This window comes from Amphibalanus amphitrite, unplaced genomic scaffold (assembly GCF_019059575.1).
Source record: "Amphibalanus amphitrite isolate SeventyFive unplaced genomic scaffold, NRLGWU_Aamphi_draft 000189F_arrow, whole genome shotgun sequence".
Classification (NCBI taxonomy): domain Eukaryota; kingdom Metazoa; phylum Arthropoda; class Thecostraca; order Balanomorpha; family Balanidae; genus Amphibalanus; species Amphibalanus amphitrite.
Window position 1 is genome coordinate 508,606 of NW_024881684.1, and position 71,894 is coordinate 580,499.

The window sequence follows — 71,894 nt, forward strand, 5'->3', positions numbered from 1 at the left end:
GAAAAAGGCATTCAGTTCAGAAGTCAGATTGAGACGTATGAAGACAGCATGCTCCGTAGCTGTCTGTGCCAGACAGAAAGTGGTAAAACATGCATTGTGAGTGCTGATACTTGTTTGACAAGTTTACGGTATTTAATTGTTTTAAATATTTACTTAGAAATCACTTGAAGGATGTTTGTGAGACGTCCGGACGGGGTGAACACTGAAACACCCATATTATAGCATATATAGATAGGTTTGGTATTGGTATGATTGGACCCAGATGCTAAAATTGCCTCCACGATCTCGTATGGATTTGAAAAATAAGACCATATAATGAATAAACATGTTAATTTTTATGGATTTGAGTGTGATTTTATCCCTGGAAAATACATGTTTTTGAAATAATCAATATACGTGTAATCGTCGCTCTAAGATGTCAAGGGCATTATATGAAGAATTCTTTACTTAAAAAAAATAATAGTGTCAAATATTGCAATAGTAACATCCTCCCAGCGACCTATCCCTTTCACAACAACCGCCATTCACGGCACTAAAAGGTGGCGTGAATGGAACGGCCACCGACAGCGCAAACAGCTGATTATTTGCGTTTGTTCTGCCGCTCTCGCGGCAGCTTGTGCCACTGCCCATGTTAAAGCACTGCCAAAATGCCGTGGATAAACATCGACCGCATGCCGTGAATGAGATGGCGTGAATAGCTATCCACGGCATTGGTAATATGCCGTTGCCGTGAATGGGCTCCATTCACGGCATTTTGCCTATTCACGGCATTGGTAAGATTGGGCCCTGGTGTCAACATTGTGCAATTTGCCGACGACACGCAGCTTCTCGTCACGGGAAAACGTGCAGACCTTGAACAACTAATATGCACTGCTGAACAGGCTTTGTCTACCCTATACGCATGGTTTTGCGCCCACGACATGAAGGTCAACGCAGCAAAAAGTCAGCTCATCGTCTTGGGAACGCGTCAGATGCTGAAAGGCATGCCAACTATCAGTGTGAATTTCGCCGGCACGACCATCCGTGAGTCCGACTCGGTTACTAACCTGGGCATTGTCATGGATAAGCACCTATCATTTCACGACCATGTCAGTCGCCTCGTCTCTAGGTCCACCGGGACATTATTAGCTTTAAACCACGCAAAACACGTTCTGCCGCCCCATGTAATCGTGCCCATTGTCACCTCGCTCGTTGTTTCCCGACACCGCTACTGCATCGCTGTTTACGGTACCTGTGGTGCTACGGAGTTGCACCGCGTTCAGAAAATACTGAATTTTTGCGCGCGAGTTGTGAGCGGGCGGAGGAAATATGACAGAGTGTCGGATGTGTTACGCGATCTGCAGTGGCTCACTGCACCAGACATGGCCCTGTATCATCGAATGTGCTCTGTACACCGCATTGTGGAGACACAACAGCCGACTGCGATGGCAAGCAAGTTGGACAGAGCGACCGACCAGGGTCACAACACGCGAAATGCGAACCGGTTCAGGCTGCCACGAATTCGAACAGAGGCAGGCAGGCGGCAACTTTTGTATAGCGGTGTCTCTGAGTACAACGAATTCATGCACCGTTACAATGGTCGTCCAGCATTCAAAACCGCCGTGAAGCGCTACTTGCTGGGGCGCGATTCAAACTGAATGATTGATTGACTTGTATGCATGTGTGTGCTTGTGCTTGAATTGTGTGTGTCTGTTTTGCTATGTCAACTCTTTTTAACGTTTGACGTTACGTTGATGAAAAGCCGCAATAGCGGATTTAACGTGAATACAATGAATCTGAATCTGAGCTGAAGATGACATGACCGAATTGGCCAGACAAATGGTAGCATAATGAGTAAGAAATGCTGCTTCAAAGGCGCATGTAGTACAAGGGAAACGTACCTTGAAAACGCTCTTGGCGCCCTCACAGCCGAAGTATTCCGAATGACGACTCGTAACAAACATGCGATTGTGACCGCGCGCTCTCACTCACCTCAAACCGTAGACTGGCGCTCCGCCGCTCCGTCGCCCAGGTCCCGGTCACGGCGGCAGGCGAGCGCAGAGGCGCGCCCAGGCACGCACACGCGGGGTGCCCCAACTTATGCACATCACACTATCCCCACCCCACTTAACACGCGCACTGCAGCGGGTCTGAGCCGAACACGAACTGCAGGGGGGGGGTTGAAAACAACCCCCCCTGAGATCTCGAAAACGGCGCAACGTAGCGACAAGCGGTAAACGGCGTTGGATAGGTTAAGATGAGATCGACAAGAAATACTAAGATCATTTTTGGGTCAGGTCAAAAACGAGGTCACCAGAGGTCACCGAAGACAAAATGTTACGATTTTCACAACAGGAATTTCGCGGTAGTTTTTCTTGAATAACTTGTCTTGCACACAAGACAGAGGATCGATTCGAACGCCATCGTTCTTAGCTCGTCAAGGCGCATCGAATGATATATAATATGACCTCGAAAGGTCAAGTTGAAAATTTGACCTCAGGTCAAGGTCATGACCTGACCGAAATAGGTCATGTTGCATATCATTCGATCCGCATTGACGAGAAAAACACGATAAACGTCGAACGGAGTCTCTATCTCTACTCAATCTCAAGTTATTGAAGAAAAACCGCTGGTGACCTCAGGTGACCTAAGATGACCTGGAGATCACCTTCCAAAGGTCATAAGTGATATGTTTCGGTGAAATCACCAACAGGGACCTGTAATACTATGATCCTGAGCGTATTGAAGTCATAGGATGGCATTCAGAGTAAGTTGAAATTTCTCCCATTGACTTATAATGGGCCGGTCGCAAAAATGACCTGACCTTAGGTCATCGATATAAAAATTCCGAGATAAACAAGTTGTAGCTCGTGATGACTTTACTATTTCCTGTGGGTTTCAAGATAATATCTCAACAACTGTGGGCTTGGTGGGATTGCAAACTTCGAAATTTACGTTTCGAGGTAGGGTCACTTGACCTGACCTGGTGACCTGACCATAGGTTACCTGGGGTCAAAATTTTAACTCAAGGTGTGCAAAAGTTGTGAGAACAGGTATGCAAAATTTGGCGGCGCTACGCGCCGCCGTTTTCTCGCAATTTGCGAAAAACCACAGGGGGGGGTTGAAAACAACCCCCCCTGCAGTGCGCGTGTTAAGTCTTCTTTTATGCAGTCCATTCGCACATACACACCACACTATCCCCACCCCACTTTTACCACCCTCCCCTGGTCTTCTTTTATACGGTCCATTCACCGTATCTATCTGGCGGGTGGCGTTCTCTCTCACTCCGCCGCAACTGCGTCTGTGGATGTTCTCCGATCGCTGGCTCGGCCGTGTTTTGATCCGAGCTCACGTCCTCTTCCTCCTCTTCCTCCTCTGAATCATCCGAGTCTAACACCACCTGTCCGTGCTCTCGGCTTTGCTCCTCGTCCTTCTTGCTGTCTCTTGTGACGCTGGATTTGTTTGGCGGGGATGATAACTGTCCGGTGCCCTTTCCATGCCACTCCTGAAGCCGTTCTTGTCTACGTTCCACCGGCTTTAATTCATCGTAGTGTCGCACATATCGCTGCCGAAAGTTGTCCTCCTTCTTAATCCGGTACGTGTTCCCCTGCCTGCAGCTAATGATAATAAACGGTCCCTCCCAGCGCGTCTGGAGCTTTCCCGGCATTCCTGTACGTTTTGGTACCTTCATGAAAACTCTATCCCCTTCACGATATTTCACCCCAACGTTCTTGAGCCTGCTTTTTTCAACGCGATCCTTCTTCTTGATCTCCTCTCTCATGATCACGTGCTTGTGCGCTTCTTGCAAATTGCGCTCCAGTTGTTTTACCCACTCCTGCTCTGATTTGGTAACTTTAGCACCCTCCAGCCGGGCCATCTCGGGGGTTCTCGGATGACGTCCGTATTGCAAATAAAATGGCGAATATCCTGTTGTGTGATGAGGTGCCGTCATGTACTGAAAACGAACCAACCCAATGCATGTATCCCAGCTCTCTCTATATTCCTGTGCATTTCTGCGCAACATAGAACCAATTGTCTTGTTCGCCCGCTCAACAGCTCCATTCGATTGAGGGTGGAACGCGCTCACTCTTTTTTTGTCGATGCCCATAGCATTGGTTAATGCCAGCAGATATTGATTGTCGAATTCCAGTCCTCTGTCGGTGAGAATAGAATCCGGTAACCCGTGTCTATAAATCACTTCGGTGAGGGCCCTGGCCACAGTCTCCGCCGATTTGTCAGGAATCGCCGCGATCTCAACACCCTTGGAAAACAAATCCAACACTACGATGGTGTAACGATTACCCCTCGTCGTTGGCGCACGGCCAAACGGACCCATCAGGTCCACGGCCACATGCTGCCACGGAGCCGTTGGCTGCGTGGTCATTTCCAGTGGCGCCTTGAGGCGTCGCTGAGGGTCATTGGACCGTGCACAAATCACACAGCTGCGACAGTAGTTTTTGATATCCTGGTGCATCCCCATCCATAAATATCCGCTCTCTCGCACCAAAGTAGTCGTTCTCTCGGCGCCAAAATGACCAGCTTTGTCGTGCTTTAGTTGAAGCACCCTCACAATCATTTCATCTGGAACCAAAATATACCTCTGAGCTCCCTTCTTCCCAATCAACAGACCACTTTGAACATCAATGGCCGGCTCAACACCCATGTGCAGCCATTTGCTAGATGCCCGTCCGTGCCGCCTGTGCAGAATGAGTTCGTCTCTCAGGGCCCGCATAGACTTGTTATTCTGTTGAGCCCGGAGAAACTCTTCGTTCTCGTCCTCTCTCCGGTCTGGCTGAGAGATTTCAGCCACCTGAGGCGGCATCACACCGCCACCAACGCCTTCACTCCTGCGGGAGAGTGCGTCAGCCGGACAATTATCAGCGCCTTTCCGAAAGTGAACCGTGAATTGGAATTCCTCCAGCTCCTCTATCCATCTGGCATATCGACCCCTCGGATCCTTTGTGTTCTTGAGCCACTGAAGACCGCAATGGTCCGTGAACCACTGGAACGGCTTACCAAGAAGGTAAGTACGGAACTTCCTGACAGCGAATATCAGGGCAAACATTTCCTTGTCACGAATATGCCAATTGCGTTCAGCGGCAGAAAATGTCTTAGAGGCAAAACACACCGGTCTGTCCTGCCCACTTTCCGTACGTTGCGACAGGACACATCCGAGTCCCGTATCCGAGGCATCTGTGCTTATTTCGAATTCTCTGGTCATGTCTGGAAGCTGTAGCGTAGTGGCCTGACAGAGGGCATCCTTTAGTCTCACGAATGCCTGCTCTCGGTCTACATTCCAGGAGAAACGCGCCTTACCCGAGATCTCGTGTAGTGGCGCCGCCAGCTGTTGAAGATTCGGCACGAAGTCGCTGTAATAGTTGCAGAGGCCGGTGAACTGCCGGACTTGTTTCGTTGTCTCCGGTCGGGGCCAGTTCCGGATCACCTCCACCCTCTCCGGGTCAGGTTCAAGACCTTCCGTTGAGACCACGTGACCAAGAAAACGAATGCGACGACGACAGGGAACCACCTTGGAGCTCTTCACCGTCAAACCTGCCTGTCTCAGTCTTTGTAAGACAGCCTGTAACAGTGACAAATGCTCGACTATCGTGGTGCCTCCCACAATAATATCGTCCAAGTACGCGGTCACGCCGTGTCCGAGCAGACCGCGCAACACCTCGGTCATCAGACGTGAGAAACAGCCCGGAGCTCCCTTGGCCCCAAATGGCATAACCAGAAATTCCCACTTGTTATCCTCGGTCAGAAACGCCGTCTTTTCCGGTCTTCCGGTGCTATTGGAACTTGCCAATAGGCCGAATTCAGGTCCAATGTTGTGAAAATCCGTGAACCAGCCAAACTGTCAAGACATTCCTTCACTGATGGGAGGTACGCTACTTCATCTACTGTTTGTCGGTTCAGCTCTCGAAAATCTACCGCAAAACGATATGACCCGTCCGACTTTTTTACCATCAAAATTGGGGCAGACCATGGCGACGTCGATTTCTGGATTATTCCTCTTTCTTCCATGTTCATAATCTGCCTCCGAACTTCGGGCCGCAAATGATAGGGGGTACGGCGTGCTCGGACTGCCACCGGGGGGCGATTCCCAGTGTTGATCGAGAACTGAACAATGTTTGTTCGACCCAATTCGTCGTCTGTGTTTGCGAAAACATCTCGGTAACTGTTTAACAGCCTCCTGAGCGTTCCCCGGTCTCGATCGCCTAGTTCTGCGCCCGACAGATCAACCTGAACCGGGCCGTTTCTGTCTGGTTTCGTTCCGTTAGCCACTGCCGCCACTTGCCCCTCGCTGACTTCTCCCAAGACAGAGTTCGCATACAACCTCACTGGCTCTGCTCCAGCATTCTTCACAAGGACCGGAATCCTGTTATCGACATCCGACCGTGCTATACAGGGGCAGAGGGCGACACCAAGCCGCACCGCCTTCGATGGATCGGGGTCAAAGATGACATCACGTGCCGACGCCCCGAAATCAAACGCCATGACGTCGACCAGTCGCTCTGAGAAAGGATCCAGGGTATAATCTGATGCCAAACAGACGGAAACCGGCTGCTGCGGTGTACCTTCACGCCTTGCCTCCAACTGGATGCAATGACTACCGATATGTAGAGACCGCTTCGAAAAATCCACGCTGAATGTCTTGAACTTCCTGAGCACATCCGTGCCCAGGATTGCCGGTGCCGAGAGGTCCTTGACAACCAGAATGCGAGCGTTGCTGACCGCGGCTGGTCCGATCAGGAGGTCCGCTGAAATCTGGCCGACACACTGCAGCGGTATCCCGTTAGCTCCGATTGGATTCTGCTCAGCTGTGGAAAGAGGAACGGAGCTGACTCCCGGTAGAGCCGCCGACACGCACGAGACCACCGCGCCCGTGTCCACCAACCACGTACACGGCAGCTTTCCAATACGACCTCTCACATGCAGAGAACAAGCCGAGGGCCCTTCAGCTGACCGCACCGGTAGAGCAGTACCAGTTCTGAGGCATTTTCCTTGAGAGCTGGTTACCGCCCGCCCCTCGGCAGTAACCCACTTCAGTTTAAATTTAACGGACAATCGTACTGAGTGTGGCCGAACTCATTGCATCTCCAACAGGTGACCGGCGCTGGACGGCCTCTACCACGACCTACCGGTGCCCTGAAACATTCCCTCTGCATGTGTCCCGGTGAACCGCAAGTCCAACATGTTCGACGTGATCCCCTCTCCTCTCCGCCGGTGGCCCCCGGCCGCTGGCCACCGGTCCGTCCACCTCGCGCGCTCCTGCACTCCCCCTGGACGTGCCCCTGCGCACCGCAGGTCCAGCACTGGACATTGGCCGAGCCGCGCGATGACGTCATGGCGCCTCGGGCTGCGCCGGCCGCCGGTCCTCCACGGGTCGGCCGAGCCCGCGGGCCGCCGGACTGGATCGCCTGTACCATACGCGATAATTCAGCGACCTCTCCCCGCAGCTGGGCTACCTCACCACCCTCCTCTGCTCCTAGCTCCGCGACCTGTTGTACCGGCGCATGTGACCCCGAGGACGCCAGAGCCTCATCTACGCGTCGAGCATGCTCCGGCAACTTATCAGCAGTGACGTCGGGAAACATCAGGCGCAACTGGGACGACACATTTGGATTGATCCCATCCAAAAAACGGCTTTTGAGCAGCGTCTTGGCTACCGGGGCGTCAGTATCAGTGCCTGGAAACGCACCACGGAACAGAGAGCATAAAACAGACAGGAACATACCGTATGTCTCCTCGGGCTTCTTCCGCCGTTTCTCGAAACTCTCCTGGTACCACCTGGTTGAGTTGCCGAACTCCCGCCTCAGGGCTGCCTTCAGACTTGCGACGTCCTTCTTGTCATCTTCCGAAAGAGAATCCATCACACTGATTCTCGATCCAAGGCCCAGTAGGGCCTTCCCTACCGCCTTACTTTCGTCTCCAACGGTGAGACGACACGCATCCACGCGTCGGAGAAAATCGTCCAGATCTTCCCCGTCCCCCCACACCAACCGATTGTCTCGCTCCATCACTGCACTTATCCCACCGCTGCCACCAGTGTGACCGCGCGCTCTCACTCACCTCAAACCGTAGACTGGCGCTCCGCCGCTCCGTCGCCCAGGTCCCGGTCACGGCGGCAGGCGAGCGCAGAGGCGCGCCCAGGCACGCACACGCGGGGTGCCCCAACTTATGCACATCACACGATAATTGGTAGTCACTGAAGCTTCAGAGCATCACTGACAGGTGGCACCCATGTCGTACAGTTTTCGAAATATCTCGAATTTCGGCTTTGCCCCAACTCCGGCATTGCCCCAACTCGGCCCCCGCCGAAGTTAGTTGGTAGCACTGCTGCTCCACGGCGTACATTTCCTACCAGCCCATAGGGTTTACATGTTAAATGGCCTGTTTTCGGCGAGCGATATCTCGGTCAACCTTTGAAGGAATCAATGGTTCTTGGTCTCAAATGATAGATCGATGAATTTTCTTTCGACAATTCCTCTACCATTTTTCACGAAACCCAGCCGATCTTCTACGGCGTACAGGGTAAAGATTTCTCTGCACGCCAGCACCCGCGATCCGCCTCTCCGATGGTCGGCGCGCGGTCCGCGGTAGCGCAGTCGGTAGCGTATCGGCCTACGGATCCGAGGGTCGTGAGTTCGAATCCTGGGAGCGCCGCGTGATTTTGGCTAGAATTGAATGATGTAGATTCTTGAATGTTTGCATAATCAATTAGTAATAGCTAATTGAATGTATCTGCCCACTAATCGGCCCCTAAAACCTGTTATTTAAGGAATTTAAGAAATGAATGTCACGTGCGCGTCACGACTGCCAACCATAAGCGCTACCATATTCTAGTTTGAACTAACTTTTTGCTAGTCCCGACCACATATAGTAGGTTTTCTAGTAGTTATACTAGAAATTCCCACCAAAGTTCGTCCTACCCTTCACTCAATATACCCTAGCCCCAACTTCCCCTAATGAAGTTATTTAACATACATGCCATTTTTGCGTAGCTGAAGCCACCGTTGATTTTCATGCTTTATAACCGAAACAAATATTGAATATCCATTCATGATGATCTCAGATTTACTTATCCCAAGCTGCGTCTTATCGGAAAAGAAACGGTCTGAAATTTTCACAACATGTGTAGAATTGATGTATGATAAGGTGTACGAAAAACGGCGGCGCTCCGCGCCGCCGTTTTTGAGATATTCGCGAAAAACCACAAGGGGGGGTGTTCAAACACCTCCCCCCAGCAGGGCGCGGGTTAACCGGTAGCGTCTGAGGTCAGGTCAAGTGACTGAAGTTACGGGTTCGGTTTTTAGTAAATAACTTCGCAAAAAATGGCCGCAGAGCCGCGATTTTGGCATCATTGTGTTCGCCTAGCTCAGGTGCATCGAATGGTATACTTTTTGCTAGGGTGAGGTCAATTTATGTAGTTGACCTCGGGTCAAGGTCAGGTCAGAGCCCCCAGGTCACGAAGCTGGGCAAAGGGTATCATATGGCATATCATTCGATTCGGAAGGTCTTCCCGAGTCCATTGGTGTCTTTTCCGACTCTCTAGCTCCATTTGACCGGGAGTTATTGACGAAAAACTCGCACGACCCTAACGACGTCATAAATGACGTCACGCAAGGGTTAAAATGTAAAAGTGAAGCATTGGACTTTGCAAGGAGTGCATGAAATCACGATACCATTTATGTGAGATAGTTTTAGATCATTCTCGGCGCCAAAATAGCAGTTTTTATATTTCCCCATTGATTTATAACAGTGATGTCACGTGACCGACCTGACCTCATGTAACCTAAAAAAATTCCCAGATATACAAGTTGTAAGACCTCTGAAGGACACCATGTATGCGTCCTGTAACTTTCATCTCGGACAGCTATGGTCATTGGCGTCCAAAACAATGTCAGAACTAAACAGCCTTTTTCACCCTCGCGCTTATAGGAAAGAGGGTTGGATGAAACCTCTTCACTTTTTTTCAGATGACTCAGACTTCAATTGAAATTTCAGTAACCCGTGATGTCACTAGGCAGCTTTACCACGCCATTTGTAAGCTCCCCTCCCGAAATCACTATTCGAAACCGTTATCGTGACGTAAAATAAATACATTTATAGAAAGAACACCTTCCTAATTTTTTGCATACTTCTTAACAATGAGCCAAATATTTTTTTTTAAGAAATAAAAATTCCAAAAAATTTGGTCCCTAAGTCCAAAAAATACAAATGAAAGAAAACTCGATATGTCACATATCAAAAATAGCGTATTTTTCGAAATTTCAAAAATACATCTTAATATCTGTTTCATTGCAAGTTCAATGTTATATAATATTTGGCATTTGAATAATCCGTCTTAGAGTTACAGCCCGCCAAACTTAGCACTGCAAAGCAAGATCCAAAAAATATTATACACCATAACTCAAAAAATACTTATCTGATAAGCCTGAAATTGTTACAGGTGGATTCAGAGCCCCTGATTACCCCTGAGACCAATTCTCGTCAAATTCCGAGGGATGAGGGTGTCAAATTGGAAAAAAGTGGTACGATCTAGCGTGGAATGCCCCAGCTTTCACAGGGAAATGAAACTTGCAGGATCTAGTATCCATTACGAGTCTCACAACTTGTATATCTCGGATTTTTTGTAAAGGTCACATGAGGTCAGGTCATTTTCGTGACCTCACCATTATAAGTCAATGGGGAAAAATGAAAACTGCTATTCTGGCGCCGGGAACGATCTCCAACTATCTCAAGCACACAGAATTGTGATTTGATGCACTCCTCGCAAGGTTAGATGCGTCACTTTTGCAATGTTGTCACGTCATCAAGGTCATACTAGTTTTTCGTCAATAACTCCCGATCAAATTGAGCTAGCGAGTCGGGAAAGCCACCAATAGACTCAAGAAGATCTGCCGAATCGAATGATATTCGACATGACCTCTTTTGACCAGCTTCGTGACCTGGGGGCGCTGACCTGACCGTGACCTGAGGTCAACACTCTAAGTTGACCTGACCCAAACAAAAAGTATACCATTCGACGCGCCTGAGCAAGGCGAGCACGATGCTGCCAAAGTCGCGGCTCTGCGGCCGTTTTTGCGAAGTTATTCACCAAAAACTGAGCCTTACCTTGGGGCACTTGACCTGACCTCAGAGGTCACCGGTTGACCTAGGACCTTAAAATCGGGTACCAATCTCTGCGTCTCATAACGGTGCAGACGCTCGTTTTTTCCGCGACGCGCTAGCTCCACCAGGGGCGAAACGGCGAGGGGGGATCGTACCCACCCACCCCCCTCGGCCGGCGCGTATGTAGAAAACCAATAGGTCCGGCGAGGGTTCAATGTGTTTCATCGTCTTCTCTGATGAACTCTGTTTGTGGGACAGCACTCGAAATGCCCATGCACCCCTTCAATTCCATAGAATAAAGCACGAAAGCACCCAACTACACGATTTCGCCATAGGGCCCCATGTAAACAACCACAGCCTTTCACTGTGGTTCAATGGCGGCGCATTTTACGTACCTATGCCGCAGAGGCAGCTGTCCCTTCTAGTCTTCATTTCTATGAAAATTAGGCAAGTTTGAGACGGATGGCATTGGATTGGGCTTCAGCTACCTTCTACACATTTCACTGAATAACTCTGAAATATCGGGGAAAAACTGATAATCCCTTTCAACTCCATGCCTAATCACGTGACACGGCTCCAGCCAGCAGCTTTTAAACCGGCAGCGACACGTTTCCTTTAGTTGGAGTGAGTGTGCGTGTGTCGGTGTTAGTGTATGCTGTTGCTGCGATGGATGATTGTTGTTTGCCGTATAGGTACCATGTTTTGACTCTCCTAACCGTTTTATTCCCTGACAGTTGACAGGTGATAGTGGCCCTGCTGTGGAGTGCCAGTGATCAGCGGCGAGTGGTCCGCTTGTACTGACGGTGCCCCGGCAGCAGGACGGCACTGTACTGACAGTGCCCCGGCAGCAGGACGGCACTGTACTGACAGTGCCCCGGCAGCAGGACGGCACTGTACTGACAGTGCCCCGGCAGCAGGACGGCACTGTACTGACAGTGCCCCGGCAGCAGGACGGCACTGTACTGACAGTGCCCCGGCAGCAGGACGGCACTGTACTGACAGTGCCCCGGCAGCAGGACGGCACTGTACTGACAGTGCCCCGGCAGCAGGACGGCACTGTACTGACAGTGCCCCGGCAGCAGGACGGCACTGTACTGACGGTGCCCCGGCAGCAGGACGGCACTGTACTGACAGTGCCCCGGCAGCAGGACGGCACTGCGCGGCCGCCACCGACCGAGGCCGCGATTGCTGCCATACTTCGCGGGCCGCCAGGGATTCGGCCGACATGATCAAGCGGCGCCGTTAGCGGCCGCCGTCGGTAATCAGCGCCGGCACGGCGGCCGCCCGGGTGCGGCCGGTGGCGGGGCGGTGCTGCCCAGGGGGGGGGGGGGGCAGTGCTGCCCGGCGGCCGCCCAGGTGCGGCCGGTGCATCATCGGTGGCGGGGCGGTGCGGCCGGTCACTCAGACAATAGCACAGTGGGGATTTTTCCGACCTAGCACGTCTTTATTCGTAGAGGGCAAACCATAGGTAGTATTGAAGCAAGCTTGTGCACAGATGTTGGCTGGTGTTCTGGTGAGAGTGTTACCTGTAAATGTGCATGATCAACATAGTATAGGGGGTTAATTAGAACCCCGGCCCAGCCGTTTGGCCCCTGATCAAGCTTGAGCTTCGCGGAAAATTCAAGCGTGCTGTCTATGACGAGATGAGGCTGAATATATCCAATTTCAAAGTCCAAGGTCATTAGTTGACTTTCCAAGTCAGTTTAATGACCCAGCTAAAGTTGGAAAATCGAGACCTCTTGGAACTTAGTAAAGTTAGGGTGTTACGGGGTATTTTGGGGTGCTGATCACGAATTTCATGTAAGTTTTGATCACAGACGATGTCTTCATGCATTTAGGCCAGGTCCGGTCAGGTCAGGTCAGGTCAACCAGTAGGCGTTCTGCCGGCCATCCATAGTATGTATGTGTCGCCTACTACTGACAGCTTCGTAACAAGGTACGAAGGCACCAGAACTACTTCGTAAATATTCAAATGGTTGCTTATTTCGAAATCAGCACCACAAACTACCCTAGAAGCAAGTAAAACTCGAAAAAGTGAACCAAGGTCATCAACTGTCAATGACCTTGACCTGACCTTCACGTGACCTTGACACCCACCATAATGCACGGCACCAACATCATTTCACATATTTGAACGCTTAAAACCACAAAAAGACTGGAAACCGAGGATAATGTGAGCTGGCATACGCCGAATCGCGATTCCGGCCAAACATGGTCTCGAGAAATATGCCACAGGTCAAAGGTCAGTTGGGTCAGAGTCATGAAATTTTTAGGTTAGATGTACAATTGATGATCTCGAGGGCAACGAAAGTTTCGTCGCGATCAGCTGCTTTTTGCGCGAGTGATTTGCGGAAAACCATGGGGCTTTATCCGACCCCTTCCCCCTCCCCCTCCCCACAAGTGCGAGGGTTGATAAGGTTACGGTATGTATAATTTACGCTTGTCATCCTATTCCTAATGAATGTGTCTCAGAAAATATGCATCATATAAATCATGAAGTAAAATTATTCGCCAATGTCCGGAACATACGTGCTGTTTGCCCTAGCGCTCCTCGAGTGGGGTGTTAAGATACTCTAATGTGAATATTCCGTGTTCAGGCAAGTTTCGGCAGCCAAATTAGGCGTTGTCTTGTGCAGGAGAAAGTGGCGAATTCGGTAGGATATGTTTCGGAGTGGAAAAAGTGTGGAAACATTGTTGATTTCCTACACTTATCTAGAATACCATTCCTTTAATATGGTGTTTGTAAGGTTTCTTTGTAAATGGCATTTTGTGACCTTAGTAAGATTGTGGCATACTTTCTGTTTGCCATTCCATTTCCTAATAAAGGTGCCTTTCAGAAGATATGCAACTTTAACCCTATTCCTGGCGGGGGGGGGGGCCTCAGGAGCCCCCCCCCCCCTGAGGTTTTTTGGTTATATCTCCCAAACGCGTTGAGCTAGAAAGCTCAAATTTTCTGACTTTTCCTAAAAGGCTTCTACGCAACATGTCTGAAAATTTTGAGTTGATCTGACCTCAGGTCAGGTCACCAGAGGCGGTTTGGTGACGCTACCTCAGAAAAGTTTGCAATCACGCCAGAGCTAGAGTTTTTGACCGATCAATTTCTTCTCTTCAGGGTTTAGTTAGGGTACCAGTATGTGCAATTTTTATATCTCGGAATTTTGATATCGGTGACCTAAGGTCAGGTCAATTTCGCGACCTCCCCATTATAAGTCAATGGGGGAAAAATCAACTCCCTGTTTTTACCACTAAAACGGGTCGGAATGGCCCCATATACCATACATGACTTCATATACGATCAACCTTCACTACCTTGAGGTCTGTTTTGCTGTTGGGCAGCTGTGAGGTCATGTGACGTCATCAAAGGTCACCAAAGGTTTTTGGCCAATAACTCCGTACAGGAACAAGATACAGACGCGTGGATGGTCTCATTGTGTTCAGCTCGTCAAGACGCATCGAATGATATACATGATGACCTCGAGGTCACGTGACCTGAGGTCAACCTTTGACCTTGACCTTTCGAGGTCAACATATATATCATTCGATGCGGATTAACGAGAGGATCACGATGATGTCCTTAGTTTGTTCCTATCTTGACTAATTCGAAAGTTATTCGAGAAAAACTCTCCATATCTAGCGCCGCCATTTTGACTTTTTCGACCCCTGTGACGTCATCTTTGACCTGACCTGAAAATGACCTTAGTAAAAATTGTAGATCTTGGCCGTGCGTATCCGATGCCGTTTACCGCTTGTCGCTATCTTGCTTCGTTCTCGAGATCTCAGGGGGGGCCGAATCGGCCCCCCCCCCCGCCAGTTTCTTGTCCCGGCGGAGCCCGCCAGGAATAGGGTTAAGACCTCGCAAGAATAAAACCAACAGGACAGTACATACAATGAAATTGAGCTATACTTTCGGGCCTTACTGAGCCTCATTGAGTTATCACGGATGAATGTGAACTTTGGGCGCATTTTCCCTAGTCTTGCTGTAAACAAACAAATAAAACAATGCCATATATGAACAATTCAGACATTTCTTAGCCCCACTGACACAAAAAAAAGAAACAAAAACCCCAAAAAGATTTTTGGAATTAGGACGCGCTAGATCCGAAAAATCCCCACTGTGCATTAGATTTAACAACTGGATTGGGCCGGATAGGTTATGGAATACGCCGATGGATTTCAGACTGGTTATAGAGTCACATTTTTTATTGGTTCAATCATTGATTCATTTGTTTTTTCTTTCGATTCAAAATTTCAATCACCCTTCGATTCCTTCAAAAAGAATTAGTGAATCGATTCCTTTCGATTTCGAGAATCATAAAAGGAATGATTGACGTTTCCTTCAGCAAAAAAAAGTTATTGAACGAATCTTTTTTCGATTCGATTTAAAGTCCCTGATTCAGGGATAGTATTGTATTTGTTGTGTTCTTTTTGTTGTCATGCAATGGTCATCACATGGCAGTAGTGTTATCATTTGGTGATCATGAATTATGTTCACGTCATTTTTCTTTTCTTTTTTGACTTCATGAATCATTATCTTTTTTATTCAATCAACCCAGATTCCCAATGCGTTTCATTCAATCATGGCTTGTGAATCCAACAATCCTGACGGTGAATCAAACCTTTTTGATTCAGCGAAGTTTGTTTGATTCAATCCAATCGATTCAATCACGGGTGAATCGAGCAGCAGTCTGATGGATTGAAATATTAGATTGTTTTGGTATAATCATCGGTGGAAAAGCTTACCTTCGGACTTAACCCTCGCCCTGGCAGGGCATTTTTCATAACGTGGCCTGACAGGGGGGGGGGTCGATGCGACCCCCTCGTGATTGGCTCCTATGGCACCTAGAAACACCAAATTTGGTAGGTAGGTGCCCCCCGGAATTTTCGCCCCTGTGCAAGTGTGTTTGCTCTAGGTCAATATTTAGGAGTGTTGTTTTTTTTTTGGGGGGGTATAAATGTAAAAAGTGCGCTTAAAAAGGTCGAAATTAACTTAAAACTTTTCATGGTGTGTCAAAAGTGGAAATAGCCGCTGCGCCGTCTGGCAACCCAGCAGCCCGCCGCCATAGGGAAATTCATACTTTTTGTCGCTTTTTCGCTCCTTATGATCACTTGTATTGTATTGTATTGTATTTACATTTAAGAGCGATCCACATACAAAGTGCGTGGCGATTACTGCTCAGAATCCGTATCCGCGGTTGCTAATCTAATCATTCAAAACATTTGCACATTCACTCACGTCAAAACAAGGACAAAACACTCTCAGGACAGCCTCATCGCTCTTACCCATTAGCCTCATCACCCCCATGCTGTTGGTCAGCGACGATGTGCTGATTCATCGTCCACGATTGCGGCTTTAAAGGGACCCTCCCACCTTAACATTAGATTTGAGTTGAGATAGCCAAAATGGGGTCCCTGGCTCACAATTACCGGTTTCGGCACTCACAACATCGAGAAATGCCTTAAATCGGAAATATTGAATTTCAAAATTGCAGCATTTTGATTCAGAGGGGCTAATGCTTAGGAATACCCCTCTGAATGTGTGACGTCAGCGCAGATATCTAACGATTTTTAAATGTTTGACTAAAACGTTTTGTAGCACGCGGTGGTATATGCTATTTGCGCGCAACATCTGCCGCAAACGCCGCACTTCTAAAATAAAGTCGCTAGAAACAGCGGAGATCCCAAAAAAGTAAACAAAAGTAAAAGTCTAATATCTTCAAAACCGGTGAATATTTTTCGGTGAAATTTGGTAGATATTCGTTTTCGCTCTTTCTGAACCGAGCGACATCACTTTCATGCCAATTCATAAACTTTTTTGAAGGTGGGAGGGTCCCTTTAACAGCGCGGGTGAAGCGGGCGGGAGGCAGCTGCGACAGGTGAGGTGGAAGGCTGTTCAGCAGAGCTGCAGCTCGATAGCCGAACCGCCGCTTGCCCGTTTCCAGCCGCGGACGGGGAAGATGAAAGAGGTGATCTTGCCTGGATGGTCTCTCGCGGATAGCGCTATTAGCGACGAACAGGGCTGCTAGTTGCTCGGGTTCTCGGCGCTGTATGACGGTCGTCAAGTTAGATGTAAGTGAATCCTAATCTATAATCTAAGATTCGGAGTCAGGCGAGCCCCTCCGATTTGGACCAAACTTGGTCAGTAGATAGTACGTAACATCCTGATTACGATGCACTCAAAATCTAAGCTCGGCCCGCCATATTTACGGGATGTTTGAATTTCAAGGTCATTCGGGCGAGCCACTACGATTCCCGTCAAAATTGGTGTACGGATACTCTGGATGCTCCTCATTACGAAAATTTCAAAATGTAAGCTCGGCCCGCCATATTTACGAAGTTACGGAGGTTTGAATTTCAAGGTCATTTGGGCGAGCCCCTGCGATTTCCGTTAAAATTGATATACGGACATATTACATCCTCCTCATTACAAATATCATAAAAGTTAAGCTCGGCCCGCCATATTTTTCAATTTACGGAGTGCCAAAGTTACGGAATTTCAATGTCATTGGGAGAGCCCCTCCGGTTTTCGTCAAAATTTGTGTGCGGACACATTACATGCTCCTCATTACGAATATCGTAAAAGCTAAGCTTGGCCCGCACTATTTCAAACGTTACTGTGGTTTGAAACTCACTGATATTCAAACATCTGTAGCTTTTGAAATAGTGCGGGCCGAGCTTAATTTTTATGATATTCGTAATGAGGAGCATGTCATGTGTCCGCATACAAATTTTGACGAAAATCGGAGGGGCTCTCGCCTCTCCCAATGACCTTGAAATTCCGTAACTTTGTCACTCCGTAAATTGAAAAATATGGCGGGCCGAGCTTAACTTTTATGATATTTGTAATGAGGATGTAATATGTCCGTATACCAATTTTAACGGAAATCGCAGGGGCTCGCCCAAATGACCTTGAAATTCAAACCTCCGTAACTTCGTAAATATGGCGGGCCGAGCTTAAATTTTGTAATTTTCGTAATGAGGAGCATCCAGAGTATCCGTACACCAATTTTGACGGGAATCGTAGGGGCTCGCCCGAATGACCTTGAAATTCAAACATCCCGTAAATATGGCGGGCCGAGCTTAGATTTTGAGTGCATCGTAATCAGGATGTTACGTAATATCTACTGACCAAGTTTGGTCCAAATCGGAGGGGCTCGCCTGACTCCGAATCTTAGATAATAGATTAGGATTCACTTACATCTAACTTGACGACCGTCGCTGTATGACCTTGTGTGCGATGACAAGGGTGTGGAAATCGGACATATCGCGCGGGGACAACCACCCGAGTTTTGTTCGCAGGTGACCAGGTCGGAGACATGGTCAAATTTACGGCGGCCGAAAATAACTCTAGCGGCAAAGTTAAGAATTTTTTGGAGTCGACCGAAATTTTTTTTGGGACCCATTACCATAAACTGAAAGGCAGTACTGGATACGCGATACAACGAGTGCCGTCACGAGCGTTCGAATGATGCCGTCTGGGAGACAGTGGCGCGCGTGTGAAAGACCAATCAACAGTCCCGTACACCGGCGGCAGAGTTCAGAGACGTGTGCGTCCCATGACAGAGTGCTGTCGAAAGTGACGCCAAGGTTCCCGACCTGTGCGCACGGTTGCAACGCTGCGTCGCGGAATGGTACTCTAAAGTCTGGTAATTTACGTAGATTTTGACGACTGCCAAATACAATAAGCTGTGTTTTACTTGCGTTCACTTTAGAGGGCGTTAGCGCAAAGCCAGTCGTTGAGAGACGCGAGGGAGTCCTCCATGCGCGAGATGAGAACTTCGAGGTCCCGAGCTGGACCGCTAACCAATAGGTACTTGAGTGTCATCGGCATACTGAAACACTTTTGCGTCGCCCGCGTATAGCGATAAGTTGTTAGAGAAAATGGTGAAAAGAAGCGGCCCTAACGCAGAGCCCTGGAAGACACCCATGGCATTAGAAAGAGGCCTAGACAGCACTCGACGTCCGGATACATCTTGCAAAGACATGCTCTGAGTGTGTCCATGTAGATAGGCGGCGAACCAGGAAATTTCAATGCCGTGTAACATCAGTTTTTGCATCAGAAGATCGTGGTCAATCACGTCAAAACATTTACTGAGATCGAGAAGGCATAGCATTGACAAATCTCCCCTATCAGTGGCGGCCAGGATGTGTTCAGTGACGGACAGCAACGCGGTTTCCGTGGAGTGCCGGGGGCGGAAGCCGTGCTGGGAGGATGCCAGAAGGTGATTATGGGAGAGGTAGGCGTAGAGCTGCTGATGGACAATGCGTTGTTTTTGAGCGCCCATTTGGCCTAATGCTACCAACTGTTACTGGCTACCCCTGGCACAAACACCCGGTGCGAAATGGTCCCACGGACCGAAGCACCTAACTAACAAATGAAATGAAATGGACTGGGGATCGAGATTCAAATTTGGAAGCAAAAGTAGACGAAGATGATGACAGAGGAGCTCCGGCCATGATGCCGGCGGCGACACGGCTGAGGGCCGGTCGGCTGCCCGATCCATCAGCCCGCATCGCCGGCCGGCCGCCTCATAATCAACACAGCTGACCGCCATGCCGGTGCCACTTTACAGTCATGGTGTGGCTAAGATTCTTACAGATAAGGTTGGGACGCTAGTCACGTGATCCTTTGTCCTGCTTTTCCCAACCTTACTCACGATTTTCATAAGCCTTGATTTATTCTTGAAACACTTTGCACAGAGGCGTTTGTAGTTAATTTATTTACAAAAACTAATTCAATGATATTTGAAATTAGCAACACATTTTTACTCGCAATCCCAAACAAAAGTTGAATTTATTCGCGTTTCATTAATTTAATCAGCTGGCAACCATCACCCATCGTCCTCGATGTAGTCGAACTTGGTGCACTCGGATAGTGTTCGAAATTTGTTTCGCTTACTTGTTGCTATGGCGACCGGACAGTACATACGCTTTTTATTCGTCAACAAGCGCTTGCGGAGCTGCCGCTCACACTTTTGAACACAGCCTTTATGCGTCAGTTGTGTGACGCGTCATATCCGCAACATGTTTCTTGAGGCTCGAAAACCATTCAATTCATCTCCTTCAAAAAGAAGTGTTTTGTAACCTTTTCGATATGTATTTTGGGCTTAATTGCTAGCTCTATTCATCCTTTCTTGCGTGAGGATAGAGTCAGCACTCGGGGACCATTCGTTGAAAGCAAGATACAACGACGAGGAGAAGGTCTTGTAAAAAGTCGCAGCGATTGCATTGAGCATTAAATAACGAAAATATGTTTAGCCCCCACCGCCTCAGGCGATCACGTTCACGTGCCGTCACCTACCGGCACCGGCGGCTGGTGGTGCCCAGTCACGGCTGCCGCCTTCTGCACGGCGGCGGTCGGTAAACCGCCGGCTCACAGCCGGCCACCGGTACCGCCGTGGCCATGGACCTCCGCAGACGAAATAAAAACACAATTATTGCAAAAAAAAAACTGTTGGAAACCTTTCATGCCTGAAATGACCTCAGGGAAATAAGGAGGGGCCACGGGTGCAATTTTCAGATTCATTGTATCATGTTTACCGGTATACCCAGTGCATGCGTAAGGGGGCGCCCTGCATTCGAAAGAGAGGCAACTGTGAGACCTGCAGGGGCGCCGCTGATGCCCATTTGGGCGCCTGCATGCAATAGAGAGACGCCTATGAAGCTAAAGGGGGCGCCTCCATGCGAAAAAAGGGTCGCCTCGGGCCCTCGGTAGCAAGAGAGTCGCTTATGAAACGCTACTAAGGGTAGGGCGCCGTCTGTGGCAAATATATAGGTACTGAACAGAAGACGGATAGGGGGGGGGGGGCGCCTTCGGCGCCCGTAAAAAAAGTGGTGCCGACTTTCCGAACTGTCCGCTTTGGTGGTTACGCCCCTGACCTGACCCGACCTGGCCTAAATGCATGAAGACATCATCTGTAATCCAAAATATTTTTCCGACTTTTGGGTCATTGACGTGACATAAGAGGTCACCATTTGACCTATGAACGCCCGTAAATAATGATGCGGACTTTCCGCACCGTCCGCTTGGGTGGTTACGCCCCTGACCTGACCCGACCTGGCCTAAATGCATGAAGACATCATCTGTAATAAAATAACATGATATTCGTGATCAGCATCCCGAAAACCCCTAAAGCAGCCACACTTTACGACGTTCTAACAGGTCCCAATTTTCCCGACTTTTGGGTCAGTGACGTGACCTAAGACGTCACCATTTCACCTATGACCTTAAAACCGGGTACCGGGTACCGTCTTGTGTCGACCTACACGATGTTTTTCCCGCAAGGCTCTAGTTCAATTAGGAGCCAAACGCGAGGGGGATCGTACCAACTTCCCCTCCCCTCGGGCCCGTCGAAGGACGCAAAATGGCCTGTACCGGCGAGGGTTAACATGCAAGAGAAATCGACATGATATCACATTGTTATTCGCATTCATAGGCACGTGTTTTGTATTGCGTAGGTATTGCGTAGGTAAAAAAAAAAATGCGTAGGTGGTAGTACCGGTTGGTTTTAATTGTAAACTAGAGGTACAGGTTTACGCGACAACTGTATGTTTTGATATGTATGATTAACGGATGCATTAATTTGGGTGTAGAATCTTGCATTTTATCGGTATTATTTGCGTAGATTTTGATAACTGTTTTTAACACGCGCACCGACGGGGGTCTGCGCCAACTTAGTACCGACGGGGAGGGGGGGGGGGCGGATGACCGCCCCTCCCCTGAGATCTCGAGAACGAAGCAAGATAGCGACAAGCGGTAAACGGCATCGGATACGCACGGACATGGTCTACAATTTTTACAAAGGTCATTTTCAGGTCAGGTCAAAGATGACGTCACAGGGGTAAAAAGTCAAAATGGCGGCGCTAGATATGGAGAGTTTTTCTCGAATAACTTTAGAATTAGTCAAGATAGGAACAAACTAAGGGCATCATCGTGATCCTCTCGTCAATCTGCATCGAATGATATATATGTTGACTTCGAAAGGTCAAGGTCAAAGGTTGACCTCAGGTCACGTGACCTCGAGGTCATCTTGTATATCATTCGATGCGTCTTGACGAGCTGAACACAATGAGACCATCCGCGCAGCTGTATCTTGTTCCTGTAAGGTGTTATTGGCAAAAAAATCTTAAGTGACCTTTGATGACGTCACATGACCTTACGGCTGCCCAACAGCAAAACAGACCTCAAGGTAGTGAAGGTTGATCGTATATGAAGTCATGTATGGTATATGGGGCCATTCCGACCCGTTTTAGTGGTAAAAACAGGGAGTTGATTTTTCCCCCATTGACTTATAATGGGGAGGTCGCGAAATTTACCTGACCTTAGGTCACCGATATCAAAATTCCGAGATATGCAAATTGTAGCAACTAATGACGTAATAACATCCTGCGACTTTCAAGGGCCTCCAACATCTACTGTAGCTCTGGCACGGTGACAAAGTTGCAAAAAAGTGACTTGAGGTTGGGTCATTCAAAGTGACCTGGTGACCTGACCTGAATAGTAAGGAGGTTCAAACTTGCAAACCATGTGTAAAATTGATGAGAGAATAGTCGTACAAAATTTCGTGGCGCTACGCGCCGTGGTTTTCCCGCTATTCGCGAAAAACCTCAGGGGGGCGGATATCCGCCCCTCCCCCCCGTCGGTGCGCATGTTAACCCTCGCCCTGGCAGGGCATTTTTCATAACAAGCCATGGCGGGGGTCGATGCGACCCCCCCCTCGCGATTGGCTCCTATGGCACCTAGAAACATCAAATTTGGTAAGTAGTTGGGCCTCCTGAAGTTCTCGCCCCTGTGCAAATTTGGTTGTTCTAGGTCAATATTTAGGGGTGTTTTTGGGGGATATAAATGTAAAAATTTCACTAAAAACAGGTCAAAAGTATTTCGCTTATAACTTTTGATCTAATTAAGATAGAGCAAAAAGAAAAGTACCAGTGAACTTAGCACGTCAAGGCGCGTTGAATGATATACTTTTTAGCTTGCTTAAGTGTACTTAAAGCTTTTTCTTAATTTTTAAGAAGACTTTAATTAATTAATTAATTAAGTTCAGGTTAACCAAATTGCATCATATTGCATATCATTCGATTCGGCTGATCACCAGGAACACAATGACATCATTTCTTTAGCTCTAGCATCATTATGTCCCAAGTTATCGGCAAAAACGTCATTTGACCTCAGTTGACCTCATTTGACCTGACCCATGGATAAGTACACCAAACAAAGAAGCACCAAGTGACCTGCTGTTAAGTACTGTGGTTTCAAAGCACAAAAGTGATAGAACGAATATCTCCGGATATACGAAGCGGATATCTCCAGTATTTTCCGAATTTAGTATTTTCCCATAGGCTTAACATTGCGACGCAATGACCTCTAACTGACCTCAGGTCAGTGACCTAAAAAACCCAACGATATGTTATACAACTCGGTGAACTTAGCACATCCTGAAAGTTTGAAGGAAATCAGTCCAAAACTGTGAGTTGGACAGGTGCAAAAAGAAAATTAAAATTTGACCTTGACCTTGTACCGGTTTTTCTGACCTGGTGACCTGGGGCCGATTCGAGATGGCGCACTAGGAAGCTAGTAGGACTAGGCGGCCAAGTGACACTTGAATGTAGTGACACTAAGCGGTATTTTACACCAATCGGCTAGTGGCTCAGCGCGAACCGAAATCGCATAGTGTCTAGTACACATAAATGAATAAAGACACACCAGTAAAACACTTGATACATGTGATAAAAGCGGTAATGAAAGCGACAAATAAAGGTACTCCAGTCCAGCGGGATAAAAACAACGATTTGAAATGCTACGAAGAAATACGCTGGTTCCACGCTGCAGTCGCTCTATAGAGAAACTCCTCTTCGCTAATTCGGTCCCAACTCTCGGCAACTGCAACTGTCCCCCTGTTGTTGCTCGAGTGGTTCGAGAACATACGTCGGCCTGACTGAGGAGCTTCTCTCGAAGATACTCTGAGGCGTTTGGATTTGTAAGTGTGCGTTTGATCGTAGCGTTGTCCTGTGTGCCAATGATATCCTCTATCTTTCCCCACTTAAACTGGCTTCTAGACTCTGTAATGTGGTCAAACTTTCTGAGACCCACCACAATCCTCACAGCAAAATAATTTAGAACTTTTTGCAAGCGATTTTTCTGAGTTTTATTGCAACCACCCCAGACAGTAGCGCAATACCGAATGTGAGGGAGCACCAGAGCTTCGATCAAAAGGTTGCGTGTGCAGCGTGGGATTCTGTTGCGCATCCTACCTATGCTAATGATGATCATGTTACACCTTTGAATGATGGTGGTGATGTGTGACTCCCACGTTAAGTTATCATCTACATTGACCCCCAGCACTCTTACGCTCTGCGAGGCAGACACAAATGAGTCACCGAATGAAAGTTGGATGTTCCTGTCGTCCATGTTTCTGCGCTGTGATTTGATAAAAACCATTTCAGTTTTCTCGGGATTGATTTTAAGCCTGTTCTGGAGGCACCATTCATGAGTACGTGACAAAGTGCGTTCTAGTCGGGAGTACAATGATTGAATGTTATCAGGAGTATCAAAATCGAGCAGCTGGAGATCATCTGCGTAGGCCACGATATCTTAGTGTCGCACAGGTAAGAGGTGATGTCATTAGTGTACAATAAAAACAAAACTGGTCCCAGGATCGAACCCTGGACGACCCCGTGGGTGATGGAGCGAGTCTCCGACTGGGCGAGAACAGTCTGCGAGCGGTCACGCAGCCAGCCGGCAAACCAGCGGCTCTCGATGCCGTACCAGCCCAGCTTGTCCAGAAGGCGGCCATGCTCGACACTGTCAAAGGCTTTGGACGTGTCAGCCGTGATAAGGGATGTCACGGCACCCCTGTCAATGTTCTCTGTGGCATAGGTGACAGTGTCAAGCAGGGCCGCCTCCGTGAACAAGCCGGGCCTAAAACCGTACTGTTCAGGACACAAAACATGGTGAGTCGACAGATAATTTATGAGCTGGTTGCACACCACACGCTCAGCGAGCTTCGCTACGACTGGCAGAATCGATATCGGTCTATAGTTGCCGGGATCGGCTACGTCACCCTTCTTGTGCAGTGGGGTCACGGTCGCAGCCTTCCACTCCAACGGAAGCTCACCACTCGTGATCGACAAGTTGACCAGCTTGAGCAGGTGAGGTCCGATGACCGGAAATGTGGTCCGCAACATGTGGACGGTGATGCCGTCTGGTCCGGCGGCACGCGAGGTGCTCATGCGGCTCAGAGCTGTGGAGAGTTCAGGCAGCGTCACCGGCCTGGGAGCGAAGCTGCCGCTGCAGACACGAGGTGGCCGAGGCGGCAGCCGCTCACCAGTATCGCTCTCCGCCAGAGCAGCCGCCACGCTGGGTCCTATCGAGGCGAAGTGGTCGTTGAGCTTGTTGGCCCACTGCTGGTCCGTTGCAGCTGGTGAAGTGGTCCTGGGCCGGGCCTTCCCTGAGGCAACCAGAAACTGCCGCACGTTCTTCCACGTCTTGGGTCGGGAGTACTTGTAGGAGTGCTCGAAGAACGCGGCGCAGGCCCGATTTAGTGTGGTCTTCACAGCATTGCGGCAGGTGCGGCGCTGCTGCTGAGTACTCTCGGAAGGCGCGCGGTCGCGAGCCCGGCGCGCTCGGCGGCGGGCCGCCATTGCCGCCTGCACCTCCTCGTCTCGGAGCCAAGGGTAGGCCTGATGACGGAGCTGGAGGGTACGCATCGGCATATGGTGGTCGATGATGGGATGCCAGGTGGCCAGGAAGGCGGTCCACATGTCGGAGATGTTGTCGCAGTCGGTGACGCCCGACCAGTCGGCCAGCAGGAGGTCGAGGCACATGGCGTCAGTGTTCACCCGCCGGGTGGGCCTGACGGTCACGGTGACGCGCTGCCGTGGCTCTCTGACGCCGGCGACGGTAGTGCTGATCAGGTCGTGGTCGGATATGTCGCAAGGTGTAACCCTCGTCTCGGTGGCAGTCTGCGGCCTGTTGGTTACGATGTGGTCGATCAGGGTCGGGTTCTCGCTCTGTCTGGTCGGCGAGGTCACCAGCTGATGGAGGCTGAGCTCCTGCAGCAGCCGCAGGTAGGACACAACACCGGGCTTGGCCGGTCGCAGGGTATCGATGTTGAAATCGCCGAGAAGGTATGTTGGCAGGTAGAGCACTTCATGGGCCGGATAAATCCGTTATCCACGGATAAATCCGTGGACCGGATTAGATTGGATCCCAAATTTGGAAAAATAGAACGGATCTGGGCGGGCCGGATTTGGGAATTGAATGTTGAACACGGATCAGAACGGATAAAATTGTAGCATTCAATATTCATGTTAAGAATTAGGTAACTTAACCCGCGCCCTGCTGGGGGTCCTGGATTTCCACGCCCTGCTGGGGGGGGGGTGTTTGAACACCCCCCCTTGTAACTCGGCTCCTGGGCTACGTAGCGATACGCGGAAGGCGGCGTTCGAAAGAGCGTCAAAAATAATGACGAAATCACTTCGGTCAATTTTTTGGTCAGGTCAAAGGTCAGGTCACCAGAGGTCATTGAAGGCAAAATTTCGCCGATTTCCAGGTCGAATGTCGAAAATTTCCAAGAAGCCAACGCATAACTCGGGAACCAATAGAGCTACAGCGCCTCGGAAAAGCGCATTCGATAGCCCTATTAACGCCCTTATTGAGTAATTTTCTCAGATTTGACCTAACGTCAACGGTTTTGCCTGCAGGGGGCAAAAACTGCAAAAATAGCCGATTTTTTCGGAAACAGTTTTTCTGCAATTACTTTTGACCCAAGCCTTGTACGAGCTTATTTTTACCGGCATCGTATTCCTCTCGTTAAGACGCATCGAATGAACTATGACTTGACCTTGAAAGGTCAACTTGAAAATTTGACCTCAGGTCAAGGTCATGACCTGACCGGAAAGGGTCATGTTGCATATCAGTCGATCCGTATCGTCGAGCTGAACACATCTAAGGCGTTTTCAGCGCTCTAGCATGCCTCTATCAAAAGTTATTTGCGAAAAACTGTTAGATACCATTCGTGACCTAAGATGACCTCAGGGCATAAACAAGGGTCACGGACACCATTTTCAAGTTCGGTGTGTCTAAACCACTTGTAATTCGTTGTTTGGGAGTGTTTATAATGTCTTTCATCCAAAAGAGGCGCATTTCAATTTTCTCCCATTGGCTTATAATGGGGAGGTCGCAAAATTGACCTGACCTTAGGTCATCGATATCAAAATTCTGAGATATACATTTTGTACATGCTATTGCTCTTAGCAATCGCTGAAAGTTTCAAAGCGATCGGTCACTCGGTGTAGCTATGACAGACATTGAAAGTTTTTATGAGGTGAGGTCACTTCAAGTGACCTGGTGACCTGACCTTGAATGACCTTGGTCTGAAATTTTTACAACATGTGTAGAATTGATGTATGATAAGGTGTACCAAAAACGGCGGCGCTCCGCGCCGCCGTTTTTTAGATATTCGCGAAAAACCACAAGGGGGGGTGTTCAAACACCCCCCCCAGCAGGGCGCGGGTTAACTTGTTAGGCACTGCAGCAGAAGTATTAATTGATTTACATGAGATTTATAAGCATACCTTTGTGAGCCATGATAGTCTGTAAGGTATATGGCAGCACCAACCAAATTTTTAAATATAGATGGTCACAACCAGGGATGCGGAGCCGTGGAAATTTCAGACGGCTCCGGCTCCGGCTCCGGCTCCGGAGAAAAAAATCGGCTCCGGCTCCGGCTCCGGCTCCGGGTGAAATGTCATGGCGGCTCCGGCTCCGGCTCCGGCTCCGAGTAAAATGATCCGGCTCCGGCGGCTCCGGCTCCGGCGGCTCCGGTTCCGGCTTCTACGCAGTACATCCCCTATGCGATCAATTAAATACGGGTGGAAGAAAAAAGGCGATGGGACTGGTACACGTTGCTTCTGTATTTGTATAACAAGGCTAGTTTGAATACCACATTGTTTTGCGCCTTGTACTGTTAAACCGAACTAGGTAAATAATTTTTTCTCTTTAAAAAAGGAGCCGGAGTCGCCCCCTTTTTTGACGGCTCCGGCTCCGGCTCCGGCTCCGGGCTATATTGTTTCACGGCTCCGGCTCCGGCTCCGGCTCTGGGCAAAATATGCCGGCTCCGGCGGCTCCGGCTCCGGCTCCGGCTCCGGCTCCGCATCCCTGGTCACAACATAAAATCTGCAGACTCAGCCATGTTCCTAACCGAGGAAGCGAGAACAACCGCCATGGCATCATATCCACCATGGCTCGCTGGTTCCTGAATAAGATACGAATCATGTAAAAAAATGTGTTAATAACTCACTTGTCCTGAGAACAGTCCCCATATAATATGTATAAAAACGATAATGCGTTCTCGAATTTTTCAATCTTCCAGACAGCAACAAACACTGCGCAAGGTTAGAAACACATGCGCAATAACAGATGCTTTTAACCCGCGCCCTGCTGGGGGTCCTGGATTTCCACGCCCTGCTGGGGGGGGGGGTGTTTGAACACCCCCCCTTCTAACTCGGCTCCAGGGCCACGTAGCGATACGCGGAAGGCGGCGTTCGAAAGAGCGTCAAAAATAATGAGGAAATCACTTCAGTCAATTTTTTTGGTCAGGTCAAAGGTCAGGTCACCAGAGGTCATTGAAGGCAAAATTTCGCCGATTTCCAGGTCGAATGTCGAAAATTTCCAAGAAGCCAACGCATAACTCGGGAACCAATAGAGCTACAGCGCCGCGGAAAAGCGCATTCGATAGCCCTATTAACGCCCTTTCTGAGTAATTCACTCAGATTTGACCTAACTTCAACGGTTTTGCCTACAGGGGGCAAAAACTGCAAAAATAGCCGACTTTTTCGGAAACAGTTTTTCTGCAATAACTTTTGACCCAAGCCTTGTACGAGCTTACTTTTACCGGCATCGTGTTCCTCTCGTCAAGACGCATCGAATGAACTATAACTTGACCTTGAAAGGTCAACTTGAAAATTTGACCTCAGGTCAAGGTCACGACCTGACCGGAAAGGGTCATGTTGCATATCAGTCGATCCGTATCGTCGAGCTGAACACATCTAAGGCGTTTTCATCGCTCTAGCATGCCTCTGTCAAAAGTTATTTGCGAAAAACTGTTAGATACCATTCGTGACCTAAGATGACCTCAGGGCATAAACAGGGGTCACGGACACCATTTTCATGTTCAGTGTGTCTAAAACACTTGTAATTCAGTGTTTGGGAGTGTTTATAATGCCTTTCGTCCAAAAGAGGCGCATTTCAATTTTCTCCCATTGACTTATAATGGGGAGGTCGCAAAATTGACCTGACCTTAGGTCATCGATATCAAAATTCTGAGATATACATTTTGTACATGCTATTGCTCTTAGCAATCGCTGAAAGTTTCAAAGCGATCGGTCACTCGGTGTAGCTATGACAGACATTGAAACTTTTTATGAGGTGAGGTCACTTCAAGTGACCTGGTGACCTGACCTTGAATGACCTTGGTCTGAAATTTTGACAACATGTGTAGAATTGATGTATGATAAGGTGTACCAAAAACGGCGGCGCTCCGCGCCGCCGTTTTTGAGATTTTCGCGAAAAACCACAAGGGGGGTGTTCAAACACCCCCCCCCCAGCAGGGCGCGGGTTAACCAGCTGAATAAAACGCTGCAAAAAAAGTTTTAAACTTGGCGCAATGCCTCGTGGATGATTTTTTTAGAAATAAAAACGATCCAAGACGATATTAAATTCTGATGTTATCAACATTTTCAGTGTAAATGACGCCAAAAAAAAATATTTTCTGATCAGAAATTCAACTTAAAGGGTAAACGAATCAATATTACGTCATCAGCTCGCCTATTTCATAAAGAGAGAGCGGATCTTAAAAAAATCAATCCTTGCTTGCTTTTTTGCGCCACTATCGTCAATTTTGTCTGTGTATTGTGTTGTGTCATCTTGTTGATACGACAAAATGCCGGTTTAACTTATCTTCCTTTCATTTTAGGACCAAAGTCAGGCTCAAGGCTATTTAATACCTACCTTTTCAGCTGGGTTTTCAGTGTCAAATTCTTTGTAGAGTGTGTCAGACCACATTCCAAGGCTAGTTTCCAAACAATGTGTTTTGAGATGTTTTGATTCTGCCTTTTCCCATATAGAATGTTGCCAATGTCATGAAACTTTATTTATTCATTGTATTATACTTATTATTACCTACCATTTGACTTACTAATTGATTGTGGTTTTGCTATATGAATATGTACTCTTCCTTTTATAGACCACAGTAGATTCTTAACAATTCTAATGATAGCCAACCTTGTGAAATGCTGAGGTCCATGTCAATGTGTTACCCCTATCCTTAGCAATGCAGCTTTTACCACAAAATGTATTTTGCAGTGGCTAAGATTGCTGTTATTACAATTTGATAGCTTCCTAGTGTCCAACGTTTGGATCTTATGGCGATATGCTGATAGTCTCACAACCGGTTTGTAATGAAACGGATTATTATGGATATTTTTTGGATGTATGGCTGAGATACGGGCCATGGGCGGGCCGGATTTTGAAATTCAAAGAAACACGGATAATGGGCGGATCTGGATATGACTTGCCGGATATGGGCCGGGCCGGATCCTGAAAAGCCTATCCGTGAAGTGCTCTATTGGCAGGTCATTAGCTAGGACGTCCGCAAGTTGCCGCTGAAGGTCTTCCAGGGCTGGAGTCATCCGGCTGGATGGCGGCCGATAGCCGACGCCGACGATGATCTTGGCGTGGTCACCGACCTGCAGCCAGAGGGTCTCAAGGGCGGAGCCGGCAGCGGGGGTTTGCAGCTCCTTGGTCCGTAGTTCGCTGCGAAGGAGGATGGCCACACCACCCGCGCTACCCCCGCCCGGCCGGTCCCGCCTCAGGATCTGATAACCGGGAACGATCAGCGTGCGGTCATCGACGTCACTATTGATAAAGGTCTCGGTGAGGCAGATGATGTCAAGCCGGTAGGTCATCAGCAGCTGGGCCAGCTGGTCCAGGTGGGCAGTCACGGATCGGATGTTGAGATGTCCGAGTCTCATGGGCGCTGCTACAGCTGCAGGGGCAGCCGCCCGCCGCGTCTGTCGTAAGGTGAGACGCGGCGGTTCGACCAGCGCGGCACCATCAGTCGGCACCGGCGCGGCGCAGTGTCGCCGGACTGCATCCCTGTCGGCTCGATGGCGCCTCTCCTGTATTCGCCGCCCGGCGCGGACGCCCCGTCGCCCGGACCGGCCGGTCCGTCCCCTACCGGACAGCCGGCATCCGGACACAGCAGCGGCGCGGTCCGCGGGCGGTCCGGCCGCCCCGCCGCTCCACGGCCCGACCCCACCGGCCACCGGCAGCCAGGCCGGCCGCAGCCGCGGCGGCTGACCTTGACCACGCCGCAAGCTTGGTCAAGCTTGCGGCGTGGTCAAGGTCAAGCTTGTACCTTGAGGTCTGTTTTGCTGTTGGGCAGCTGTAAGGTCATGTGACGTCATCAAAGGTCACCAAAGTTTTTTTGTCAATAACTCAGTACAGGAACAAGATGCAGCCGCGCGGATGGTCTCATTGTGTTCAGCTCGTCAAGACGCATCCAATGATATACATGATGACCTCGAGGTCACGTGACCTGAGGTCAACCTTTGACCTTGACCTTTCGAGATCAACATATATATTTTTCGATGCGGATTGACGAGAGGATCACGATGATGCCCTTAGTTTGTTCCTATCCTCACTAATCCGAAAGTTATTCGAGAAAAACTCTCCATATCTAGCGCCGCCATTTTAACTTTTTTTACCCCTGTGACGTCATTTTTGACCTGACCTGAAAATGACCGTTGTAAAAATTGTAGACCTTGTCTGTGCGTATCCGATGCCGTTTACCGCTTGTCGCTATCTTGCTTCGTTCTCGAGATCTCAGGGGGGGGGGGCGGTCATCCGCCCCCCCCCGTCGGTACTAAGTTGGCGCAGACCCCCGTCGGTGCGCGTGCTAACAGGACGTCTATAGAGCTTTGACTTACATTTCTTCCTCGTTCAGGAGCAACGTTTTAACCCTCACCGGACCTTCAGGTTTTCTGAATACCGAGGGGCGTTGGGGGGTTGGAAGTGAGGAAACAACCCCCTTCGCCGATTCGCAAAGCCCTTGTTATTCGATGCGGATTGACGGCGGCTGCTTAACGGATTGATTCGATGCGGATGAAGGGCTTAAAGCCCTTGTTTCGTTTAGTTGTCGTTTATCGGTTCGAAATGGAAATATATAAACGGATTAAAGCGATTTATTTGCTGCGAAACGTTAAGCCGAAAGAGATACACGAAACGTAAACAATTATGGCGAGCGCCAGCCCACGTCCCGTGCGCCAGTCACGCCGCTTGGCGCGCACGGTCAGCTGGCGCCGGCAGGGGCGCTCACAGGCACCGGGCCCAGTGGGGCCGCAGAGGCGGTCCAAGTAGGGGGCCTCGGGGGGGCCTATACACAAACACAACATCTCCCCCTCGAGACAACAGTCGTGAAAACACCAAAAACACAACACTGCACGACGTTGTCTTACTCCTCATACGAGGTCGCACCCCAACGAACTGGGAGCCGACCAGGGCCGCGGCGCTGCCGTTGAGAACGACGCGGGAGAGCGGCGGCGGCGGCCGTCTCCACCTCGGGTGACCACACCGGCGGCGAGCGGCACACAGGCGCACCAGCGGCGGGTCGGACTGCCCGCTCGGCGGCGACAGCGGTGCGCTCTGGCAGCGGCGGCGGCGGCGGCGGCTGGGGCGCACCAGCAGCGGGCGGGCGCGGGGCGGACGGAGCCACAGGCGGGGTGGGCTCCGTCAGAAGCGGCCGGTACGGGCGGAGGTAGCGGCGGTTCCGCCACAGGACCCTGCCGCTGGCCGTCTTGACGAGGTACGTGCGCCTCTGACCGACGCCCACGATCACTCCAATCCGGTTCCATCGGCCGGTGGTGGGGTCTTGTATGTCGACGCGGCTGCCGAGCTTCAGCGCTGGCAGCCGGCGCGTGCTCTTGTTATAGCACCTGGGGCATTCCACGTCAAATCAAACACCGAAATCCGTCATCCCCTTCGATTTTTCTGAAAATTTGTAGGCAGACTGGGCATGGTTCAAAACTGAGTTACGTATAATATTTTCGAAATTTGATAACGTATTGCTGAGATATAGGTCATCGAATATAGCGAAAAATGCCACACATCAATTTTTTAAATGGCTATAACTCTGGTTCCTTTTCTGGTATCAAAATGATATTAACAGGGTCTTATAGGCAATTGATAAGGCTTTGATTTTTAATTATAAAATTAAATTGAAGTGACCTTGAAATGCATTTGACCTTGAATTAAAACAGAAAAATTTAAATAGCAAAAAACACGTCACCTTCGATTTGGGTAATTTTTACATATTATGTCCGTCACAATGTTCCTAACCATCTGTGAAAAAATTGGAGTGGGCCATTCATAACTTTCGCGGCAAACGCTGTTTTCATGCATCAACATCACGCAACCGCGCGTGACCTTGAAAGACAGCGTCAAGACATGCTTGCTTGTGCACACTTTCTGAAATGAATGATTGCTGATTAGTGATATCCCAAACTCTGCGAGAATGGAAATGCATAGTCATCGTAGTCAAGCATTCACGTTCCATAGTAAAAGTGTCTCAGGCAAACGGTATTTTGCGGTGAATTTTGAGCCGTGTGGAAATGCATCATGAAGTAAATTCAACGAAAACATTATCACGCAACGATATCTTCACGTCTTTTGATCTTCACTATACGAAAGAACATACATTTTTTAGTATGAATGGGGAATTTCTAGTTAATCCAATAATAAATATGGCAGTTAGAGGCCTGCTAAGAGTAACATGTCGCCGGCTGAGGCGGGCTCGGCCGATGCGGGAAACAAAGCAATCACAATTTTGTGTTTACACGTTCATATTTCAATTGTTTACCAACCGATTTTCAAAATTCTTTCACCATAAGATTGCCTGTACATTTCTTAGTCTTCTCACAAAATTTGACGCGAATCGAATGTAATCAGCGGTAGGGAGCGCGATGTAAAGACGGAACCGTTCCGTTCCGTCCCGGCACAGTCTACAATTCAGGCGGCGCGTAGCGGTCGGCGCCGGCTGCCGAGTCGCCGCGTCGCTGCGGCGACAGGATGTTCACTTTACACCGCTATTACTAGAACAGTTGTGAACCGATTTTCTTATTGTTTGCACGATGAGATGTCCAATTCAATTCTTGACAGGTAGCCATAATTAATTTCGCATTAATCTTATGAGATATTGGCGAAAAACAGGAGGGGTGGGCGAAATTCGCTCTTCCCCCTCCACTGCGCGTGCTAACATACGTTTGCATATGTGCAATTTTCTTCAAAACTTATGAATGGCCCACTCTAATTTTTTCACAGGTTGTTAAGAATATGGTAGGCAATAAAATATATGAAAATGAGCCAAATCGAAGGTGACGTGTTTTTTGCTATTTTAATATTTGTGCTTAAGAACAGAGTTAAGCAAATTTCAAGGTCATATATTTAATTAGGTGCAATTCTAAACAAATGCTTAAGAAATTACCTAAATAGTAAGGTTTATTTCATTCAAATCAAACAAGTACAACCAAAGTTATGGTCGTTCAAAAATATAAAGATGCAACATTTTGTAAAAATTTGATGCCCTATATTTAGAAGACCTGTGGTCAGAATGTGCAAAAAACATCAATGTAATGTCCGGGGCCACACAGGAACTCGCTCACAAATTTATAATAAAATCGCTGATGGTAAGGTGCAAAACAGCCGATTTTTGTTCGATTTGACGTGGAATGCCCCACCTGACGGCCTGCTCCTGGAGCTCGGCAGCCTTTTCCTCGCAGAGAGCGGCCGCCCGCTGCCACTCCGGAGCGAAGGCGCGGTGGTGCGTGGGAACACCGGAGCGCAGCGGGTGACCAAAGAGCACCTGTGCCGGCGACCGCCCGTCTGCTCGGGGCGTGTTACGGAGTTCGAGCAGACTTCGGTCCAGTTGGTCCTGGTCCAGTTGGCCCGATGAAGACGCAGCCAGCACCAGCTTCTTTGCTGTCTTCACGCAGGCCTCCGCGTGCCCGTTAGAGCGCGGGTAGTGCGGTGATGACATCTCATGTCGTACGTCCCAGCGCTGGAGGAACCGGCGGAGCGTGCCCGATGCAAACTGGGGTCCGCCGTCTGACCGGAACACGGTCGGGACGCGAGAACATCAGTCGGAGCTGCCGCGTCAGGTGGTCCGCCGAGGCCGTGCGGGGACACACAGTGACATACGGCCACCCGGACAGCCGGTCCACGTACACCAGGTACGTGTGTCCTCCAGCGGAGAAGTAGTCGGCCGAGACTGATTCGAAGACGCGCGTCGGTGCGCCGTCCTCCCGCCACATCGGCTCCCGAGCGTGACTGGGCAGGCGCTGACGGCACTGAGCGCAGGCGGCGACGGTGTCAGCGATCTGTTTGTCTATGCCCGGCCAGTACACACTGAGCCGGGCACGGCGCTTGGTGCGGTCGACGCCCTGGTGTGAGGCATGGAGCTTCTCCAACACACCGCGCCGGAGGGCGGACGGGACGACCAGCCGAGCGCCATATACCACCAGCCCGTCGTCGATGGCGAGCTGATGGCGCACTCCCCAGTAAGCTCGCACTGCCGGGGGCGCCTCGTGCCGGTTCTCTGGGAATCCGGCGAGGATCACATCACTGAGAGCCCGGTGCTCGGGGTCGCGCTCCGCGGCGGCGCGGACTCTCTCGAGTGCTGAGTCGATCAGCGGGGCCAGCTGGACGCCGTCTTCCGACCGATCGGAGGCCTGCAGCGCGGCAATGACGCAGGCGTGTAGCGGGTCGTCCGCTGCGTCCACCTCTCCGTCGTCGGCGGCGGCGGGATCGCTGGTGGGCGCTCGTGAGAGCGCGTCTGGGATCACGTGACTCGAACCCTTCTGCCAGCTGGTGGTGAAGCTGTAGGCCGACAACTTCTCTCTCATCCTCTGCAGACGCGGGTTGTCGATCGAGTTGAGCTGCTTGTAGTTCAGGATGGTCACCAGCGGCCGGTGGTCGACCACCAGGTCGAAGTGCGGCATGCCAGCCAGGTAGACATGACACTTCTTGCAGGCCCAGAGTACAGCAGCCAGCTCCACCTCGATGACGGCATACCGACTCTCGGTATCTGTCAGGAACCGTGAGCCATACTGGACCACACGCCAGTCCTCGCCGTGCTTCTGGAGCAGTGCAAAACCCAGCCCTCGGGTTTTAGCAGCGTCAGTCTGTAGCACGGTAGGCAGCTGCGGGTCGAAGAATGCCATCACCGGCAGTGACGATAGCACAATCTTCGTGTGCAGAAACGCTGCCTCGTGCTGCTCAGTCCAGCGCCAGACCCGGCGCGACTTGAGGAGGTCTCTGAAGGCCTGAGTCGAGCCTGCCAGCTCCGGTGTGAGGCCGCTCAGCTGATTCACCAGACCCATGAAGGACCGCAGGTCGGTGACGTTTTCCGGTCTCGGAAAATCAGCGATGGCGCGGGCCTTCTCATTGTCGGTGGTGTAGCCGGCCGGTGTGATCTTGTAGCCGCAGAATTTGACCTCATTCTGGGCGAACTTGAACTTCTGCGGGTTCAGCGTGATTCCTCGGTCGTCACAGCGCCGGAGGACTTCGATCACCTGCTGCAGGTGTTGCCGGTACGTCTGTGCCACGGCCAGGATGTCATCAACAATTTTGACACAGTTTGGGATGTCGCCGAGCGCTGCATCGCCGCGCCGGTTGTACTCGTCTCCAGACGCACTACATCCCATCGGACAGCGGACGAACTTGAACCTGCCCCACGGCGTGATGAAGCAGGTGAGGTCCTGACTTGACTCAGCGAGCGGCACCTGGAAGTAGCCCATCTTGGCGTCCAGAGTCGACATCCATCGGTGCCCGGCGGGCAGACTCGTCACGGCATCGTGAGGAGACCGGCAGGGGTACGTGGGTCGATTCACGTACCGATTGAGTCCCGTCAGGTCCACGCAGAGTCGAAACCCGGACGGGTTCTTCGGCACGCACGAAATGGGATGACACCATTCCGTCGGGTATGTAGTCCACGGGTATGATGATGCCGCGGTTCAGCAGGTCGTCCAGCTGCGCCTTCACCTCCGCCCGCCAGGCGAAGGGAATCGGTCTCGCGGCGGTGACCGACGTCGGACTCGCGTCGGGCCGGAGCTCGATCTTCATCGGGCCGCCGTCCATGACTCGGAGAGTCGAATCTTGCCCGAACACGCGCGGGAAACACTGCACCAGAGCGGCGGCATGAGCGGCACGGACCGCCTCCGGTGGGTCTGAGTCGCTGTTCCAGGCCGGCAGCGGACCGCCGAGGCTGGCGGCCGTGCTGGGTCCATCGGCCGGCGGCGCCGGCCCGCCGGTCTCGGCCCCGGTGGCCGGACAGAGCCTGTCACGCGGCGTCTCACACGGGGTAGGGCGGTCGCTGGCGCATCGAGCAGAGCCGGCAGCGGCCGGCAGTGCAGACGGTGTGACGTCATCAGAGGGTGTGACGTCACCAGACAGAGTGGCATCGTCAGTGGGGCGCGGTGCGTCCTCGACAGACCGGATCTGTGCCGGAAAATCCCTCGGCAGAATCCCCAGCGCCACACAGTCGAACCAGCTGAGTAGCAGGCCCGTCATCTCCTTGATGACGAACACGGCGGCGGTGGTCGATCGGTCGCCCAGCTCCAGAGCAGCCTGGAACGACCCGATACAGGTGAGCGGGTGTCTCCCCACTGCTGAGAAGGGCTGGCCGATACAGGGCTCCAACTGCGCTGGTTCCACGCAGATAGAAGACAGGCTGTCTTCTCCGATGACTGTCGCCTCGGCACCGGAGTCGGCCCGGGCCGCCATGGTGAACACACCAGCTGCGGTGGACAGTCGAACAGACACGGGAGGCGTCGGCCGTGTAGAGACGCCGTTTACATAGACGTCTCGTATTAGACGGCCGATGTGCGGCTCTGGTGCTGCGTGCTCGACGGGGGCAACGGTGCTCTCGCGCGCCACCTGGACACATACCACTGCAAAGTGGCCGCGCTGGCCGCACGAGTTACAGGTGGCGCAAGTGGCGCGGCACGCCGCCGGGTCTGCGTGGGCGGCCCGCCCGCAGCGGCAGCAGCGCGCGCCGGCCGCGGAGCGCCCGCCAGGTTGGGCCGCGGGGCGCGCATCGCGCGCCAGGGGGCGGCGCACGCCAGCTGCACCCGCGGAACGCCCGCCGGGTTGGGCCGCGGGGCGCGCATCACGCGACTTTGACCGGCGGTACGCTGACAGCCGGTTCAGCGATGCGTTCGGCGCGCGGAGGTCAGAGCAGGTAGCGCGGGCGTTTTCCGACGCACGACAGATGTCTACGGCTTTCTTGAGGTCGAGTTCTGGATCCTCCAACAGCCGTTTCACTGTTTCTTCACCTCGCAGGCCGCACACGATCTTATCACGCAAACGTGAGTCGTAACAATGCGTGCAAAAGTCACAAAACGCTGCGAGTTCCTTCGTATCACACAAAAACTCATCAAAGTTTTCGCCCTCCTCCTGTACCCGGGCGTAGAAGGCTCGACGGTCCACCAGGACACTGCGTTGTTTTCGGAGGTGGCTCTCCATTGCGTCCACCACCTCGGAGAGGGGAGAATCGTCCGTGACGCTGAGGCCGTAACGCAGCACCCGGTGCCAGTCCTCGTCGAGGAGGCTTAGGAGAGCGGCTCGCTGGGCAGTAACGGGTAGTGATGACGCGCCAGTGAGAAGCATATAGCCATCCAGCTTCTCCCTCCAAACGGCGAAGTCACGCAGCGAAGTAGATGATGACAGATGCGGCGCCGGTGTCGCGGCAGCCGGCAGTCGCACGGGCGGGGCGGTCGCCGTGGGCCGGGTCGCCGGAAGTGCATCGTCCCCAACGACAAGAGCAGGCGGCTGTCGATCAGCGACTAGCCGTTCCACGAGCTGACCGAGACGCTCCTCGCGCTGCGCCGACAGCTCGGCCTGCTGCAGGAGCAGCTGGGTCAGCTTATCAATGTCACTCATCACGTATTACTGTTTACTGTACTTTAAAATCCGCACACATAACCACTAACCGACCGCGCCATGTTTAGTTGTCGTTTATCGGTTCGAAATGGAAATATATAAACGGATTAAAGCGATTTATTTGCTGCGAAACGTTAAGCCGAAAGAGATACACGAAACGTAAACAAGTATGGCGAGCGCCAGCCCACGTCCCGTGCGCCAGTCACGCCGCTTGGCGAGCACGGTCAGCTGGCGCCGGCAGGGGCGCTCACAGGCACCAGGCCCAGTGGGGCCGCAGAGGCGGTCCAAGTAGGGGGCCTCGGGGGGGGGGCCTATACACAAACACAACAGTTAAGGCCGTGTTACACTGCCGAATTTTGGCCACGACCCTGTCGCCGAATCACGTCGTGTAGGAAATCGGCGAACAGTTCACCGACAGAGGCGAACAGTTCGCCGACAGAGCCCGATTTGCAGACAACGGGTGGGGGCCCCCCTAATCGTGCACGGGTCGAAGCTGATCCATGATTCGGCGAACATCGCGAATGAATGGCGAATCTGTTGCGAATAGTCGGCGATACCTTTGCAACAAGTCGGCGCACGTAGCGACGTGTCGGCGGTGACTCGGCGAGTGTTTGGCGATCATGTTCGTTTATTATAAATTCGGCGAACGGCCACGAAATTTTCATTTTTCATGAAATATTCGTGGCGGTCGTGACGAACCGTAAAAGTCGCGCGGTGGGCACCGACTGGTCTGCGAAATGCCAAGACCGTGGAAGAAAGATCCCGAATCGATCCGCGACATAGGATGACTTGCATATTCGTGCACATTCGTGTACCAAAATTCGGCAGTGTAACAAGGGCTTTACACTGCCGAATTTTGGTACACGAATGTGCACGAATATGCAAGTCATCCTATGTCGCGGACCGATTCGGGATCTTTCTTCCACGGTCTTGGCATTTCGCAGACCAGTCGGTGTCCACCGCGCTACTTTTACGGTTCGTCACGACCGCCACAAATATTTCATGAAAAATGAAAATTTCGTGGCCGTTCGCCGAATTTATAATAAACGAACATGATCGCCAAACAGTCGCCGAGTCGCCGCCGACACGTCGCTGCGTGCGCCGACTTGTTGCCAAGGTATCGACGACTATTCGCAACAGATTCGCCAGTCATTCGCGATGTTCGCCGAGTCATGGATCAGCTTCGACCCGCGCACGATTAGGGGGGCCCCCACCCGTTTTCTGCAAATCGGGCTCTGTCGGTGAACTGTTCGCCTCTGTCGGTAAACTGTTCGCCGATTTCCTACACGACGGGATTCGGCGACAAGGTCGTGGCCAAAATTCGGCAATGTAACACGGCCTTAACCCGCGAGTTGCTGGGGGGGGGCGTTAAACGCCCCCACTTTTTTCGCCGGGCCATAGCATAAAAACGGCGCGCCGCAGGCGCGCCAAATTTTGGGTACCTGTAAGGAATTGATTGAAGTTTATTGTGACAAAGTTTCAAAAAAATCGGTCGGAAAAATTTTTGAGACATCGAGGTTTTAGTGACGTCATGATTTCTGAGTTTTCGACCAAAAACGGCAGATGTTCAAAAAATCATATAAAATCACAGAATAGACATACAGACATGCCGTAAACGCCATTAGACTGCCAATACCATTAACAATCAAATGGCTATCTTCGATTATTGATTATCGTTCCGCATTTTCCAAAATCTTGAACTGAATCTTGGCAATTTATCGTGACTACTTCACGACCATGATACATGCATTTCTTAAATTGAGGTTTTTGAGCCAAAAACGTACACATATGATAAAATGAATGTGACCATCGTGTTCTACGCCCCAAATTACCCATAAAACATGTGTCACAGGCTGCGAATATCAGTTTTGATTTTCGGGGATATGTGCCTACCCGGTTGACCTGACCTTGACCCTGACCTATGCTTGATTGACCCCTACATGGAGCTGACACTCTTGTAGGCCTTATATGATGGATTGTGCACCGTTTTAACAGAGTTTATGACGAGAGGCGCCCATTGCGAAGTCCTGAAATCCATGCTACTGAAAGCCCGATTTCAGGTGTTTGACCTGACCTTGACCCGACCTGTGACCTCAAAATTCAACTTTGAAATACTCATCTGAAGCGTCTCGTCGCGTTCTTTCGTTTGCCGCCTCGTGCGTTTCGCTGCGCCTATTGGTTCTCGAGTTATCGGCTGGGGGCGTTTAACGCCCCCCCCCCCCCAGCAAACGGTGGGTGGCGAAATGCCCCAGAAACTGCCGGGTTAACTGAGCTAGAGCCTCACGAAAGAAACGATGGTGTGCGTACTGCGTCGTTACGAAATGCACCGATTGGTCCCCGAATTTAAGGACTCAGGTCAGCCGATGAATTCTGAGGTCAGGTCAAGTGGCCCAAGGCACAGGTTCGGTTTTTGGTAAATAACTTCGCCAAAAATGATCTCAGATCCGCGATTTTGGCAGCATCGTGTTTGTCTAGCTCAGGCGTATTAAATGGTATGCCTTTTCTTCGGGTGAGATCAACTTTAAGGTAGTGTGCCAGCTTTCTTGGACCATATGGAGTTAATGACCCGGATAAGGAGAACCGGATTTTTAGAACTTATCCATACCTTCAAAACTCATGGAAACGTCTTAAATTCTTCAAATTTTGAGTACCCCAGTGCGAAATTCGCCCCGACGGATTGTCGGTCGTACCCCAACCACATTTCACACCACTATGAACAATAAATGCACACACTAAAATCGCTATTACTGATAGGCTCATCCAGTCAAGTTTCGATAAACCCGTTCATCATCATCTCCTGCGGTTTCGAACACGACTGTTAGGTGGCTTCTGATGCTCGTCGAGGTCGGAATTTCCAAATACGCGTGGTGCGTCGGGCCGCGCGCTCTGACTTCGGCCAAGAAAAATGCGTCAGCTGATCATTGTCATTTCTGCCACTTGCGTGTAGTGAAATGGGGTCATAACTTAAGAGACGGCTGTTTCATATAAATTATTTCACATAAAATCATATTTCAAACCATAAATTAATGTTCGACAGCCAAATTAAAGAAACAATACCAATACAGGCTTACAGTTTAGTTCGACATTGTGTTGTCTACGATTAGACAGCTGATAACTCATTCCCGTACGTCGTAACTCTATAATGACCTTTGCTCATTGTCGTGCGCCGCATTCGCGATTGTTGCCGACGCCTGTTTGCAAGTCAGCCCACTACAGTTGTTATACATATCGAAAAACCGATAAACTTTTAGGCAAAAAAGGCACTATTCCAGGCCTATTTTTGATTTTTTTTTGCGATATTAGGTAAAAACAGAAGCTTCTTATCCTAGGAAAAATAAAATGGGAAATCATTGGAAGGTGGCACACTACCTTTAAGGTGTTATTCTCGGGTGTGTTTTGCAGCGCTATTAGTTCGACATGTAATTATAAATCAATGCTAATTTCGATCCAGATATCGTTATTCAATGCTGGCCTCTGCGTCCTAAAAAAAGTGGTTTATAGTCATGATGGCTTGCATTGACCCATAGGGGAAGGTGGGGTAAGACGGACCAGCTAAGGTTTGAGGCCGCATATCTTGCTACACTGCTCTGGTAATTCATATTATTTATAGTCTTCGGAATGCTCAATCCTTCCTCTGTTGATATGTGTAAAGACTAAATTTCAAATTAAAGACATCTAGGTGGTGGATGCTCTTAAGAGGGACATGTCAAAAACTCAGACAAGAAAAAACGTGGGGTAAGACGGATCACCCAGCAGTGACTGCTATCCGTTCATGTGTGTTACACTTCTGCTCTCTACTCTTGTAAGAAAAAGTAACCAGAATGGTAAAATAACAAAATGAGCCTTTATCCTTTACTCATGTGTGATGGAAGTGCAGCTAATGTGTGTTGATTGTCGTTTGGCATGAATGCATGCTAACTGAGCACTTGCATGCATGGCTCACATACAACAAAGACTCCTTCCTGAAAAATTAGCTTACTTAAACTTGTGTCAATGTTTTGGAAAAGAACTTTCCATATGCAGGGTACAATGGACCACCACAGGGTAAGATGGACCACAGTGGTCCGTCTTGCCCCAAATCTAAATTCTGTCATTATCATATGACGTTATTATTATTACATAGACGTATTGATATAAATGGGAAAGGCAATGGGAACGTGTTGTTTTTATATTAACCCGCGCACCGACGGGGGGGGGGGCGGATATCCGCCCCCCCTGAGGTTTTTCGCGGATAGCGGGAAAACCGCGGCGCGTAGCGCCGCGAAATTTGGTATGACTATTCTCTCATCAATTTTACACATGGTGTGCAAGTTTGAACCTCCTATCTTTTAAGGTCAGGTCACCAGGTCACTTTGAATGACCCAACCTCAAGTCACTTTTTTGCAACTTTGTCACCGTGCCAGAGCTACAGTAGATGTCGGAGGCCTTTGAAAGTCGCAGGATGTCATTAGGTCATTAGTAGCTACAATTTGTATATCTCGGAATTTTGATGTCGGTGACCTAAGGTCAGGTCAATTTCGCGACCTCCCCATTATAAGTCAATGGGGGAAAAATCAACTCCCTGTTTTTACCACTAAAACGGGTCGGAATGGCCCCATATACCATACATGACTTCACATACGATCAACCTTCACTACCTTGAGGTCTGTTTTGCTGTTGGGCAGCTGTAAGGTCATGTGACGTCATCAAAGGTCACCAAAGGTTTTTTGCCAATAACTCCTTACAGGAACAAGATACAGCCGCGCGGATGGTCTCATTGTGTTCAGCTCGTCAAGACGCATCGAATGATATACATGATGACCTCGAGGTCACGTGACCTGAGGTCAACCTTTGACCTTGACCTTTCGAGGTCAACATATATATCATTCGATGCGGATTGACGAGAGGATCACGATGATGCCCTTAGTTTGTTCCTATCTTGACTACTTCGAAAGTTATTCGAGAAAAAACCCTCTCCATATCTAGCGCCGCCATTTTGACTTTTTCGACCCCTGTGACGTCATCTTTGACCTGACCTGAAAATGACCTTTGTAAAAATTGTAGACCTTGTCCGTGCGTATCCGATGCCGTTTACCGCTTGTCGCTATCTTGCTTTGTTCTCGAGATCTCAGGGGGGGCGGTCATCCGCCCCCCCCCTCGGTACTAAGTTGGCGCAGACCCCCGTCGGTGCGCGGGTTAAAATTGGTTACACATGTGTTTCGGGAATAATCCCTTGATCACACCATATAAAAGTAACTACCTATATCGAAATACAATCGAGGTCGAACGGGGTCGAATGGGGACGTTCACAGACACTCACAGATTAGCAATTCTATACATGACTGAAAACGTTACACTGCTTTTCGCCCGGAACCCCTACTTCCTGAAATCATTTTTCAAAATTAATTGAGCAGTGTGCTTGCTGAGTTTTACTTTACCCGAATTCCCATTGAAATTACTAATCGTAGAAATAAACGCTGCTTCCACCGCCTGTCGGTTACGCTTATTTAATCCCACGCATAGGTTTGACATCGGCGACCAGTTTGGCAAATGCCGCGCGTCATCCACATGCTGCACTATGGCGTTAGATTCTTGGTGATTCCGCAAATCTCTTTTGTGTTCCTCTACCCGTTTAGCTGCACCCCTGTATGTTTCCCCTATGTAGCTTTTTTTACAAACGCCACATGGAATTTTATAAACCACACTGTTTTGGTTGCTTGCTTTCTTCTTGCGCCGTAAAATATCCTTAATTGTTGAACCCGATGGAGATTACATCTCCATAAACATTACATCTCCATCGGGTTCAACAATTAAGGATATTTTACGGCGCAAGAAGAAAGCAAGCAACCAAAACAGTGTGGTTTATAAAATTCCATGTGGCGTTTGTAAAAAAGCTACATAGGGGAAACATACAGGGGTGCAGCTAAACGGGTAGAGGAACACAAAAGAGATTTGCGGAATCACCAAGAATCTAACGCCATAGTGCAGCATGTGGATGACGCGCGGCATTTGCCAAACTGGTCGGCGATGTCAAACCTATGCGTGGGATTAAATAAGCGTAACCGACAGGCGGTGGAAGCAGCGTTTATTTCTACGATTAGTAATTTCAATGGGAATTCGGGTAAAGTAAAACTCAGCAAGCACACTGCTCAATTAATTTTGAAAAATGATTTCAGGAAGTAGGGGTTCCGGGCGAAAAGCAGTGTAACGTTTTCAGTCATGTATAGAATTGCTAATCTGTGAGTGTCTGTGAACGTCCCCATTCGACCCCGTTCGACCTCGATTGTATTTCGATATAGGTAGTTACTTTTATATGGTGTGATCAAGGGATTATTCCCGAAACACATGTGTAACCAATTTTAATATAAAAACAACACGTTCCCATTGCCTTTCCCATTTACATCATATGACGTATATGTCAAATAGCCCAACATTGCAAAACCTTGCCTTTCCTAAAGTGTGACTATAACTAAGTTTATAACTTTGTTCTTCACAGTTTAGTGCAAAATAGAAACTTATCATGCAAGAAAGGCGCCGTAATTGAATCACCCGTAGACCTCTTATATTAGATCGGTTTGACGAAAAACAACATTTTTCTCAATAACTCAAAGGCTATGCATCCTAGCAGTATGAGCTCAAGGTGGCCATTGTTACGAAGGAAAACAAACATAGTGAGTGCATAAAGCAGTAGATACCAGCAGCGGTTCAGCCGGGAGGGCTGGTGGTCCGTTTTGCCCCGCTGGGCCGTCTTACCCCACCTTCCCCTACTTTCCATTTTTCAGCACCATTATTCACCGTAGTTGACCAGTCATTTTTATTCAGCTCTTCCCTAGTCCCCTGACTCCTTTGGCTTAGACCTGGCGTATCACCCGTGCATCGCAAGACCACACATAAGTTCACGATCCCCACGAACCCACATCAGCGTCCGTTCGCTTGGAGTGTAACCCCTTGACCTTTGGCCGCGACAGCTGCCAGCTTACCGGAGCACCCATCCCTACACGCGTAGCCCCGCCCGCTCCCCTCCCTCCTTCTCGGGGTCGTGTCACGGAGGCTTGGGTTACGCTACTATCGGCCGCTGCGTAGCTCTCACCGAGCAACGGGAATACGTAGTCTCTCGGTGCGGATTCAGCCAAGCACCGGCTCGCGACACCAGCGCCGCGGAGTGGCGAGGGTACATTATTGTTAGACATACTCTACCTACTTCGTGGTAAGCTTACACCACCTATAGAGTAGTCGTAACCCTTGGTAAGTGGACTACTCTAGGGGGTGTAAGGTTACCATGAGGTACGCGCTCATTTACTGTATTTTCAAGTGGTGGTTTACTATAATTGTGGTATGCCTACACCTTTTCATTATAAAACAAGTCATGCTACACCTTTTAGTGCAGTAAGTGGAGCAAATGTACTCTCAGCTCAGGGTTAGAAATGGAACCACTTGACTCTTTTCTTTGGAGTGAACATTTCTGTCAGTGTGTCTCAGCTTTGTCCTAACTTGATTACTTCAATCGTTATCCGTGGAAAACTGTCTACCTTAAACGCCGCTATCTGGACTCTTTTACCCCTGTGACGTCATTTTTGACCTGACCCGAAAATGACCTCAGTAAAAATTGTAGACCTTGTCCGTCTGTATCCCATTTTATTTACCGCTTGTCCCTAGCTTGCTTTGTTCTCGAGATATCACCGGGGCAGGTATCCGTCCCCGTCGGTGCGAAGTTGGCGCGGAATGCCGATTCCTGTCGTCGGCCTAAACCATGATATTTCGGACCAAAAGACTATCTCGCCACTCAAAGCAAAACTCCAGGAAGTCCGGAACCGGAAACCCATTGACGCGGCACGAATGCGTCGATGGCTACCAAATGCTTTATCTGGTATAAATTAGGCAATAAAAATCGCGTTTATTCTTAACAATGCATTCTTATGTACGATAATAGAGAAAACAATGCGTTCAAAGAACCTTAACAGTGATGATTCATGATGCCAGTACCAACTTTGGTTGTGGGTGCCCAGGGCACCTTGGGGGGTGCCCAACTCAGTATTGTGGGTGCCCGGGCACCCACAAAAGCATACAAATTGACACCTATGTTGGCAACCACAAACGAGTTGACGCCAGCTGTGCAGGGCTGAGACGAAGGGTGACCGCTTTGCCCCAAGGCCGTATAAGAGCTTTGCCCCACTCCGGCTCGCCTATGGAGAGACGGCTGTGCGCGGAGGCTGTGCTCCCACTGGCCGACGGTGGTCGATCGCACAATTACGACCATTCCGATCGCCAAACGCGCGCCAACTTTTCTCACTCTATTATCTCTGTGAAATCGAACGGAGCCATTGAGCGCCTCTTAAATAAGCTGAGCTTATCGAAGTTTCGAGACAGGTTCAACCCTCTTAACGCAATGAATAGAAGGTTTCACATTATATTTTACAAACCCTAAATGCTACAAAGCCTCGTTTAGTTTTCTTTTTACACCAGCTCGTCTGCGTCTGTGTTTTTGCATACCTATGTGAATATTATATTAGAATCTTCCACTTTGTCTGTGCGGTCCACTGAACTCTATAATGTGGAATGCGCATCGGCCGCCAGATGGTGTCCAACGGTGCCGCCATGTTGCGCAGACCAGAAAGCGGCCGCCGCCTGTGTTGGGGAATAGGGAATTCGGGACCTCGATTTACGTTTTCGGTCGCTGCATCCGTTACGTTCAAGCTATGTGGACACGGAACCCAGCATCTTACGCAGAATTGAGTGGAGAACAAGATGAAATCCTAAAAAATCCTCAGATATAAGGAACTAATACGTTAAACCCTTATAAGTCAATGGGGAAATATGAAAACTGCTATTTTGGCGCCGAGAATGATCTGAAACTATCTCAAGCATATAGAATCATGATTTCATGCACTCCTTGCAAGGTTCTACGCTTCATATTTGCATTGTTGCCCTTGCGTGACGTCATTTGTGACGTCACAAGGGTCACAATTTTTCTTCAATAACTCCCGATCAAATTGAGCTAGCGAGTCGGGAAAGCCACCAATGGACTCAGGAAGACCTGCCGAATCGAATGATATGCGACATGACCTCTTTCGACCAACTTCGTGACCTGGGGGTGCTGACCTGACCCCCAGCTAACAATTTGCCGTTGTTACGTCGTTTAAAGGTAGTGTGCCAGCTTTCTTGGACCATATGGAGTTAATGACCCGGATAAGGAGAACCGGATTTTTAGAACTTATCCATACCTTCAAAACTTATGGAAACGTCTTAAATTCTTCAAATTTTGAGTACCCCAGTGCGAAATTCGCCCCGACGGGTTGTCGGTCGTACCCCAACCACATTTCACACCACTATGAACAATAAATGCACACACTAAAATCGCTATTACCGATAGGCTCATCCAATCAAGTTTCGATAAACCCGTTCATCATCATCTCCTGCGGTTTCGAACACGCCTGTTAGGTGGCTTCTGATGCTCGTCGAGGTCGGAATTTCCAAATACGCGTGGTGCGTCGGGCCGCGCGCTCTGACTTCGGCCAAGAAAAATGCGTCAGCTGATCATTGTCATTTCTGCCACTTTTGTGTGGTGTAATGGGGTCATAACTTAAGAGACGGCTGTTTCATATCAATTATTTTACATAAAATCATATTTCAAACCACAAATTAATGTTCGACAGCCAAATTTAAGAAACAATACCAATACAGGCTTACAGTTTAAGGCTCGACATTGTGTTGTCTACGATTAGACAGCTGATAACTCATTCCCGTACGTCGTATGGTCGTAACACTATAATGACCTTTGCTTATTGTCACAAGTGCGCCGCATTCGCGATTGTTGCCCGACGCCTGTTTGCAGGTGAGCCCACTACAGTTGTTATACATATCTAAAAACCGATAAACTTTTAGGCGAAAAAGGCACTATTCCAGGCCCATTTTTGATTTTTTTTGCGATATTAGGTAAAAACAGAAGCTTCTTATCCTAGGAAAAATAAAACGGGAAATCTTTCAAAGGTGGCACACTACCTTTAAACGTTGTCAAATGGTTACCACAACGTTCCGATTTATCGTTGTGACAACGTAATTTTGTAGACTCCAGACAACGGCGTGACAACGTCATCCGACCATGCATTTGAATGTCATCACAACGTTTCTGTAACGTGGCCGTGACGTCCCAAAACTGTTCTTACAACGTCCCGCCAACGTTATGAAATGTTTTCTGTAACGTGCCAACAGTGTTTCTGGAACATTGTCACCACGTTTCCGCAACGTGACTACAGGGAGCATAGAACGCTTTGGCAACGTCTCTGCGATGTTTTTATCACGTGCGCACCACGTTGTCGCTACTTCGTATTGCCGTCCCTGCGACCCTGAGTAAACGTCCTAAACATTTTCGCAACGTCCTCTCAACGTGTTCGCAACATACTCAGAATGTGTTTCCGACGCTCTCTTCCCGTTCTCTAGACTTGTAAAAAAGGCATGTAAGAAGTGTATATTTCAATACATCACACAGGTCAGTTTACAAAAAAAAAACGACAACGGCGGCATCGGTGATGGGGCATGGCATGGGGCCCAGGGGCGCCCCCATGGGGGCGTGGGACGGAATTGGGTTCTGCCGGCTCTAGCGCTAGCCGCTAGCACGCCAGAACTGGTGGAAGTTCACTTCTTCACTAACCCTCACTGGGAGGATCACTCGGCGGACAGTTAGGCACCGGCTCATTTGCGGCCTCGATGTCCCTAGGCAGCTGGCAGTGCCTGACTAGACGTCTGCGCACCCCCGTTCCGGTCGCAGCTTCCGGACAGCCACTTCGCTACCGCCTTGCCGACAGTAGGCCTGCCACAAGGCGCGCTGACGAGTTGCAGGACGTCTGCGGGAAGACATGAGGGAAAATCAGACATATTCAATTCATTAAAAAATCACAAAAATACCTGCACCACTTCCTGTAACAGTGCGACAGGCTAGATCAAACATGTCAACACCTTAGAGGCTAGAGCTACAATGAACTAGAGCCTAGACCGCACGATATTACAAGGCACAATCTTGCAAATGCTACTCGTAAATGGTACTTTCACTTACCAGTCAAAGCAACAATCACATCACACGCAGACAAGTGGCGCTATCTTTCATCTTCCAGCTATCTCAGCCGCGCCCGCCGCCGGCCCTCACTGCTCGCCCGCGCCGCGCAGATTGCGGCTCGGCCGGCTGGCTCTGAACGCCGGCCGGTGACACTGACGTCACGGCCCCTCAGGCGAGGTCAGGGCGCGAGCCACCGTTCGCCTGAGTGGCGGCCCGCGTGGCTTTCTGGCAGCCGCGGATAACAGCCGCGTTTACATAGGGATAGTTGCAAGCCTCTAGCTCCGCCTGTGATGTTGCAAAACATGCCAATGACGCTTTGCAATTTACAAATGTTATATATATATATATATATATATATATATATATATATATATATATATATATATATATATATATATATATATATATATATATATATATATACATATATATATATATATATATATATATATATATATATATATATATATATATATATATATATATATATATATATATATATATACACACATATATATATATATATATATATATATATATATATATATATATATATATATATATATATATATATATATATATATATGTTTCATTGTAGACCAAGGAGTTGTGAGCTTTAGCAAGCTTTCGGTTGGTTCTTTCTATAGTGCGAATCAGTTTTTTGGTACCAGACGGAAGACCAAATATTAGTTGTCCAAAATTGCTCATTAATGAGTCACACAATCGTTAAAATCGTTAAAAATAAGTGACGTTTCGGTTTATTGTCTCTAAACCATTATCAAACAAGTCGTTCACGAATCGAAAAACACAGTACCAGATGCAGTTGTTTACATAATACATGACAAAATGTCTCGTGAATAGGGGTAAGACCACTTCTTTTAGACATATACACAAAAATACCTATCACCTAAGAAGGAATTGCGCAACGTACGGGTGACTAGACTAGTCACATACAAGGCTAATCACACGGACACATCGTTCTTGACGTCCGGATTAGCGCCACAGGCCTAGTGTGACACATGAGTTGACCTGTTTGTTGAGTGTTGGTGTGTGCTGTCTAATGAGTAAGGCTTCAGCAATGAAGAGTCTATATTTGTTGTGTTCTGTTTTGATGATGTCTGTGTTTTCTGTGAGATGTTTTCTGGTGAGTGTTGTGTGGTGTTCTTGGTTCATGTGCTGTTTGGGGGCCCCATCCCTCAAGTGCATGGTGAGGCGTCGCGAAAGTGACGTAGTTGTAGCACCGATGTAGCTTATATCTCGAAGCCTACAATCTTCGAAAGGACAAGAAAAACGATAAACTACATTGGTGCACTTCAACTTGTCATTTTTGCTGTGTGTGTTGTTTCGTATGAGCAGGTCTTTTGTCTTACTATTCCTGTAGTAAATGACCAATAGTAAACGGTCATTCTCGTCAACGCATTTTACATGGCCATATATGATGTCTCTAATAACTCGCTCGTCTATTTTATATGCAGTTGACATCTGGTTGCGGTAGAAAATTCGGATTTTTCTACCGCTGTTCGTCCCGTTTGTCCCGTTTGTGTCGTCCGTCCCGTTTGTCCCATTACTCTCATTTGTCCCGTTTGCACCGTTCGTCTCATCTGTCCCGTTTGTCATGTTACCTTTTTCGATCTCCTTGTCCAGGTAAGTTCTGATTTCGTCATCTATCTCTTGGTTTGAATATCCATTGTTAACTAATATCTGCTTAATCCTAGTGAATTCTACATGTAACAAATCCCATGACGAACATACTTTTACCGCTCTTCGTATAAAAGCACGGATAACACTCTTTTTGTATCTGGAAGGACACTCACTGATCCCATTCAAACATTTTCCAGCGTCAGTAGCTTTGCGATGCACTGACGTGATGAAAGTGTTTGTTTGGGTTTTGACCATCACATCCAGAAAAGGAAGTTTACTCTCGACACTCAGTTCAAAAGTAAATTTTAGAATGGAGCTCGATTCTAACTTAGATATTATTGCATGAAGATGCTCCTCGTTTCTGACGTCTACAAAAATGTCGTCTACGTATCGACAATAGATATTGGGGGCTACGTCCGCGTCTTCTAAAAGTTTTCCCTCTACTTCACACATATAAAAATTGGCAAATAGAGGCCCTAACGGTGAACCCATTGCAATCCCATCCTTTTGCCGATACAGCTGGCCATCGGGGCCACGAAATGGGGACTCAGTTGTGCAGGCCCGGAGTAACTTTTCAAGAATCTCCCTAGATAGTTGAAGGCGATAGGCGTTATCACAAGTGTATTCGCGGCCATTGGGGCGACGTAAGAAAAGAAGAAAACAAATGGCCCCAAGAACTTTAAATTATTAGTTAGCATGCACCTTTTCCTTGATTTGTAAAGAATTTACCATTAATTGTTAGAGAAAATTGCATTTAAAATCTTCCATTTATGCTTTTTTTCATCGTTTGCACAGTATGTTCTTTTACTAAGCTAGAAACACTAATTATAAATAGTTCCCGCATCATCAAGAACAATAGGAAAGGCTCGAAGTGAATACAATAATCTAAACGGTTTTGTAATCCATGTGAAGACACTTCTAAAATTGCCTGTAGAAATATTAAAGGCAAAAGTTCAACTTTTTCACAAGACGGATGGCTATAAACCTATTCAACGTGTGACAACTCAGCCGGTATTTCGTCGCCTACAGCCCAGCTTTCCCTAGTGACCGATAGAGGCGCTGCTATCGATGTCCGCCCGTGCCGCCTAACGGGGAGGTAGTGTCGAGCTGTTGTAGACCTTGTCAAGGATGATACTAATAGTCTCCTCAACTGGGACATTAGTGAAAAGGCTTTCTACATCTATGGAAGCCAGTATGCCTGAGGGCTGTCTGCCTCTAAGGAGGTCGATAAACTCCTCTGTAGATCTGAGGTTGTGTCCAGTTGGCAGGTAAGGCTGTAGCAGGGTGTTCAGGCGTTTGGCTAGCATGTACGTGGGTGTTGGTACCTGTGATCACAGGTACCAACACCCACGTACATGCTAGCCAAACGCCTGAACACCCTGCTACAGCCTTACCTGCCAACTGGACACAACCTCAGATCTACAGAGGAGTTTATCGACCTCCTTAGAGGCAGACAGCCCTCAGGCATACTGGCTTCCATAGATGTAGAAAGCCTTTTCACTAATGTCCCAGTTGAGGAGACTATTAGTATCATCCTTGACAAGGTCTACAACAGCTCGACACTACCTCCCCTTCAACTATCTAGGGAGATTCTTGAAAAGTTACTCCGGGCCTGCACAACTGAGTCCCCATTTCGTGGCCCCGATGGCCAGCTGTATCGGCAAAAGGATGGGATTGCAATGGGTTCACCGTTAGGGCCTCTATTTGCCAATTTTTATATGTGTGAAGTAGAGGGAAAACTTTTAGAAGACGCGGACGTAGCCCCCAATATCTATTGTCGATACGTAGACGACATTTTTGTAGACGTCAGAAACGAGGAGCATCTTCATGCAATAATATCTAAGTTAGAATCGAGCTCCATTCTAAAATTTACTTTTGAACTGAGTGTCGAGAGTAAACTTCCTTTTCTGGATGTGATGGTCAAAACCCAAACAAACACTTTCATCACGTCAGTGCATCGCAAAGCTACTGACGCTGGAAAATGTTTGAATGGGATCAGTGAGTGTCCTTCCAGATACAAAAAGAGTGTTATCCGTGCTTTTATACGAAGAGCGGTAAAAGTATGTTCGTCATGGGATTTGTTACATGTAGAATTCACTAGGATTAAGCAGATATTAGTTAACAATGGATATTCAAACCAAGAGATAGATGACGAAATCAGAACTTACCTGGACAAGGAGATCGAAAAAGGTAACATGACAAACGGGACAGATGAGACGAACGGTGCAAACGGGACAAATGAGAGTAATGGGACAAACGGGACGGACGACACAAACGGGACAAACGGGACGAACAGCGGTAGAAAAATCCGAATTTTCTACCGCAACCAGATGTCAACTGCATATAAAATAGACGAGCGAGTTATTAGAGACATCATATATGGCCATGTAAAATGCGTTGACGAGAATGACCGTTTACTATTGGTCATTTACTACAGGAATAGTAAGACAAAAGACCTGCTCATACGAAACAACACACACAGCAAAAATGACAAGTTGAAGTGCACCAATGTAGTTTATCGTTTTTCTTGTCCTTTCGAAGATTGTAGGCTTCGAGATATAAGCTACATCGGTGCTACAACTACGTCACTTTCGCGACGCCTCACCATGCACTTGAGGGATGGGGCCCCCAAACAGCACATGAACCAAGAACACCACACAACACTCACCAGAAAACATCTCACAGAAAACACAGACATCATCAAAACAGAACACAACAAATATAGACTCTTCATTGCTGAAGCCTTACTCATTAGACAGCACACACCAACACTCAACAAACAGGTCAACTCATGTGTCACACTAGGCCTGTGGCGCTAATCCGGACGTCAAGAACGATGTGTCCGTGTGATTAGCCTTGTATGTGACTAGTCTAGTCACCCGTACGTTGCGCAATTCCTTCTTAGGTGATAGGTATTTTTGTGTATATGTCTAAAAGAAGTGGTCTTACCCCTATTCACGAGACATTTTGTCATGTATTATGTAAACAACTGCATCTGGTACTGTGTTTTTCGATTCGTGAACGACTTGTTTGATAATGGTTTAGAGACAATAAACCGAAACGTCACTTATTTTTAACGATTTTAACGATTGTGTGACTCATTAATGAGCAATTTTGGACAACTAATATTTGGTCTTCCGTCTGGTACCAAAAAACTGATTCGCACTATAGAAAGAACCAACCGAAAGCTTGCTAAAGCTCACAACTCCTTGGTCTACAATGAAACATGTATCAAAGAAGATATTCTGCCAAAATATACCAATATATATATATATATATATATATATATATATATATATATATATATATATATATATATATATATATATATATATATATATATATATATATATATATATATATATATATATATATATATATATATATATATATATATATATATATATATATATATATATATATATATATATATATATATATATATATATATATATATATATATATATATATATATATATATATATATATTAGAGAGAGATAGGGAGAGAAAGGTATCAGAAGTTACGTACTTGTAAAAACACCGCTAATTATCCAGCACCTATAATGTCAAGGTTGTGAAAAACCGTTTTAACAACGTGTTGGCGACCACCAGCTGACAACGTGAACAGTTCTAGTGTTAAAACGTCAAATTTAACGATGAAGACTGAAAATGCGCATTGAAAGTCAAAGGAAATGCATTATATGGCTATATATGTCACCATGCATTACCAAAATATAATGTTGCAAGTGCGCGGTTGCTGCAACGTACCAATAAAACGTTGTCACAACGTTTTACCACAACTTTCGGACCAAACCATGGCTTCACAACGTTCAGAACGTTGCCACAACGTAATTAAAACGTAAGTTCGCAACTTACCGAAACACGACGTTGTGACAACGTTGTCCTAACGTTTCCTGTTAGCTGGGCCTTGACCTGAGGTCAACACCATAAGTTGACCTGACCCGAACAAAAAGTATATCATTCGATGCGCCTGAGCTAGCTAAACACGATGATGCCAAAATCGCGGCTCTACGGCCATTTTTGGCGAAGTTATTTACCAAAAACCGAACCCTTGCCTTAGATCACTTGACCTGACCTCAGAGGTCACCGGTTGACCTGAGACCTTTACAGCGGGTTCCTACCAGTCACTCTGCATTATACTTTGCCGCATACGACCACTTTACCGCTTAATTCTAGTTAAATTAGCGGCGCATTAGCGAGGTGGGTTCAATCAACCCCCTCGGCCGGGGCAAATGTAGGTCCGGCGAGTGAATTTAAGGAATTCTGAAGATACGATCGTGTTCCCCACTCAATTCTGCGTAAGATACCGGGTTCCGTATCTACGTAACTTGAACGTAACGGATGCGGCGGCCGCAAACGTAAATCGAGGTCCCGAATTCCCTATTCCTCAACACAGGCGGCGGCCGGTTCTTGGTCTGCGCAATATGGCCGCCACCGTTAGACACCACGGCCAATAGGATTGAAGCGGCAGTGCTCCCCTGTGGTGCGGTCCCACATTAAACAAAGTGTGATTTTATATGATTTTTTGAACATATGCCGTTTTTGCTCGAAAACTCAGAAATCATGACGTCACTAAAACCTCGATATCTAAAAATTTTCCGACCGATTTTTTTGAAACTTCGTCACAATAAACTTCAATCAATTCCCTACAGGTACCCAAAATTTGGCGCGCCTGCGGCGCGCCGTTTTTATGCTATGGCCCGGCGAAAAAAGTGGGGGCGTTTAACGCCTCCGCCCCAGCAACTCGCGGGATATAGCCTTCGAGCCTTCTTTTCCTTTGAAACATTAAAGAAATCAATTCCTGCGTTTTGGCTCCATGGCCTGCACCTCAATGATAATATTTATGTCACAATCTTAACCCGCGATCTGGCGGGGGGCTTCCCCCCCCCCCCGCCTTCAGACTTTTCGATATATCTACAGAACCACTGCGCCGATCGTCACCAAACTTTCATTGCCCTCCCGGGCATCAATTTTACAAATTGTGACAAAAAAATCAAAAGGCTATGTAGGCTTACCGCAAATGACGTCAGCGTGACGTCATGTTCTGCCGTTTTCGACCCAAAAAAGGTCTCGCGGGAAGAGCTGTCGACTCTACACCTCACACAGCCGCCTGGCTGCACGCGATCCCTGCGGCTAGTCTCGGTCTCCACCACTTGGATGCTGAGACAGTAAGGGTCGCAGTGGCTTTACGCTTGGGGGCTCCGATATCCCGCGCGGGGCTGGGGGGGGGGGTACATTTTACCCCCCTCGCGAATTTTTGCAATATCTCAAAAACGGCGGCGCGCAGCTCCACCAAACTTTCAGTACCTTTTCTTACATCAATTTGACACGTTCCCTGAAATTTTAAGCGAAATCCGTCGGAAAAATTTTGAGAAATTGACGTTTTAGTGACGTCATGGTCGCCATTTTCGCCTCAAAAACGGCAAAATTTCAAACGCTGCTAACATCTTCATTTTTAAAGGAATCAAGACTAACTAAAAAGGTTTTACGTAATTCTACTTTGTCTATCAAATGGCTATCTCGGTTTTTTGAAAAATTTGGATTTTGGCCCAATTTTTTTTTCAAACTGACTTTTTTGGGAAAATAATTATAAAATCTAAAATTTTGAGTGTATAGAAAAAACCGGAATATATGTCAGAGAAGTGGTCTATGTGCACCTCCATACTAATGTTTAGAAGAATCGGTTCAAAAATATGGGAGTTATTACAAATTTTATGACGTCACGACAAACAAAAATTTTGGAAAAAAAAATGTTTTTTTTTTAAGTTCTAGACCTCGTACGGAAACAAAAATAGCACCATTCGATTCGCCGTGAAAAACTGCATCAGATAGACACCTTTTTAGGCCTTAAAAACCAACTCCAAAATTTGACCTCACTTGACCTGACCGTGACCTGACTCGCCCTGAAATTCATCCAGAGGTGGTTCATATCACTTATTGAGTGTGCCTATTGAATTATATGAGTAAAATGACCCATAAAACATGTGTCGCACATGCCCTTTTCTATATTTTGTTTTTTGGTGACCTAACCTGACCTGACCTGACCTTGACCTCGTCCTCTGAATGATATTGTATGCAACGAATATTGTCTTGGTAGCCTAAGAACACGTTTTGGGCAATCACTCTCAGTCCATGACTCCATCCTTCGGCAACTACGGTGCAAGGCCGATACTGTAGAAACTTGCAATTTGTACCCTTGAGCTGACCTTGACCTCAACCTTTAAATTAAGTACATGTTTTTAGTTGTTCGTGTTGAGATCTTCCGATTGGCGTTTGAATTTTCCAAATCGGACCATTAGTTCGGGAGATAACAGGGGGGGGGGGTAAAATTTACCCCCCAGCCCCGCGCGTTCGGCTGGAGACCCCAGCCCCGCGCGGGATATGCGAGCCGCACAGCTGCACCCAGTGGACCGTTATGGACGCCACGGGCTCTCTTGCAAGAAGTCAGTCGGACGCCTCCCACGTCACGCTAACCTCAATGACGTGGTGAAGCGAGCGCTGTCCAGTGCAGGAGTGCCCTCGGTCCTTGAGCCACAGGGTCTGGACAAAGGGGATGGGAAGAGGCCTGATGGACTCACCCTGTTCCCTTACCAGCGCGGAAAAGTCTCACATGGGACGCAACCTGTGTGGATATGTTCGCCGAAAGTGCAGTGGTCAATGCTGCTCTTACCAGGTTCACCTGCCGTTGCAGCAGAAAGCCGCAAACAGGACAAATACATGGCCATCGCTGAGAAGCACATCTTTGTCCCTCTGGCAGTGGAGACTACCGGCACCCTGGGCCCAGCAGCCTCCGCCTTCCTTTCGGAGCTGGGAAAGAGGATCACCGAGGCAACAGGAGATCGCCGTGAAGTCACCTGGCTGCGTCGACGGGTGTCTCTAGCCATCAGCCGGGGAAACGCCGCCGCCGTTCTAGCCACCGCCTCCTCGGTGCAAGAGAGGCACGTCTCAATGAGGCCTAGAATGTCGTCAGGTCAGCCTCGTAATCCCGGAGAAAGAAACAGGCGGCAGCAACTACATGAAGAAGAAAAGCAAAGACCAGTTGATCAGCATCTTGTTCCAGTCGTCCAAGCAACTGACTCGAATGAGCCCGACAAGGACCCTCACGAGTCGCCGTCGCCGCGCCGGCTCAGTGATGCCTCCTGACGAGGGGGCGGCATTATATATATATATATATATATATATATATATATATATATATATATATATATATATATATATATATATATATATATATATATATATATATATATATATATATATACCAGGTTTATATATATATATATATATATATATATATATATATATATATATATATATATATATATATATATATATATATATATATATATATATATATATATATATATATATATACATATACATATTATGTTCGTGTATTTGGGCAGGATATTCTCATTTATACAGGTTTCGTTGAAGACCAAGGAGCATTGAGTTTTTGCAAGTTTCCGGTTAGTTCGTTCGATTGTTCGAATGAGTTTCTTGGTTTCAGAAGGTAAGTTAAAAATTAATTCTCCAAAGTTGCTCATCAATGTCAAGTTAATTGGTTACAAGTGACGTTTCGGTTTATTCCAGTAAACCATTTTCAAACATAACACATTCACGTATGACAAGTGTAAACATTTTCATCGGACATCATTTGAGAAATATGTTAAATGCAAATTATCACGTGAGTTTTGGCAGGGTCTTGCTACGGTAGTTGCGTCCCACATAAAGTACACTTCACATTCATCGAATAAATCAGGTCGATCAAAAGAATGTTACATCAGGCGAATACAAGCTGTCACGACATGAGTGCATCTTCCTCACTACATGTAAACGTCTTTACAGCCCTAGTGTAACGCAAGAGTTATGTTGTTTGTTGAGCTGTGGAGCGCGTTGTCTGATGAGTAATGCCTCTAGTATCCAGAGCCGTGTTCTGTTGTGTTGTGTTTTGATGATGGTCGTGTTTTCAGTCAGAAGCTTTCTAGTGATAGTTGTCTGGTGTGCTTGCGTCATGTGTTGTTTTGGTGCCCCGTCTCTAAGGTGCATAGTGAGACGCCTTGACAGTGATGTGGTTGTAGCGCCAATGTAGTTTATTTCACGAAGCCTACAATCTTCGTATGGACATGAAAATTCGTAAACTACATTGGTGCGTTTGAGTTTGTCTTTGTTGTCTTGCATGTTGTTTCGAATGAGAAGGCTGCTTGTTTTGCAGTTTTTGTAAAAGATGATGAGTTTCAGTTGGTCAGTGGCATTTGTACAGGTTATGTTTTCTATTGCAGTCTCATTAAAGACCAGGGCATTTTCAGCTTTCACCAGTTTCCGTGTGGTGGCTTCGATTTGTCGGAATGTTTTTCGTTGATGTTTCGGTAGTTTAAATAAAAGTTCACCGATGCTCATGATCTATTAACGTTTCAAAACACTCATGTTTCATCTTCAGAATAAAATGAGCAAGCATAAAATCGTTACATTTACAGAGTCGGTTACATCGCGTTCGAATGGTCATTAATTCACACTTATTTTTGCACAATCTAGCATTTGAATAATAGTTCAGGTGCACGCGACATTGCTCTCCAGGTATTGTCGAAATACTATTGTTCATTCTGATACTCACATTAAAACTTTTTTACAATTCATGCATACACATAAAGACACATTCTTTCATCACCTATACAATTCTTCACCCACTCCACAGTGCTAAAGTGACAGCAGATGAGGCTATCTGTTTGTTGATTGTGGGCGTTTTCTCCCTGATGTGAAGTGCTTCGAGAATCCGCAGTCGCTTTGGATCGTTGCATGATGCAATGATTATCGTGTTCTCAACGAGTTGTGTTCGTGTCAAATGTGAGTTGTGGTGTATGCGCGAATGTTCTTTTGGTGAGCCCTCCCTCAGGTGCATTGTGATACGCCGGGAGAGTGTCGTGGTTGTGGCGCCAATGTAGCTAGCTGGATGAAGTCTGCAATCTTCATGTGGACAAAGGTATTGATAGACTACATTGGCGCGCTTTAGTTTTTCACCAGTCGATAACAAGTTATTTTTCATTATCAGGCTCTTTGTTTTTTGTTTTGGTAGTAAATCCGAAGATTGACTTTGTCATTTGGTTCAGTGCACCTCACAAAATCATTGATCAGCCCACGAATGACTCTTTCATCTACTTTGTAAGACGGTGACATAAAGGTGCGGTAGTACAAAGTAAGCATGCTCTTTTTGTTGTCCCTTTGCTTATCCTCACGTAACATCCTATCAAGATGTGCTTTAATTTCTTCATCAATTTCCGTGTTTGAATATCCATTTTTCACTAGTATCTGCTTAACCCTTTCAAATTCTACGTGTAAACTTGTCCAAGTAGAACAGTAGCTTACTGCTCTTCTAATGAACGATCTAATAACACTTCTTTTGTATTGGCTCGGACATTACTTCGAGCATTTAAGCACCTTCCACTGTCCGTGGCTTTTCGGTAAACTGTGGTCTCAAATGTACCATCATTGTTGTTTACTAGTACATCTAGAAATGGGATCCTGTTTTGAACACTTAACTCGTATGTAAATTTCAGCACTGAGCTATGCTCCATTGCCTGAATGATTTGCTGGAGGTGTTCTTCGTTCCGGACATCTACGAATACGTCATCTTCATATCGGCAATAAATACTAGGCGTTATATCCTGATCAGTGAGTACTTTTGCCTCAATATTACTCATATAAAAGTTCGCGAATAACGGCCCGAGTGGGGAGTCCAGTGCGAAATTCGCCCCGACGGGTTGTCGGTCGTACCCCAACCACATTTCACACCACTATGAACAATAAATGCACACTCTGAAATCGCTATTACCGATAGGCTCATCCAATCAAGTTTCGATAAACCCGTTCATCATCATCTCCTGCGGTTTCGAACACGCCTGTTAGGTGGTGCGGTAGACCGCGCCCAAAGCCAGGGCCCCGGTAACGTGAGGTAGCCGAGTCGGGGCAGCGTGCGCTGACCCAAGCCGGGGCCGCGCGTCCTCCCGGTGTCATGTGATAGCCCGGGGCTGCCCGGGGATGCGGTAGACCGCGCCCAAAGCCGCGGCCCCGGCTTGGGTCAGCGCACGCTGCCCCGACTCGGCTACCTCACGTTACCGGGGCCCTGGCTTTGGGCGCGGTCTACCGCAGGTGGCTTCTGCTCATACTTTGTGGTGCGGTGGTGGTGCGTCGGACCGCGCGCTCTGACTTCGGCCAAAAAAATGCGTCCGCTGATCATTGTCATTTCTGCCACTTCATGTGGTGAGATGGGATCATAACTTTAGAGACGGCTGTTTCATATCAATTATTTTACATAAAATAATATTTCAAACCATAAATTAATGTTCGACAGCCAAATTAAAGAAACAATACCAATACAGGCTTACAGTTTAAATTCGACGTTGTGTTGTCTACGATTAGACAGCTGATAAATCATTCCCGTACGTCGCAACTCTATAATGACCTTTGCTTATTGTCACATGTGCGCCGCATTCGCGATTGTTGCCGACGCCTGTTTGCAGGTCAGCCCACTACAGTTGTTATACATATAGAAAAACCGATTAACTTTTAGGCGAAAAAAGCACTATTTTAGGCCCATTTTTGATTTTTTTTTGCGATATTAGGTAAAAACAGAAGCTTCTTATCCTAGGAAAAATAAAATGGGAAATCATTGGAAGGTGGCACACTACCTAAGAATCACCACGTACAAAAAAAAAACACACATTTCGGCATAGCTGTTAGCGTATCACGGGACGAAATTCTCAATTTCCAGCCGTCACGGAGCGTCATCTATAGGAGCAATACACTAACTATAGCTTTGCATACCTGCCGCCAGGGGGATAAATCCCCGTAGTTGGAATCTAGTTAAAGTCAAAAATGTCTACATTAGACGTAGGGGAGAGTGGGGTAATTTGGCCGGTGGTGTAAATTGGCCGCCCCCACCTGTACGAAAGCTGATAAAAGTGAATGAAATAACTTTAGTCTCTATTCATTTGTCATCGGCAGAAATAACTCGAGAACAAATGTCCAAACTTTCCCCCTCTTACACTGTAAACCAAATCTACAAGTTGGCTCCTTGTTACAAGTTTGGTTCCAATTCGCATAGGCGTCACCTTGTCGATTCACCAACCCCAGGCTTGTTGGCCAGCAAACTAACAGTTTGTCTACAGGTTTGGTTCCAATTCGCATAGGCGTCACCTTGTCGATTCACCAACCCCAGGCTTGTTGGCCAACAAACTAACAGTTTGTCTACAAGTTTGGTTCCAATTCGCATAGGCGTCACCTTGTTGAGTACTAGTCTGGGCCTTGTGAACCTACCAACTTCTGGATAGGCATAGCCGTTTCCTTGTCGGTTCAACAACCCCTGGTTTGTTGATGAACTAGCCTTTGACTGGGCATTGCTAGTTTACAAATTGTCAACAAGTAAGTGTACTAACGCTCAGTTCGAACTTGTTCTTCCTTACAATCGCTTTGTTTGCGTTGATAACCTTAAGAACTTACGATTCGCTTTCGTTTTCAATTGCTACGATACTGATTCAGGAAATATTTTCTATACGGACAGGTCATTTTTTTGGCTGGAAGTGGTGCACAAAACCATGACTGGCATCAGTTATTGCTCAAAGGCTTGCGCTGACAAGAAACGAAATACTGATGGGTTATATAATCGATGAATGCATACACCACATCCATTCGGAAGTTTCTGGAATCATTAGTATTTATTACGGTCACGTACCTACATCACGTAGTATGTAATTAATACTATTGACTGGAGACAATTCCAAGTGCATATTTTCGAATGGATGTGGTAAATGCATGAGGTAGGTATACCTATCGTGCACCGTCAGCATATAAGTCTTTGAAGCAAGAACTGCTGCGTATGTGGAAGAACATGGTTTAGTGCATCGCATCAAGCCAGAAGTATAACATGCCCGTATGACGAATATTTCCACATTGACCATAACAATCATGGCAGTTGCACGATCACGCAGATAATTCGAATAAATCATGATCGCCAACCAGATTAGCTTTTACAGCCCATATATGTCCATCAGTTAAGTTAAAAATACAAAGAGTTGAATTAAAGGCAAATAAATGTATTTATATATGAAGGGTTCTTAAATGACAGGTCACGCGCGCGGTATCACGAGCCACAAAATATACCAGTTAAGAATTCAGACTTAATAAAGTTAGTCTTGGCTGGAACTTGGTGTTTATACATTATACCCAACATGGCGCGGTCAGATAGGACAGCAACTATCACGCTTACACAAGAGCAGTTTAATAATTTGTTAGCTTCTCGAGAACCTCAGGCTCCCAGAGCACCACGTCCAACCATTGGACTGCACGCATCCGAAGAGGACTGGAGGTTGTTTATCTTCCAATGGGGGCGTTACAAGACCGCTACAAGGCTCACATCGACAGCAGCAGTGGATCAGTTACTGTCCGCCTGTAGCCCTGAACTGGAGCGACGGCTGTTTAACCTTCGGGGGACAAGTTTGTCTACTATCGCAGAAGACGACCTGCTGCAGGAAATCAAATCGGTCGCCGTCCGGGGTCTTCACACAGCCGTCCATCGGCGCCAATTCCACTCTATGCGTCAGGGAGAAGGCGAGGATCTGGCACAGTATGTCGCGAGGCTGAAAGCTAAGGCGGCTCTTTGTGACTTTAATGTCACAGCCCATCGACCTCTGGCCGACAGCAGGGAACCCGGTCCACTCAGCTATGAGGATGATGTGCTGCAAACGCAGCTAATCGTCGGCTTGCACAGCACCGAGCACCAAAACAGAATTCTCACTGCGGCTGATCAGTGCCCGGACTTCGAAACCACATACAGACGTCTGCAGGCAATGCAGACTGCTGAAAACAGTGAGAAAACTCTGCAGAACGGCGCGTCCCGGGACACGCCGCTCATCAGTGACGCACCACAACTCCAGCCCGACGTCACAGCAGCCCATCGTTCGACCTACCGGCAACAAAGGCATCCGAAGTCTCTCCCACACGCCGGTTCAAGCAGACCAAGGGGCAAGAATGCCCTCTGTAACTGGTGTGGGGAGTGGCATATGGTCTCCAATGCCCGATTCCAGGACATAAACTGTCCTGCAAAAGGCAAGGCGTGTGGATACTGCCACAAGCTGAATCATTTCGAGCGGGCTTGCCGAAACAAACAACAGTCCCAAGTAAGCAGTGGATCAGTCGCGGACACTTTCGGCGGTGAACCGAGTGAACTCTCTACGCAGGCCCATATGAGCGATTCCGCGACGCCCAGTACGGTATCAGCAACAGAGGACTCTCATTTTACACCTCAGAACGGTGTTAAGCAAACGACAGTGCCACATATGGAATGGGAAGGCGACCAGTTCGTTCCTAGCGCGCCGAAGCGTCATCCTGAGTTGACAGTAGCTGTGACTGTCATACAGGACGCTCATGCCAAGCTCGGCAAGCACCTCACTAGCAGAGAGCGCGCCCGAGTCATAAATGGAGCGAAAACCGTGGGGTGCGCCGATACGGGGGCCATGACCTGTTCCGGTGGCACGGAGCTACTGGAGCTCCTCCAGTGTCCAGCGAGGTTCCTACTAAAGACATCGCATCGGATACACGGCGTGACGGGCACAAGTTTGGACGTGATGGGCTCTCTCCTCCTGCGGATCGAAGCAAATGGTCGCGTCACCAGACAGGTCGTGTACATTTCACGGAATACTCGTGGCCTGTACCTGTCTGAACGGGCACTGAGAGACCTCGGAGCAGTGTCCGGCTGTTTCCCCGCACCAGCGGCTTCCTCAAGCGCCGCCACCAGCGCGTCTCAGCCGCCGGAGGGCTGTGCACCCTGTGGCTGTCCGAAACGGTCAGCGGTGCCGGAGCCGCCGAAAACCATTCCATTCCCAGCCACAGAGGATAACCGAGAGAAGCTGGAGCAGTGGATAAGGAACCACTTCGCCGCCAGTGCATTTAACACGTGCGAGCACCAACCGCTCCAAGAGATGTCCGGCTCACCCATCGACATACACTTCCTTCCGGATGTGACGCCGCAGGCCGTCCACACGCCCATTCCGGTGCCATTCCACTGGAAGGCACGAGTCAAAGCTGACCTGGATCAAGACGTGAGCCTCGGCATCATCGAGCCCGTGCCACAAGGAACTCCAACTCGGTGGTGCTCTCGGATGGTGGTGACTGTGAAGAAGGACGGCTCTCCACGTCGAACGGTGGATCTGACCAACGTCAACAAAGCCACGCTCCGTGAAACACACCACACACCGACGCCATTTAACCTCGTGGCGGACATACCCACCGGGATGAAGAAAACTGTTCTGGATGCGTGGAACGGATATCACAGCCTTCCACTGGCCGAAGCAGCCCGAGATGCTACGACATTTATTACGGAGTTCGGGAGATATCGCTATAAACGCGCACCACAAGGCTTTCACGCGTCTGGAGACGGCTACACTCGTCGCATGGATGATATTACGGAGGGAGTCGAGCGCCTGAAGAAATGTGTGGATGACTCTTTGTTGTGGGATCAAACGCTGGAAAAATCATTCTGGCATACAATGAACTACATAACTCTGTGCGGAAAGAATGGTGTCGTGTTCAACCCGTCCAAGTTCATTTTCGGGGCAGACACTGTCGACTTCGCGGGCTTTACGGTCACCCCAAGCGGCTACAGGCCGACTGCGCAGCTGCTGAATGCCATCCGAGACTTCCCGACGCCGACCGATATAACCGGGGTCCGCAGCTGGTTCGGGCTAGTGAACCAGGTCTCATACGCCTTCGCACAGTCAAAAGTAATGGCGCCATTCAGGGAGCTCCTAAAAACGAAAGAAGGCAACAAGTTCTACTGGGACGACACCCTGGACCTGTTGTTCAACCAGTCGAAAAACGTCATCACACAACATGTGGAAGACGGAGTCAGGGCATTCGAAGTGAACCGTCCAACTTGCCTCTCCACTGACTGGAGCAAAACGGGCATCGGGTTCGTCCTGCAACAGAAGCACTGCAGCTGCAGCCTAGAGGATGCCCCTCACTGCGGACCCGGACATTGGAAGCTGATCTTTGCTGGGAGCCGCTTTACCACTGAGGCGGAGGCTCGCTATGCCCCAGTCGAAGGAGAAGCCCTAGCGCTGGTTTACGGTCTCCAACAAGCCCGGATGTTTGTGCTGGGATGCCCAGACCTGATCGTTGTTGTAGACCATAAGCCGTTGGTGAAGCTCTTCTCGGACCAGGCACTTGAAAAGATAAAAAATCCCCGCCTGTTCAGCCTGAAAGAGAAGTCCCTGATGTTCCGGTTCAGGATAAAGTACGTTCCGGGCAAACTGAACTCTGGCCCCGACGCTACATCCAGATATCCAACGTCAGGTGGAAGGGACGCGCTGCTGGCAGCTCTATGCGTCACTCCCACAAGTGAAGAAGCCGAAGCCGCTTCCGGAATACACCAATCAATGGTGGCCGGCGCTCGAGTCGCGGCGTCTTCAGTGCCATCGGATGACTTCCGCGCTATCTCGTGGGAGATATTGAAAGCCGAATGCGCCACCGATCAGACAAGCATAGAATTAGTGGACTTGATAACACGTGGATTTCCACAAAGCAGAAATGAAGTACAGGAAAGCTTAAAAGTTTTCTGGCCAATGAGACATGAACTCCATCAGCTGGAAGGGGTACCGTTTCATGAACACAAGATGTTCGTGCCGAAGTCGTTGCGCTGTGAGGTCCTGGATTGCCTACACTCTGCACATCAAGGGGAGGTCGGCATGAAGAGCAGTGCCCGCTATCGCTTTTTCTGGCCGGGAATGGACGCGGCCATCACACAGAAGAAGGCGCAGTGCCGAACATGTCAGAAAATAGCGCCATCACAGCCGGGCGAGCCACCTCTGGATCCGCCGTGCCCTGAATTCCCGTTCGAAATGGTCGCTGTTGACTTATTTGAGCTGGCTGGCAGTCACTATATGGTATGTGTGGACCGCTACTCTGGCTGGATGCATGTAAGCAAACAAACATATGGCAGCTTCGAACCGATGAGGATTGAACTCAACAGCTACTTTCGACATTGGGGAGTGCCTCAAGTGGTTGAAACAGATGGCGGACCGCCCTTCAATGGTGATGAGTTCAAAACGTTCCTCAAGAAATGGGGGATAAAACATCGCATCTCTTCGGCTCACTATCCCCAGAGCAACGGCAGAGCAGAGGTGGCCGTCAAGACAGCGAAGCGCCTGCTGCAAGAGAATACCAGCAGATCCGGCCAGCTAAACAACGGCCAGGTGACGCGCGCACTGCTCCAATACCACAACACACCCGGCCGTGGTCCGACGGGAGAGTCACCAGCCCGGATCATATTCGGTCGGGAGCTCAGAGACGGACTTCCGATTCCGCGATTCGCCAGACCCGAATGGGGAAAGCTCAGAGATCTACGCGAACGGGGCCATTCTCAGTTGCACGCCAAGATAGTCGACACTAGGCGCTGCCTAGAACCACTGGAAGAAGGAGACCCGGTGCTTGTTCAAAATCAATGGGGCCCGGCACCCAAGCGCTGGGAGAGAACGGGAGTAGTAGTGGAGAAGCTGGGCAACCGGCAATATAGCATACGGATGCACGGGAGCGGTCGCGTAACACTGCGAAATCGTCGGTTCCTGAAGAAACTCCAGTCTCTCAATCCGACTCGATCAGATGCTCGTGCGACCCCCTCACACGAGCCACCGCTAGCTCAACTCCAGGGCTCAGTGCGGCCAGATCTTCGCACAGCCGCCGATGCCGCGCCACGCTCTCAGTATCCGACTGTGGTCCCACCGGGGCCGCGGCCAGCCACCTGCATCAGACGACAACCACCGCGTGCGGCCAAGGCCCCAAAGGGGGGCATGAAGGGTTCTTAAATGACAGGTCACGCGCGCGGTATCACGAGCCACAAAATATACCAGTTAAGAATTCAGACTTAATAAAGTTAGTCTTGGCTGGAACTTGGTGTTTATACATTATACCCAACAATATATAAAAAAACACCGACCGCAAAACATCTGCTCACATGTGCATGCAAAGGTCTGGCCCACTTACATTGCGCGCGCAGGGGAAGGGAGGCGTCTCGACCGCGGGTATAGGCACGATTAGTGCGTCCCGCAGGCCAGAGCGGGCCTCACTCACAGCACGAACACCACAGTTCACAGATTTCACTTTTTACTGCACAAATGCTGGAACAGCCCTCGTCGCTGATCCATGCTGCACGGCGGCCGCGCGACAACTGCTGGTTTGAACGGTTTGAAACCGCCGCGCCGGGGCCGGACGGCGACCGCTGATTGGTCCGCCAAGTCTGACGTCACGGGCGCAGCTGACCATGTGTATGCTGACCAGCTGACCAGTACAAGTTAGGCGCCGGTTAAATAACCATGCGGCAACAAGTTTCCAAAACTGGTTAAGAAACAAACGTTGAAACAAGTGTAGAGTTGGTCTGGATACTGAGAAGTTGGTGTGCATAGTAACTATTGACTCGTAGTTGTCACCTGACAAGCAATGCACCAGACAACGGCTTGTTTGAAAAGTATCAGTTGGTAAACATACCAAGAGATGATTGGTTATATTACACAAGACTTGTCAATTTGGTTTACAGTGTAGTTTTATTCAAAATTAAGAAAACGTGAATTTCGTTAGAAAATGGTAACTTTTACTTCCGTTTAAAAATTTGTATAACATGTAGTATTTGGGCTGTAAGTAAATTCCAACATTATAGCGCCATTCTTGAGGGTGTTCAGCGGTTCCAAGAGCAATTTCATCTAGTTCTGTACAGCCATGACGACTTTATAGACAAACATTTTCAGAATGGCAATGTGGGGTTATTTGGCCGGGACTAGCGGGGCAACTTGGCCGGTGCGCTCAGAGTCACTATGCTGGGACGGCCGAGTTGTCACGGTCAATTATACCATAAAGGACATAATTCATGACCAACGTTGACTACCTTGATGCCATATTTCCTATTGGACAGCTGTAACGGCATGTGACGTCATCAACGGTTACCTAACGTTTTTTTTTGCTAATAAATACTTACAGAAAAAAGATACAGCCGCGCAAGTGGTCTCATTGTGCTCAGCTCGTCAAGGCGCATCGAATGATATACATGATGACCTTGAACTCACGTAACCTTGCGGTCAAGCGACCTGAGGTAACGTGACCTGAAGCCAACCTTTGACCTTGACCTTTCGAGGTCAACACATACATGTTTCGATGCGGAATGACGAGAGAATCACGATGGTACTTTTAGTTTTGGCCTATCTTGATTACTTCAAAAGCTATTCGTAAAAAACTGTCATCGCATCTAGAGCCGCTTTTTTGACTATTTTCGACCCCTGTGACGGCTGAGTCAACCTCCAAAATGCTTCAAATGCGTCGTAGGACACGCGTCATTGCCGAATGTGAAGCTGACTCGCCGATAACAAAAATCATGGCCTCAAACTAACACCGGCCAAATTGCCCCACACCCCCGGCCAAATAACCCTGCTAGTGGGGCAATTTGGCCGCTTTGCAGACCTTTATAATACGTCACAATTTCAATATAAGTATTCACCCTATCATGATTACTGTCCAGGAAAGTAAAATGTATGCCACACCTGTCAGCGTTGAGAAAATGCAGAAAGGTGTTGTCGATTTTTAGTTACAACGTTTTCTAAAAAAAAGCGGCCAAATTACCCCACTCTCCCCTATATGAAGATAACTAGAGTTTCGGGACTGATTGTTAAGTTGCATGCTCACGGCGGGCTGTCATCGAGTTATCTCTATACATGTCTTATCTGATCGATGAAATAATACAGGAATCCGTTGTCATTCGAGTGTGCTTCATAATAGCTCTTCCGACTTTGACGAATATCGACAGTGCCGTAACAAAATTGGTAGTTCGGGAACAGACTGCAATCAAACTGCAGCCAGTTCTTTTGCAACTTAATCCTTAATCAGATGAATACTTAACATAGATTTATTGGGCGTACGATATTGGCGTGCAAACGTAGGGGCCAAAAATGTGTGTCTACGACCGACTTCTTTTTAAGAGAATAGAACCGCTAAGACGGAAATCGATCCACCGACCCTTCGGTTATTAGACCGAGACTCTACCCACTCGGCTACGACGACACATGGGAGATCAATTAGCCATATACAATTGGAAAAAGCATCAACTCAAATCTAGCCTCAATGCATGCATTGTCGCGTCGGATGGCTATGACGTCGCACTTGAGATGTCGCTAGTTGGTGGGCCGATTCGTGTAATACACTTAACCCGCGCACCGACGGGGGTCTGCGCCAACTTAGTACCGACGGGGGGGGGCGGATGACCGCCCCCCCTGAGATCTCGAGAACGAAGCAAGATAACGACAAGCGGTAAACGGCATCGGATACGCACGGTCAAGATCTACAATTTTTACTGAGGTCATTTTCAGGTCAGGTCAAAGATGACGTCACAGGGGTCGAAAAAGTCAAAATGGCGGCGCTAGATATGGAGAGAGTTTTTCTCGAATAACTTTCGAATTAGTCAAGATAGGAACAAACTAAGGGCATCATCGTGATCCTCTCGTCAATCCGCATCGAATGACATATATGTTGACCTCGAAAGGTCAAGGTCAAAGGTTGACCTCAGGTCACGTGACCTCGAGGTCATCATGTATATCATTTGATGCGTCTTGACGAGCTGAACACAATGAGACCATCCACGCGTCTGTATCTTGTTCCTGTACGGAGTTATTGGCCAAAAACCTTTGGTGACCTTTGATGACGTCACATGACCTCACAGCTGCCCAACAGCAAAACAGACCTCAAGGTAGTGAAGGTTGATCGTATATGAAGTCATGTATGGTATATGGGGCCATTCCGACCCGTTTTAGTGGTAAAAACAGGGAGTTGATTTTTCCCCCATTGACTTATAATGGGGAGGTCGCGAAATTGACCTGACCTTAGGTCACCGATATCAAAATTCCGAGATATACAAATTGTAGCTACTAATGACCTAATAACATCCTGCGACTTTCAAAGGCCTCCGACATCTACTGTAGCTCTGGCACGGTGACAAAGTTGCAAAAAAGTGACTTGAGGTTGGGTCATTCAAAGTGACCTGGTGACCTGACCTTGAAAGGTAGGAGGTTCAAACTTGCACACCATGT

The 71,894-nt window shown here is 48.5% G+C and overlaps 3 protein-coding genes across 3 annotated transcripts; all 3 read right to left on the reverse strand.

The window, feature by feature from the left end:
* Positions 1 to 4,800: 4,800 nt before the first annotated feature.
* Positions 4,801 to 31,125, reverse strand: LOC122384420. The gene is made up of 4 exons (XM_043371802.1): positions 30,841 to 31,125; positions 24,756 to 26,145; positions 7,718 to 7,834; positions 4,801 to 4,826 (listed from the first exon to the last, which is right to left on the reverse strand). The coding sequence occupies exons 1-4, from the start codon at positions 31,123 to 31,125 to the stop codon at positions 4,801 to 4,803; spliced, it is 1,818 nt and encodes a 605-aa protein (XP_043227737.1).
* Positions 31,126 to 31,133: 8 nt separating this feature from the next.
* On the reverse strand, positions 31,134 to 35,269 carry LOC122384421. The gene is made up of 3 exons (XM_043371803.1): positions 34,888 to 35,269; positions 32,834 to 33,087; positions 31,134 to 31,327 (listed from the first exon to the last, which is right to left on the reverse strand). Exons 1-3 carry the CDS (start codon positions 35,184 to 35,186, stop codon positions 31,134 to 31,136), a joined length of 747 nt encoding a protein of 248 aa, XP_043227738.1. The 5' UTR covers positions 35,187 to 35,269.
* A 16-nt stretch (positions 35,270 to 35,285) lies between these two features.
* Positions 35,286 to 39,088, reverse strand: LOC122384422 (uncharacterized protein K02A2.6-like). Its single transcript, XM_043371805.1, has 5 exons — positions 39,013 to 39,088; positions 37,695 to 37,944; positions 37,142 to 37,484; positions 35,348 to 37,089; positions 35,286 to 35,295 (listed from the first exon to the last, which is right to left on the reverse strand). Exons 1-5 carry the CDS (start codon positions 39,086 to 39,088, stop codon positions 35,286 to 35,288), a joined length of 2,421 nt encoding a protein of 806 aa, XP_043227740.1.
* Positions 39,089 to 71,894: the final 32,806 nt, after the last annotated feature.

What these genes read in the sequence shown, in the direction of transcription:
- LOC122384420 (XM_043371802.1), bottom strand. Translation starts at nt 31,125, where the DNA reads ATGAGACTCGGACATCTCAACATCCGATCCGTGACTGCCCACCTGGAC. An exon ending in TTGAGACCCTCTGGCTGCAG is followed by an intron (nt 26,146 to 30,840) that starts GTCGGTGACCAC and finishes CGGCTGCTGCAG; the next exon opens with GAGCTCAGCCTCCATCAGCT. An exon ending in CACCCACGGGGTCGTCCAGG is followed by an intron (nt 7,835 to 24,755) that starts GTTCGATCCTGG and finishes CTCTTTCGGAAG; the next exon opens with ATGACAAGAAGGACGTCGCA.
- LOC122384421 (XM_043371803.1), bottom strand. Translation starts at nt 35,186, where the DNA reads ATGTCATCACCGCACTACCCGCGCTCTAACGGGCACGCGGAGGCCTGC. An exon ending in CTCCAGGAGCAGGCCGTCAG is followed by an intron (nt 33,088 to 34,887) that starts GTGGGGCATTCC and finishes GGAATGCCCCAG; the next exon opens with GTGCTATAACAAGAGCACGC. An exon ending in CCCGCGCCCGCCCGCTGCTG is followed by an intron (nt 31,328 to 32,833) that starts GTGCGCCCCAGC and finishes GCTGTCCGGTAG; the next exon opens with GGGACGGACCGGCCGGTCCG.
- LOC122384422 (XM_043371805.1), bottom strand. Translation starts at nt 39,088, where the DNA reads ATGAGTGACATTGATAAGCTGACCCAGCTGCTCCTGCAGCAGGCCGAG. An exon ending in ACGGGCCTGCTACTCAGCTG is followed by an intron (nt 37,485 to 37,694) that starts GTTCGACTGTGT and finishes GCCGCGTGACAG; the next exon opens with GCTCTGTCCGGCCACCGGGG. An exon ending in ACCGCGGCATCATCATACCC is followed by an intron (nt 37,090 to 37,141) that starts GTGGACTACATA and finishes TGCGTGCCGAAG; the next exon opens with AACCCGTCCGGGTTTCGACT.